Below are 71,552 nucleotides of genomic sequence, written 5' to 3' on the forward strand. Positions count from 1 at the left end.
GGGCAGAAGAATGTGCATAGGGGTCTGGGATCAGGTCCCCCACCTGGGCAGGGGGTTAGCCAATTCTAAACCAAAGGCATTCTCTGCCCCACACACAAAGGGCTACCTCTGGCAGAAGTATTCAGAGCAAAATGAAATTAAGATGAACCAACCACACTTGTTTCCCCAATCAGGCTGGATGCCTTTTTCTTCCAGGTGTCTTCTGAGACAAATGTTTTATAGTTGCACCCAACACAATAGCTGGTGTTACTAGGCTCCACATTTTATTGAGGCATAACATCTGTACAATACAAAAATTAAAACAGTTATTATAAATACAGCTCATAATAATAAGCAACACATAGCAATAAACAGTACAGGATGGTACACAGTTCATAATAAGCCTAATGAATGCATACCAAATTGCAGTATCAAATTATGCACAATCTCATCCCAGTAATAAACGCTGCCACCTCAGGAAAATACAGAGTCTCTGAACCTCAGTCTTGTTGCATACTTTACTTGAATTCTCCATCCATGCCTGGCCTGGCATGACCTGCTGTAATATTCTGTAGCGGTCCAACTCTTGTAAAGTAATAGCAGTAATAATAAGTTATAAAGTTAAACTGTGTTATAAATGATAGCAGTAAAAAAAAAATATGTCCAGAAGACAGAAAAATGAAGCCCTACAGGTACAACTGTTTGCATTCAGAGTATTCATTTGCAAGTATGAAGCTCTGCATCCTCAAATGAAATAAGGTCAATACTCTTTTGTGAAAAAAGAAAATCAAGTTTCTAATCCTTCATGTAATAGCTTGAAAAGACGTGAGCAGTCTAAGGTTGCCATGTGTCCTCTTTTTCCGGACACATCCTCTTTTTCAGGGGTAAAATTTCTGTCCGAGTGGATTTTTTAAATTTGCCAAAATGTCTGTGGCTATACTTTCTGGATGAGAGCTAGACATAACTGGTGGTTGAAGACTTGCTTTCCTCTTCTCTTCTCCTGCCCCCTCAGCAATATATCACAGCTTCCAAAGCCTACACATAGTAAGAGTATTTAAAATGAGAGTCGTCATAGCGTTCTCTTTTTTGCTCTTCAGAATATGGCAACCCTAGTAGTACTTGACATCTCAGGTGCTGAGAAATGGCTGGTCAGAGGGTGGGAATTCAATATCCCACCTTCCCTTGGATTATTTTCTTTACTCTGCACCAAGGTCCAGTTTCCCCTCCTTCCATTCCCTAGTCCAGCCTTCCAAATATTTTAGATTACATCTCCCATCAGCCGCAACCAGCATGGTCAATAGTCAGCGATGATGGGAGCCATAGTCCCAAAACATTTCGACAGCACCAGGTTGGGGAGGTCCTGGCTGAGTTCTTGCCAATGCTTTTAAAACCTTTAATTTTGGAGAGAGGGAGTTTACATTTACGCACATCCCTTAATATGCATTCGCTTATAGGATCATTGTTTTGCACAGCTCTGTAAATCTTGCTTCCTTTGGTTACTCTGCCATGCCAAAGGACAAGGACATAAGAACAGCCCCGCTGGATCAAACTGTTGGTTCGTCTAATTGGGGGGGCAGTGTGGCCCTCAAAGATTCACTGTGTGGCCCTTGGGACTCTCTTCAGGCCGTATCTCCTCTCTAGTCACACCCACTGCCCCAGGTTCATGCCCCTCATCAGCCCTGCTTTGCACCTTTCTCGAATGTGCCCATGACATCTGAAAATGCCTCCAGCTTGACTGTATGGACAGCAGAAAGGGGTGTGGATGTGTAGAATATAATATAAATATAAATTATCAAGGTGTGGAGGAAGGGCAAAAATTTGTGCTCAGGCACTACACCCTACATGAAAGGATCAAAGGAGCGCTTTGCTAACTGCAATCATAGTATAATAGATATTATGGGTGGCATGTAATCCTTTGAATATTCATGACAAATATCTGCAGTGCAGGTGGAAAATTGCTGTGTATGTGTGTATCAATATGTGTGTGTGCGTGACAGAGAGGCCACAGATGTTGCAGATTCTTGCTCCAAAATTTCGCAGCATGTGGTGGAGGCTGTGTGTTCTTCCATCCTTTCAGAATATCTCCAGTTGCAGGACGGCAAGGGTCTTTTGCAAGCAACTTTGTCATCAGCTGGAAGCTTTATGCAAAGTAGGGGTGGTTTTAGTTCCCAGTGTTTTTAACAAGTGTTGAAGAACTGAAGCAGGGAGACTGTAAGGATTAGCAACGTTTCATTTCAAAAGCATCCTCCTCCTGGATGGAGCCAGGAAGTGGGTGGGGTGGGGCAGGGACATCCCAATGAATCAGGTAGAAGCTAAGATTTGGTGGGTCCTGTGCAAAGCCAGGAAGAATCTCTTGGGTTCAAGGTGAAGATGGAAAGAATCTGAAGTTTGCTGGCTTTTCATATTCTAGCACTGGTTATCTAATTAAATGTGGTTTTATCAGTAATTGGTTGGCAAGCTTTCTTTAGATTGGGGAAGTCAACACAATGCTCTCCAGATGTTGTTGAACTGCAACTTCCATAAACCCCAGCTAGCAAGATCTATGGTCAGGGGTAGTAGGAGTCCAACATCTGGAGAGCATCAGCATACCCTCCAACGTTTCTCTAATGAAATATAGGGATGTCCTATTCCATTATTATTATTATTATTATTATTATTATTATTATTATTATTATTATTATTATTTCTGCTGCTGCTGTTGTTGTTAATACCCCTGCCACCTGACTGGGATGCCCCAGCCACTCTGGGTGGCCTTCAGATGTCTTCTACAGGTTGTATAGTTACTTATCTCCATGACTCAGGGGTTGCATAACTCTATACCCACCAACATTTATCCAATAAAAATAGGGACATCCTATCATACCATCCAACATTTCTCTGATGAAAATAGGGGTGTCCTAAGGAAAAGCTAAGGAAAGGGACGTGGGTGGCGCTGTGGTCTAAACCACAGAGCCTAGGGCTTGCCAATCGGAAGATCGGTGCCTGCAATGGGGTGAGCTCCCATTGCTTGGTCCCTGCTCCTGCCAGACTAGCAGTTCAAAAACACGCCAAAGTGCAAGTAGATAAATAGGTACCACTCCGGTGGGAAAGTAAATGGCTTTTCCGTGCACTGCTCTGGTTCGCCAGAAGCGGCTTAGTCATGCTGGCCACATGACCCGGAAGCTGTATGCCGGCTCCCTCGGCCAATAAAGCGAGATGAGCACCACAACCCCAGAGTCAGCCACGACTGGACCTAATGGTCAGGGGTCCCTTTACCTTTTTAAGGAAAAGCAGGACATTTGGGATCAAATCAGAAACCAGGAAGGCTTCTGTAAATCCAGGTCTGCCCCTGGAAAATAGGGACACTTGGAGGGTCTGCATCAGGTTTACAACCTTTGCTCTAGATTGAAGAAGCTGGTGTAGATGTTCCCTTGAGGCGGTGGGAGGTGGGATTTGAAGAAACAAAAGCAGATTTTTTTCCTCCATCTTAAGCATTGGCTCAGCAAAGAAACCTGTTCAGCCCCACAGGCACACTGGCTCAGCCTTTTGTTGTTTAGTCGTTTAGTCGTGTCTGACTCTTCGTGACCCCATGGACCAGAGCACGCCAGAGCACACTGGCCAGAGCACACTGGCTCAGCCTAGTTAGCTCAAAATCAGGCCTGTGATGGCCATAGGCAGGAGCTCTGGAATGTTGGAACCGGTCAGTCAGTTCACATATGTGTTGTTTGCAACATAGCTTAGCCAGCTATTTGGAATCCACACACACTGGCCAGGCATGTAGGTCTTCCCACTCCTTGCCCCGACTCAAGGCAGGGGCAGCTGCAGGCATGATCCGTGGTGCTGCTCAGTGACAGGAGTGTTGCAGAACTTGTTGCGTTGAAGTTAAATGAAGTTGTTGGCTATGATTAACCTTGTCATTGCAGGAGTAGAGAGAAACCACTAGAGAAGGACATACCTGGGCAAAAAAGGCACACACCATCACACCAAACTCAGAGTATTTGAGTCATGAAGCAAATGGTATCCTGAGTCGGCTGAGCAAAGCAGAGGCCATGTTGATCGTGAAGGCAGATAAAGGTGGAGTCAAAGGGATGGGCAAGGGAAGGATTCAACAGACAGGGTGTGTGTCATTAGTGTTAATAAGATAAACTTAATTGCAAAATGATGCGTCCTCATTCTCACTCTTTGTTCCTTTGTTTCTGCATTCTGGAGCATCCTCCAGAGTTTCTGCTGTGGCTGCGTCTCAGCCTGACCATTCTCCAGTCATAGAGGTGTGTTTGCAGGGAAGAACTGGAGGTGTTCTCTGCCTTATAAAAGATCCTGACTGTTGGCATTTGAGCCCATAACTGGAGGGAGAGAAGCAGGAAGGCAGCTGGAAAATGTGATTTGAACACTGGGTTTAAATTAGAATTAATGTGTGGCGAGGAAAGGTGAGAGTGTATGAGCTCAAGACTTGCAGTCACAACAAACCTGGATGTAGGGTTGCAAGGTCAGGAGCATCCCAGACCCTGAAATTTCAGAGCCCAAACTTGAGACCTAGGGGCAGTTCCTGAAGGTGGGCCCTGGAGATGGGGGTTAATTGGGAGAGGGGAGTGGAGGAAGGCAGCTCCCAACACAGTATCTGTGCTACAATTCGGAGCTAGCTGTTGCTAAGCTGAATCTTGCAAGTTGTATGCACAATCTTCTTAATCATTTTAAATTATTATTAAAGGCACTCTCACCCACCTGGACAGGCAAGCCTGGAGACTTCAGGTCAGAGCTGGAGGTTTGGCAACACTACCTAGAGTCTGTGGCAACTGGCCCTAAGAGGCATTTTCCTAGGGAGATTCTGGGATTTCCTTCTGATGAAACAGAGATGCTTTCAGTACAAAATGTCTGTGTTAGGCTCTGGGGGGAGCCTGTGGCTCAGTAGCAGAGCACATGCTTTGCATGCAGAAGGCATCGGGTTCAAACCCAGGTGTCTCCAGATGGGGCTGGGGAAGACTTTTGCCCGAATCCCTGGGGCGCTGCTGCCTGTCAGCATCAAGAGTGCCAAGCTAGATGGAGCAGTGACCTGACTTGGTACAAGACAGTTCCTTATGTTCCTAGGATATAGGTGATGTGGCATATTCGCAAGTGACATGACAAAATTATTTAGGGGACTCAAATCTCACTGGGGTAACCTCCCTGAACCCCTTAAAAAAAAATTGGATCGCATTGATACATGGACTAGATGATCCTCTGGGTCTCTTTCAACTCCTCAATTCTCTGATTCTGTGTTTGGACACCTCCACCACAAGGCCTCTCCAACATCCATCTTAGTTTACGGGGGGCAGCAGCAAGGAAGGTTTGTGGCAACTGCAGTCTTCAGGCATACATGGCCATGCCGACTGGTGCAAGGAAGCAAAGGGACCGCTGGGTGGAGCGCTCATCAGCTGCAACTTCATATAAGCACAACCCAGCAACGTGCTCCATCTCGGGTTTCTCCAGATATGCATGATGCCATCTTAATTTTGGGTGGGGCTATTGGCGGGGCTGCAAAAGAGATCAGGCTGCCAGTATCCATTGCACCATCAGAGGATTAAGCTACGTGGCAATCACCAGTTTCATGACTCGGCAACTCCCACACTGCTTCACTTTTAAAAGGGGGGGGCAATGTTTCCTTGTTGCTGGTGGACCTTACAACTGGATCCTGGACACAATCCTTGGTCAATTAAAAAAGTACTGGAAAGGTTCGAAGGAATTATGTGTATGCTCTTCCTTTTGCTGCTGTGATATAGGCAACCCTCCTCCTTCCCTTAGGGCTAGTCTGTGCTCCTCACACATGACAATTATGGGTGGGGCCAGTGCTGGACTTAGGTATAAGCTAAACAAGCTATAGCTTAGGGTCCCACACTCTTGGGGGCCCCCCCAAAAAATTAAAGAAAATATCTGGATGTAAGATAAAAAACAAGTAAAATAAAACCTACACACAGCAACAATGTTTGGTGTTGTGTAGGCTCCTATGATGTAAGTAATGGGCCCCACCTGCTAGCCTGCTCCCTAAAATATCACTGGTTTGCTCCTTTCTCTATATAGGGTGCCTACATTCTGCATGGACTGGCATGGCAACATGTGCAAATGGCTTTAGATACCTATTAGGTCCATAAATTACCATGTAGCATATATTCAACACAAAAAAGAGCAGCAATTCGTTGTTGACAAAGGATAGCTGGACATATAAAGGACCCCATTACCTTCAGTAGCTTAGGGCCTCATCAAATCTAAATCCGGCCCTGGGTGGGGCCAAAGCTAGTAATGGGTGAGGCCAGAGCCCAAAGTGGGAGGAGTCACTCCTTTTCACTCTCTGCCACTCCCCCCCCACACACACTCAAGCTCTCTCTTCCTGACATGCCCTGCCAGTTCTGTCACCATTCCTAAGGATATATCCACCTGATAGGTTCTGCACCACTGATAGTGTCAGGGCCTGAGCGATCCCAGCTTCTGGTTGGTTGCCCAGGAGCCAAAGATCTGAAACCATTATTCTACCCATGTGTGCCTAGGCTTGTTCGTCACAAAGTGAGTGTGTGTGTGTGTGTGTGTGTGATCAGCTTAGTGGCAACGCCTCCATTCCCAAATGCTGCGAGACTTCAAGGAGAAGCACACTTCTGAAACTTTTTAGAAGGAACAGCTCCCTTCCCAACACTGTACCTCATGGTTACAAAACAGCCAGGCAGCCAGAAGCAACATTTGTGAAACAGAATCACTTTGGAAACCCAGATTCCCAATTGCTTTATGCAGAAGTAAACTTTTATTAGAGGTGCAAGCACAGAGAAGATTGCAGAGAATGGGAAAAGCAGGTGTACATCAGAGGCAGGAAGGGAATCCATCATGTACACACCCTTTATGTCCTTGCCACCTACACAAGAGAGGTTAGACGATGCGGGACTCCAATTTGTTTATGAAAATCCAAATGTATATTCACCTAAATTTCCTGAACTTTCTTGATCACATATGCTGTGATGGCAGATATAGGTTGGGGCAAGTTAATCTACTTAAGGGTTTATTTTCTTTCTTTTTAAGTGAAATTTCAAAAGTATAATAAATTTTTGAAATGTAAGAAGATTCTAATTCAAAACCTCTGCTTAATTCCGAAGGCGTGTGCCATTTCATTTCAGGTATGTTAAAGCGCACATTTTGTTATGCATATTGGCTTCCGTTGCAGCGCTATTTTGGACAATATTTGGACATAGCCTTGTATATGCCGATTTAACACGTAGAACGTCCCTTTTCTTGCTTTGCAGCTCAGTCTAAAGATGGTAGCCAACAAGGCTGCAGCAACTAAGTACATCTGGAAAATGTTATGGAATCATATAGTTTTGGAAGGGACCCCAAGGGTTGCGGGGGAAGGGGCATGCATTTGGGACCGGCCCCACTGACTTCATGCTATCAGCAGTATTGGTCAAATGGAAGAAGAATTGTTTCTTGCTCTTTGCTCTTGCTTCAATCCGTTCTTTTATTTGGAAGAGGGAGATGTCGTCATGCCTTAATACGTCGGTCAATAGTCTATTGAAAGAGAGAGGAACATGTTTCTGCATTTTAAAGGCTCAGTGGTCAACAACGAACCACTCAGGAATAAGACCGAGATAGAGTCAAAGAAACCATGCATAGCCCGAAAGCTTAGCAGACTTTTTGGCCTTTCTGGCTTCTCCCATTTCTTCCATTGTTACTCCTCTTTCTAACATTCTGCCCCATTCAAGTAACTCTAGAAAACAAAGGATGGGAGATCAGGGCTCCCGAGGGTTGCACAGAGCTTCCTGAAGCCTGGAGAGCGAGAGGGGTCGGTGCTCACCGACCCCTCTCACTCTCCAGGCTTCAGCGAAAGCCTGTATTCGCCCCATAGGACGCACACACATTTCCCCTTCATTTTTGGAGGGGAAAAGGTGCGTCCTATAGGGCGAAAAATACGGTATGTATACACACAGTTGTATACATCCTGTTACAGAAATGCATAGATTGAGAAAGGTTAAATCAATGTTTCCAAGACAAGAAAGACTGGTTACAGGAAGTTCAGAAGCTTTAAACACCTTTAAACAAAAACTTTTCTTTCTGCAAAGATTATGCAGGCATGAGATTTTTAGTTGATGGTGTCTGATTTTTAATTTTTTAATTGTTTTTATTATATATAGTTACTATTGTAAACTGCTTTGATAATTTTTTAAATAAATAAATAAATAAATAAATAAATAAATAAATAAATAAATAAATAAATAAATAATAAACATGGTATGGTTCTTCTTACCTTGCTCTTCGTAAGAGCCAGACTGGGATTGGGTGGATGAATGGCTGTGACATAATGAAGGCCTGCTTTGAGATGAGGGAGAAGATTGATAATGGCCACCACTTCCTCCTCCTCTTCCTCCAGAACTTCCTCCTTGGGAAATTCCACCAGGAGATTGCTGGCCTCCACTTCCTCCTCCTCTAGAACTTCCTCCTTGTGAAATTCCACCAGGTGATTGTCGTCCTCCACTAGAACTTCCTCCATATGACATTCCACCAGGAGATTGCTGGCCTCCACTTCCTCCTCCTCTAGAACTTCCTCCTTGAGAAATTCCACCAGGCGATTGTCCTCCTCCACTTCCTCCTCCTCTAGAACTTCCTCCTTGAGAAAATCCACCAGGAGATTGTCGTCCTCCACTAGAACTTCCTCCTTGAGAAATTCCACCAGGAGATTGCTGGCCTCCACTTCCTCCTCCTCTAGAACTTCCTCCTTGTGAAATTCCACCCGGTGATTGTCCTCCTCCACTTCCTCCTCCTCTAGAACCTCCTCCTTGTGAAATTCCACCAGGAGATTGCTGGCCTCCACTTCCTCCTCCTCTAGAACTTCCTCCTTGAGAAATTCCACCAGGCGATTGTCCTCCTCCACTTCCTCCTCCTCTAGAACTTCCTCCTTGAGAAATTCCACCAGGAGATTGCTGGCCTCCACTTCCTCCTCCTCTAGAACTTCCTCCTTGAGAAATTCCACCAGGCGATTGTCGTCCTCCACTAGAACTTCCTCCATATGACATTCCACCAGGAGATTGCTGGCCTCCACTTCCTCCTCCTCTAGAGCTTCCTCCATATGACATTCCACCAGGAGATTGCTGGCCTCCACTTCCTCCTCCTCTAGAGCTTCCTCCATATGACATTCCACCAGGAGATTGCTGGCCTCCACTTCCTCCTCCTCTAGAGCTTCCTCCATATGACATTCCACCAGGAGATTGCTGGCCTCCACTTCCTCCTCCTCTAGAACTTCCTCCATATGACATTCCACCAGATGATCGTCCTCCTCCTGAACTTCCACCAGATGATCGTCCTCCTCCTGAACTTCCACCAGATGATCCACCTCCTCCTTGCCCTATATCAGCCCTTTGATAAATAAAAAGAGGTGTTATTTTAGATGGGGGAAGAGAGATATCAGCTGCATGATTTGACAGAAGCTACTCTTTTGTATTTATATCATTTTTTTGCTCTATCATTGTGCCCCAGCCTGAATCAAATAACGTGGGCGATAAAGAGTACAGTGATATTTTGAGCAGATTGCCCAAGTTCATATTTGTTTGCCAAAATTTAAACACACTGGGATGGCTGCGACTAAGTAGGTCAACTTGCCTCTCCTTGATATCACTGTGAAAAGTTAGCCATGGCTTATTTTATTCAAAACATAACTATGCTTCATCAGAAGATTCCAGGGTAGGCCACAAAAGTGGGGAAACAATTCACACAATATATATACAACTATAAACAAAACAGCAACAAACTTAAGTTTCATTGATTTCGGTGGGATCTAAGCAGAACAGTCTGGATCGAAATCAAATCTTCTAATTTAGAGTTCCCACTACCCAACATCCCTCATTATGGATGCTGTTGAATGCAGAAGGTTTGTGGGGTGAGGGATGGGAAGTTTAAAAGTAAAATATTTGACAGGTTAATGATATTTAGCGCAGTTGCCTTCTATGACACCAAGAAAACGTTCAATTTAACGTCTACCCCACAAAACAGAATCCCAAGGCTACCTGTAATTTATGGCATCAATTTATCTCACCAGGCACAAAAGTGCAGGAAAGTCTCTTATTTGAGGAAGAAGTGTATATTTAGATATTCAAAAGGATTTCAGGAAGCAGAAGAGCAAAAATTGTTCAAGTTTGCCAGCGACTAAAGATTCACTGGATCAAAATTTGGCATGGACCTGGGGTCAAAACTGGGATTGGGTAGAAATTATAGAGCAGAAGAAGTGCCCACCCTCCTCTCTGGCCCTGGAACCAGTAAAGGGCATGTCTACTGGAGCATGGCATTTTTAGCCGGATTTACCACTGAGTACCAACCAGTCTGGGACACGGGTGGCGCTGTGGTCTAAACCACAGAGCCTAGGGCTTGCCTATCAGAAGGTCGGCAGTTCGAATCTCCACGACAGGGTGAGCTCCCATTGCTCGGCAAACCTAGCAGTTCAAAAGCACGTCAAAGTGCAAGTAGATAAATAGGTACCACTCCGGCGGGAAGGTACTGTGCGCTGCTCTGGTTCACCAGAAGCGGCTTAGTCATGCTGGAAACATGACCCAGAAGCTGTACGCCGGCTCCCTCGGCCAATAAAGCGAGATGAGCGCCGCAACCCCAGAGTCGTCCATGACTGGACCTAACGATCAGGGGCCCCTTTACTTTTACCAGCCAGTCTGGTCCAGTGAATAGGGTGGTAGAGTGGGGTCTGACAATTTCAATTGTCAGTTGCACTTCCTCAATCTATCATCCAGTTTCAAAGGTTTGTTGTGAAAGTGAATCAAGAGGTCATAAAGAGCCTTGCAGGAGAATAAGCGCTCAAAAGTTTTAATGCGTAAAAATTGCAAGTTTTGGGGAGAGATGTTCTCCAGGAGAAGCTTCTCAGGGGCCATTTCTCCCACAATCCTATAAACAGCAACGGGCGTATTATTTGACTCATTCCTGTGTGAATTCTACATACGCAAGGTGCTTCCCTTCCTCAAGAAGTTGACGGTACTGGTTGATCTCCCCCTCCAGATGGGTCTTGATGCCAAGGAGTGTCTGGTACTCCTGGCTTTGATTCTGGATCTCATACTTAATACTGGCCAGCTCATGTTCCAGGGGCTCAACAAGGCTCACGATCTGCTGCAGCTGCATGTTGTAGCGTCCTTCTGTGTCGTTCAGGTTGTTTTGCAGAGACTGGAGCTGCAAAGCAAATACAAAGCCTTCAAGAGTAGGGGCAAAACATAGGCCTAGCTTTCTTCATTCATTCCTGCATATCAGGTGTGGGGAGCATTTGACCCTTCAGATGTTGCTGAACAACTTCCATTAGCCCTAGCAGGCATGGCCAATGGCCAGGGCTGATGGAAGATTTAGAACAGCAACATTGGGGGGGGCAAAGTGCCCCCACTCCTGTTCCACATTAGTTGTCAGGTCTAGTGTTATGTACTGAAGTTCTCACCCTGGGCCAGCAGGGGGATACTGTTGATATATTTTACTCAGGTCCACATATGCAAATAAGGCATCAAAAGTGACGTTCAGTGATTGGATAGTTACAGAAAGTTGTTACAGTTATGTTGTACTGGAGCTCTATATAAGCAGGCTGGCTGAGCCCTTAAGTTCAGTTCTGTTCTGGCCTGTGAATAAACAAGAGCTGTTTGAAGAATCGCGGTGTCGTCTGATATGTTCACCCACAACTTAACATCTAGCATAGCCTTCTTTCTGGTATAGTGTGAAGCTGCATTGCACCAAAAGATCCCAACGGCTTCAAGCAACTGAGACTAGTTCTACGGAACGATGACGCAGAATTGGAAGCTGTGACTCACTAAACTGATCTGCGACTGCAGCTCAATTTCCAGGGTTTGATATTGCTGACTGAGCTCCATCACTTCTTTGCTACCGGTCCCAATCTCCTGGTCGCTCGACTTTTCTTGCTGACGAGATTCCTCCATCTGGAAAACACAAACAGAGGGCCATGAATTGGGCCTTCCGCAAGTATACATGTTCCAAATCAAAGTGGGGGGAAATGAGCAGAATGTGTTGTGCAAAACAGAGGAATGGCAACTTTGCTGGATTTTCATAGTTGTTCCTATGCAGACACTTGAAATAATGGACAATTTGTTTATTTCCCCCTGCCCAAACTTAATAAATATCATTAATTTAAAAGATGGGAATATCTGTGTTTTTCACACTTCGGTGACAACAGTAACAATGTATTTTTTTCAATAATATTTCTAAATATGCAATGTGTATGTTACTAACCTCGTCTCAAATCTTAATGCAGTGGTACCTCGGAAGTTGAACGTAATCCATTTCGGAAGGCCATTCGACTTCCAAAATGTTTGGAAACCAAGGTACAGGTAAGTTTTTAACATTTGATGAATTATTGTATTTTAATATTTTGTTCGAAGCCACCCAGAGTGGCTGGGGAAACCCAGCCAGATGAGCGGGGTATAAACAACAAATTGTTGTTGTTGTTGTTGGCTGCAGGAGCTTCCTGGAAGCTGTGGAAGCCCCATTGGACATTCAGGTTCCAAAGAATGTTCGCAAACCAGAACACTCACTTCCGGATTTGCGGCGTTCAGGAGCCAAAATGTTCGACTTGTAAGGCGTTCGGGTTTCAAGGTGTATAAGAAGCCTGCCAGGTCAAAACAGAGGCCCATCTAACTCAGGTTCCGATTTCCTACAGTGGCCAAACAGATCCCTTTAGGAAGCCCACAAGTAAGCCATGAGCGCAATAGCACTCTCCCCTCCTGTGGTTTCAGAGTCATAGTATTCAGCGTCACATGACCTCCAATAGAGGAAGTAGAACATGGCCATCAGGGTTATTAGCATTCTCCTCTTGCTGATAGCCTTGTCCTCTGTGACTTTGTCTAATCCTCTTTCAAAGCCACCCAAGCTGGTTTTCCATCCCTGCCTGCCGTGGGAGCCTGTTCCATAGTTTAATTACACACTGGGTTTTCAATGGCTGAAGTGAGGGCACTTGGGGAAAGCACTGGAAAGGTATCGTTTTACACCCTGAGTGCTAAAGGCATGCTTACACTATCAAGCTACATCGATTTGATTCAGTTTCCTAAAGAACTTGGGAACTGTAGCTGGGTGAGGGTGCTGAACATCTTCTGATAATGATCCCTAGTGTCAGATGGCTGTTGAGGTTGCTGGAGAGTAACCAGGCAGGACCTGTGTTTTATAGGTTTTATTTTGGTGCAAACTATTTACAGTGAAGAGCCCCAAAGCTCATGTCTGGCTCAATTGCTAGAAGAATCTAGGAGTGGTCTTTTATTGGACCTCCCCCAACATAAGAGTTTCGTTACCCCCAACCTTCTCCTCCCTTCTTTGCGCCTTAGGCTACTGCGCAGGATGGGCGATGGCAAGGGTGTGGGAGGGCGTTCCACAGGGAGGGCGCCACTACCGAGAAGGCCCTCTGCTTGGTTCCCTGTAACGTGGCTTCTCGCACTGAGGGAACCGCCAGAAGGCCCTCGGTGCTGGACCTCAGTGTCCGGGTAGAATGATGGGGGTGGAGACGCTCCTTCAGATATACTGGACCAAGGCTGTTTAGGGCTTTAAAGGTCAGCACCAACACTTTGAATTGTGCTCGGAAACGTAAATTGATCATAAATCAATTTATGACTGTGCTACAGATTCCAGTGTTTGCTCCCCACACAGCTATCTACAAGTAGACAAGCAATTGGGTACCTTTTCCTTGTGTCAGACCCCATATGATTTAAAATTCTTTCTTTCTTTTAGAGCTGGGGTAGGCTGCAAAGAAGCATCGTTTGACCCTGTTCCTTGCTCTCCCGGGGTTACTCACCTTAGCCTCATACCATTGTTCGACCTCTCTGCGATTTTGCTGAATGATCTGTTCATATTCATGTCTCAGATCATCCAGTCTCTTTTTCAGATCCTCTCCAGGCTTGGAATCAACCTCAACAGTGACATCCCCACCGGACTGGTGTTGCATACTGTTCTTTACCTGCATGTCCAAAACAAATAAAACATTGAGACCCTCCCGGCACACACAGTGGGCGCACTTCCTTAGGCACACTAATGTGTAAATGGCTTTTTGAGTCGTGGATGGCGGGTGCTCAGTATTTAGGGCATTCAGCCAAAAAGACTTCCAGAGTGACTCACATACAGTCAGTTAAAGCGAGATAGTCCCTGTCCACAGGCTTACAATAAATAAATAAAAGACACACGAGAAAATGGACAGGGAGGGAAGAGGGGGAAACAAAACTCAGGCACCAATTCTCAAACAGCTTTTCTTATAATGACCAGCTGGCACAGTTCTAAATATTAAAGGATATTTAGAAAACTATGGAATAAAAGGAAACAACTTGGCAGAATTAGACTGATTCCAGTATATTGTATAAATATAAGTTCGTAGGGAGGTAAAAAGAAACTATATAAGAAATATGTAACTGTGCGGTATAAAGTAATGGCTAGAGAAAGTACAGTGAGATTAATTGGAAGTCAGTTTTAAATTTCTTCTCTATAAGTTTTATAATTGTGTTCAGTATCAAGAGTATATATGATGATAATTATATTAATTTTCTTATAGTGTGGTGGTTTGTTTGATTTTTCTGTTATTTGATTGATTGATTGATTGATTGATTGATTGTTAGTTTACTTGTCTGTACATCTGTTTTCTCATAAATGTATTTATTTTAAATTAATAAAGATTAAAAAAAAACAGTTCAGGGGCAAGAGGTATGTGATGCAGCTGGGCTGTTACAGCAGAGGTGATGGACTAAATTCTGCTTCCCATCTCTCCCACTGACATAGTCACATTCAAAGTGATGGAGCGTATCCCATTCAAAACAATGGAGTGTGGTTAGACTGCATCCTTCTTTGAGCTCATGTTTGACTGGGCATTGAAATGTGCAGCAATTTCACGCCCACAATTCCCAATTCTGCCAAAGCTATGCACACACTATGTGCAAAATTGATGGGTTTCTGGGGAGCCGGGGGGGGGGAATCCTTTGCGGGCAGGATCCTGAACCTTGCCTAGGAGTTTGCAGTTCTCTCCTCCGTTTTAATGTTCCCAAGAGTTACCACCAGGCCAGAGCTGCTGTGTCCTTTATACCCATACCTAGTGGGAAATAAGCTGCTGGCATATTCTGGGATTTCACAAAAATATTGGAAGATCCCAGCACAGGGAGGAAGAAGATGTAAACTTCCTTTCTGAAATTTAACACATGTCTTCCAAAGGCCTTGGATTTCATTCCAGGCACGAGGGGGGTGGGCGGCTCTTACTTCATTGTGGTTTTTCTTAAGATGGCTCAGTTCTTCCTGCAGGGATTCATACTCCATCTCCAGGTCAGACTTTTCCAAAGTCAGCTTATCCAAAAGGGGACGTAAACCTTGCAGATCAGCCTCTACGCTTTGGAGAAGACCAGCCTCTGTCTCATACCTAAGAAAGCCAAGGAAGTTAGTCTGAAAGGCAACAACGGCGCAATCTGCAGCGATCCATTTTGTTTGCAACAAAAGTGTTTGATTGCTGTTGTTTTAAACGTCTCTCAGGGACCAATCCTAAATTCCAGGGATGCCAACAGGATTTCCAGAGGCTGGTACACTGGATGTGGATTGAGCTACCTGCGTCTTCTTGCCCCCCCCCCAAACCTCACTGCCATTAATTGATAGGAACTTCTGTTTCTGTACATGTGTCCAGCTTAGCCTAGTCTACCTTACTGGGTTGTTGTAAAGAGAAAAGGGGGGAGGGAGGGTAATTTACACAACCTTGGACCCCTGAGAGGAAAAGCAAGGCAGGAATGCAAGCTTCTTGTATTAATTTCCAAGGCCCTAAGTATTTAAGGTCCAGGATACCTCAAGCACTGCCTAATTCCTTACGTCTCTGCCCAATCACAGAGGTCTTTGGGAAAGTCACTTGAATGGCCGGGAGTAAAAGCAAGATAGAAATATATAACTGCATACAGCAAATACTCAAAGCAAAACACTCACACACATTTTGTCATCCTGATAAAGTATCATTGTGTTGAAGTATAGTCTCTGGGAATTTTAATCTGCTGTAGCTGTAAAGATATTTAATGATTTTATGGTTTCATTTGCTGATATTGATTATGGAACCAGAGTGGTTTAACCATCAATCCCTCTTCCCAGGGATTATACATACAGTGGTACCTCGGGTTAAGTACTTAATTCGTTCTGGAGGTCCATTCTTAACCTGAAACTGTTCTTAACCTGAAGCACCATTTTAGCTAATGGGGTCTCCTGCTGCCGCCGCGCCACCAGAGCACGATTTCTGTTCTCATCCTGAAGCAAAGTTCTTAACTTAAGCACTATTTCTGGGTTAGCGGAGTCTGTAACCTGAAGCATATGTAACCTGAAGCATATGTAACCTGAGGTACCACTATACATATATACATACATACATACATACATACATACATACATACATACCCCACCCATCTGGCTGTGTTTCCCCAGCCACCCTGGGCAGCTCCCAATAGAATATCAATATTATTAACAACAACAACAACAACAGTGATAAAAGATCAAACATTAAAAAATTCCCCAAACAGGGCTTCCTTCAGATGTCTTCTAAAAGTCAGATAGCTGTTTATTTCCTTGACATCTGATGGGAGGGAATTCCACAGAGTGGGTGCCACTACTGAGAAGGCCCTCTGCCTGGTTCCCTGCAACCTCACTTCTCGTGGTGAGGGAACCGCCAGAAGACCCTCGGAGCTGGACGTCAGTGTCCAGGGTGAACGATGGAGAGCTCTGGGAATAATAGCTTCATGCAGTGCTTTTTTTTTCTATATATAAAAAACGTTTAGGGGTACTCTCATTTTCCTACTCATATGGAAATACTGCCCCTCAATGAGGCCAAACTTAGATTCACAAAATGTTAAGGGGTATCCGTGCCTCTGTGTACCCCCAGGGAAAAAAGCACTGGCTTTATGAGATGAATAGGGGTCTCCTAAGAGCTCACAGCACCCTTAATAAACTACAGTTCCCAGGATTCTTTGTGAGAAGCCACGGCTGTTTAAAGTGGTATAAGAGCATGGGTGTGGATGTGGCCTAATAGGAAGCATCTCTGTATGGTCTTACTTCATCTTGAAGTCATTAGCAGCCATCTTTGTGTTATCGATGTCCAGGAGCATCTTGTTACTCTCGGCCACCGCATCAACCAGCTGCAAGAAGGGGAAAGGGCACATTTGGTTGCTAAGGATTCGGGACCACCATATTTCCCATAGTGATACAAAGGGGTGAAATACCTGACGCAAAACATCACTTTTAAAAAATAATAATAATAATCATGTGCGGAAAGCTGACATTCTGATTGACATTCTGATTATTGCAATTAGTGCTTAACTAGATGTTATTTAAAACTTGTGGCCGCCATCAAGCCACAGCTCTTCCCCACATTTCCCACATTTAATTGAAGCAGTCGTGCTTTCCTCTAAACTACTACAAGCTGGTGGGACCTCAAGCAAGCCAATTCATTCTCCTTCTCATTCTGTAAGGTTACATCTAACAAAGTAGATCTGCAGGCGTAAGAATTCCCACTTTTGCTATGGAGATTCCCCTCCCTCTCCTCTCCCAGGCGCCCCGCACCCTCCCCAAATCTGCTCCAGAGGAAAACTCCAGAACAGATTTAAGGATATACAGGGAGGGGAGAGGTAGAGGAAGTGCTTAGACAGAAGACAATTTTTATCTCTTTTAGTATTTAAACTTTTGTATGTTTCAAAGTAGGGTTGTTATTTTTTCTTAATGTTTTATCTTTTGTAAATCACTCTGAGGTGTGTCCCCCCCCCCCAATCAAGCGGTGCATAAATTTTATGGAAAAATACATACAATAAAGTCAAATACTAGTTGCTGGAAACTGCAGAATGGGAGAATGTCATTGCACTCGTGGTTTTTCCACTGGCATCTATGAGAACAGGATGCTGCACGAGGTGAGCCTTTTGCCTGTTCCAGCAAGGCCTTTATTATATTCTTATGCCCCTCCCCATTGTGATCTGAACAAAACAGACATGTCACTAGGGGTGGATCTACACACAGGGAAAAAACCTCTATAAAAAGTAAGAAATTAAATCGTTATAACAAAAGAAAAAAAACGCTATGGAAAAGCGCTTAGATTTTTTTTTTTGCTCTCCAGCACCATCTGGTGTTGCATGTTTATAACGCATCCAAAACTCTGTTTCTTGACTAATGTAGCTGAGTCCTAGGTTCCTTAAGGAAAAAGTATTCACTGGCACCAGTGAGGGTAGGTATGTGACAATAACCTTCCCAGTGAGAGTTGGTATGTGACAATAACCTTCTTAAAAAAGAACCAATGGAAACTTTTCCCCAAGGCTCTATTCTAGTCATAGATCTGTTCCCTGATTTTTTTCTTTTTGTGAATTGTTTTTAAACACACACACAACTCACATCAAAATTGTGCACATTTTATATGCATTCTACCCCTAAAGTAACACAAGTAAAAAAACACTTTCCCTAAAATACACATTTCTCCATATGTATAAATCTGGAATAAGTTAATCTGGTTTGGTTCTCTTTAAAATGTAGACCATCTGGAGTCCTCCTCCATCCTTGCTGTTGAGCAGTTCTCACAATCCATTCATCATAATCCCCATTCTACTGGATTTGAGAAGATGTTGCCTGCTTTGTGCCGCGTTCCACAAATGACCTTCTTAGTTGGAGCCCAAAGAGAAGCCCCTCTCCGAGAGTCAAAACAGATGGGGAAGGGCGAATGAAACTTTATTTGCGTCAGCCACCGGCCATAGCAACAAAAGAACATTGGGATGTACGCAGAACAAAATAAAAAGTCGGTTATATAAAACCCTTTTAGGGTCCTGAATCAGCAATCGAATAGTGGACCTTACTCGGATTGCCCCAGTTAGAAACTCTGATGGGGAAGGGCGATTACGCTACCTCGTGGGAGAGCTTGTCAATCTCATCGTAGTAAGAGCTGTAGTCTTTCGGTGCGCCGCTCTGCCCATGCTTCCGATACCACTCTTCAATCAGGTGCTCCAGCTGGTTGTTCTCTGCTTCCAGGTTCCGCACCTGGTCCAGGTAAGAGGCCAGGCGGTCGTTGAGGTTCTGCATGGTGCTCTTCTCATTGTTGGAGAGGAACCCAGCATCGTCGCCACCACCAAACCCAAACCCCCCAGAGCCGCCTCCGAAACCGCCGCCACCAAAGCCACCGCCACCAAAGCCACTCCCACCACTGAAGCCACTCCCACCCCCATAGCTATGCCCACCACCAAACCCACCACCAAACCCTCCAGGCATGCTATGGCATATCCCCCCTCCAGAACCAGATCTTCCTCCACTATAACTTCCACCAGAAAACCCTTGACTGTTTCTCATGGAGGAAGCGTTTCTCCTAGAGGAGACTGAGGAAGACCCTCCTCCTCCACTGCCACCACCGCCACCGCCACCGCCACCGCCACCACCACAGATAGATGTCTGCTTGAAGCTAGAGATACAGCTCATCATGACAGCTCTGTGGGGATTCTGTCCAAAGCCATCTTTATTTATACCTTCTACTCCAGGTGTTTCTCCATCCTATGTGGGTTTGTCTGGCTTTATTTGCTGATCCCCAGCGTGATTTGCCAAAGGAGACTGTCATTATTTCGAACAATCCCAGTCTGTGTGAGTTTGTTTGTTTGTTTAAAATTCCAACGGTGTAATTTTCACCTGGGTGGCTCCGTGTTTCGTTCTGATCACTTCCACGATTTTACACCCCAAGTGTCTCCTGCAAGTTTGGACTTAGCCTCCTTCAGCCCTGCAATAACATGAAAATTGCAGCAAGGATTATTTGAGATCTATGGGTAGAATTGCAATTGCATACAGCCTCCTTGGCCCACATAAGTGACCTCCTAGAGAGGGACTTGAAAGTTGAAACGGAAGAGTCATAGAATTGTGCAGGTAAGCCTTCGCATACCTGTGTTCTTCAGATGCTGTTGGACTCCAACTCCCATCAGCACCAGTTAATCTGGCAACTGTCAGACGTGGTGGTAGTTTTAGTCCCAATGACATCCAGAGAAAGAGAGAGAGCTTAATATATTTAATATTTTATTGTTTAATATATTTATACCCCACCTTTCTCCAAAGCTGGAATTTGGGTTGGCTTACAATATTTAAAAACATCATTATGAAAAACAAACTACAGTGGTACCTCAAGTTAAGTACTTAATTCGTTCCAGAGGTCTGCTCTTAACCTGAAACTGTTCTTAACCTGAAGCACCACTTTAGCTAATGGAGCCTCCTGCTGCTGCTGCTGCGCCGCCGCCGGAGCACAATTTCTGTTCTCATCCTGAAGCAAAGTTCTTACCCTGAAGTACTATTTCTGGGTTAGCGGAGTCTGTAACCTGAAGCGTATGTAACCTGAAGCGTATGTTACCCGAGGTACCACTGTAGTTAAAAACAGTAAGTAAACTAGGGCTGCCATACGTTCAGAATTTCCTGGGCATAGCTGGGATTCATTCATCGAAAATGGCGTCAGGGCGGAATTTTTGAAAATGGCTGCCCATATTGGAAGTGTTGCTCAACAACTTTTGAGTCCAGATTTTCACTTTTCGAAATATGGCAACTCTGAAGGAAGCCACGTCAAAGCTCATTTAAAGCGAGCAATTAAAAACAGTTTGCCCTGATCGTGGCCCAGTTATCAGCATCATCTGCACCTTAATTTTCAAAGGCCTGTTTGAAAAGGAAAGTCTTAGCCGGCTGGTGGAAGGACAGCAAAGAGGAGCCATTCTGACTTCTCTTGGGAGGGAATTCCACAATATGGGAGCAGCCACTGAAAAACACCCCTCTCTCTCTCTCTCTCTCTCTCTCTCTCTCTCTCTCTCTCTCTCAAACAGAGGTGCTGAGTTCCGCCCAACATTGGGTGGAGCTTGTCGCATACGCATGATGCCACACATGTGAGACACATGTACGATGTCACACACAGTGAGAGGAGGCCATGAGACCTGCTGAGGCCCGTCGCCACCATGAGGAGGTCTGACCCCACCACCACCACTGTGGGGTGCCCGCCAAGGCCCGCCACCACCATAGGGAGGCAAGTAGGGCCCAGTTTCCACAGGAAGGCCTGCCAATACCTGGCCCCTCAAGATGGAGGGGGGAGCTCAACCCCATCCCCCATACTTTGGGGGGCCAACATGTCCTCAGCCCCAGAGTTGGCACCTATGCTCTCATGCCACCACCAACCATGCCACTAATGTTGATGGGACAGAGAGAAGGTGCTCACTTGAGAATGTTAGTACCTGGGCAGGGTCATATAGGGACATATGATTTTTCAGGTAGCCTGGGCCCAAACTATTACAGTGGTACCTTGGTTCTCAAACGCCTTGGTCTTCAAACGCCGAAAACCCAGAAATAAGTGTTCTGGTTTTTGAATGTTTTTCAGAAGCCGAATATCCGATGTGGCTGTCGGCTATTGTCTGCCGGGCGCCTACATCAATCAGAAGCTGCACCTTGGTTTTTGAACATTTCAGAAGTCAAACAAACTTCCAGAATGAATTAAGTTTGGCGTTTTTGTTTTTGCTATTTATTTTGCTTTTTTTTTTAAGGCTTATTCGGTTAATTTGTTTTTGCGAATGTGTGGAACTCAGTTCAGCTACTGATTGATTGATTGATTGATTGATTGTGTGACTGTGGAAATGGATACCTCCCCCATCCAAACAATGACTATCATCAGCACAGGTAAGGGGGGGGGAAATAATTTTAATTTTTATCACCTACAATACTGTCTTATTTATTTCATAGTACAGTACATTGATTATTGCTTTCATTTTATGTATCAGTGGTCTGGTTAGATAGTAAAATTCATGTTAAATTGCTGTTTTAGGGGTTGTTTTTAAAAGTCTAGAACGGATTAATTTGTTTTGCATTAATTTATATGGGAAAGCGCGCCGTGGTTTTGGAAAGCTTTGGTTTCGGAACGGACTTCTGGAACGGATTAAGTTTGAGAACCAAGGTACCACTGTATACCCAGCTTTTCAGATAAGATTGGCTCCCTGAGTGAGTTACAATTAAAAGTCCCCACGAGATACAATGTAAATAAACAAGTGTGGTTTTGCAAGTGGTGGAGAAAAGAGGAGGGGAGCTGGAGTTTAGGTGTTCTCCAAGCCTATTATGCATTGCTGATTGACAGAATGATTGCTAGCTTGGATACTCTTTGGGTGGCCTGTTCTGTAAGGCTGGGGCCATGACAGCAAAACGAAAGCCCTGCTCTAAAGCAACTTCCTTGGCTAATGTGATGCTGAAACTAAGCACCCACATGAAATTATTGAGAAGGAAAATGGTTCTGGATTCCTGATCATTTCTCCTGTCAGGATTCTTTCCGAGAGAACCACGTGGGTGCCTAGTTTCTGCTTGCATAGGAATCACTCCAAAAGCATTCATATGCAAATTGCATCTTTTGTGAGAAAGAACCCCCCAGCCTCAGTTTCCCCCATTTGGAAAATGTGCTTAAAAGTATTTATCTTCTCCTCAGAGCTACTGTGGGTGTGAATGAGCTGAAGCATGCTCAGCATTATATATTAATATAAGAATGCTGTTGTCAAATCAAGGCAGGATGGAAAGCCTGAAAAGGGCAATGGGAAAGTTTCATATTACAGTGGTACCTCAGGTTAAGAACTTAATTTGTTCCGGAGGTCCGTTCTTAACCTGAAACTGTTCTTAACCTGAAGCACCACTTTAGCTAATGGGGCCTTCTGCTGCCGCTGTGCCGCTGGAGCACGATTTCTGTTCTTATCCTGAAGCAAAGTTTTTAACCTGAGGTAATATTTCTGGGTTAGCAGAGTCTGTAACCTGAAGCGTATGTAACCTGAAGCGTCTGTAACCTGAGGTACCACTGTATTGGGCACATGTGAAGCTTTTCCAGTTAAGTGGGCGGCATGTGCTTCCTGGAAGCAGCCCACTTTTTCTGCTAGATGAAGACTGGGGGAGAGTGGGAGACTCAGCCTTCCTTAACTTGCTGCCTTTCCAGTGAAGCTGGACTACAACTCCCATCATCCTTGGCCATTGGCCATGTTGACTGTGACTAATGGGAGTTGGAGTCCAATACAACTGAGTCATCTGCAATGGAGGGATTCTTATTTTGTCTGGGGCTCTTGGGAAGACCAGTGCTCTCCCTCAGGAAGTAATGATGACTACTAACTTGGATGGCTTTGCAAGAGGAATGGAGAAGTCAATCACTAGCTGCCATGACAGCATGGTCTGAGGCAGTAATGCTTCTAAATGCTAGTTGGTGGAAGCTGCAGAATGGCAGAGTGTTTTGTGCTCAAGTCCTGACTGCTGATTTTCTATGGGTATCTGGTTGGCCACTGGATGCTGGACTAGATAAGCCATTGGCCTGATCCACCAGGGGCCTTCTTCTGTTCTTCTGTGGTTCTTCTAACCTTCCCAAGAACAGATGAATCTATGGAGCAGAGGTGAAACTGAAGACTGGAGTTGTTGTTGTTGTTGTTGATCATCATCATCTTGCTGCTATTGTAGTTGTTACAGTGGTACCTTGGGTTACATATGCTTCAGGTTACAGACGCTTCAGGTTACAGACTCCGCTAACCCAGAAATAGTACCTCGGGTTAAGAACTTTACCTCAGGATGAGAACAGAAATCATGCAGTGGTGATGCAGCTGCAGCGACAGGAGGCCCCATTAGCTAAAGTGGTACCTCAGGTTAAGAACAGTTTCAGGTTAAGAACGGACCTCCAGAACGAATTAAGTACTTAACGCGAGGTACCACTGTACTTGCCTTTCTTCACTGCTCATCCATTTTTGGGAAAGGGCAGTCACACTTGTCCTCAATAGCCCTCAAAATCATGGAACTGTCCAGGGATCATAAGGAGAGTCATGATCAGAAGAGTCTTTGAGCTGGTGAGTTGACATGAAATGGTCATTATGGCTTTAAATGACACACAGCAGCCACTGTTTGTCCTCAAGTGGCTGGAACTTGTGACACCTACCATCGCTGTGGCTTTCACCTTCAGTTTGTGTATATTTTTAACCTTTGGAATGACAAAAGTAGCTTCAGCAAATCTGTCTATGCTCCACTTGAGATCTTGATCACATGCCTGCAGGACTGCCCCCCTGTTCCCCATGCATTTGGACAGATAATAGCCAGGTAATAACAATCTGGCTCTTTTAAAGACCTGTGTTTTGTATACTCCTGTACAGTAGCTGGTTTTAAATCAATAGATGACTTCAGCAGTGCCTTCACCTGCCTAGTCAGTGTGTTTAGAAAAGCTGTCATAATTATATTTTGGAAGCGTGCTGCAGATGATTTGTGGTCATGCTTCGTTGTCATTGGGTGTCTGCCTGGCACTGAGTGGCAAGATTTACCTGTTGCTACTACAAGAAACTTCCTGGCTGCACAAGACTTGGTTTGTGTTTCCAGGCTGTGGTTAGACTAAAATAGTTTGAGAAGTCTTGGTGAGCACATACTTGAAAAGTGCACTCCAGCTAATCGGTCAAAGAAAACCCAGGCAAGTGCTGCAACCTTTCACATCCATGTTTCAAAACACAAGGGAACGCGGAAATGTTTCCTACTCTAAAGTAAGGTCGCCTCCAGACTGTCAATGATTTGGAAGAGGGATTTGAGAGGATGCCAGGGTTTTAGGTTTGTGCAATTAAAGTGGATTAAAGAGTTCTGTCACCTTGGTGCAACAAATCCACTTTTCAGGTGTTTTGTTTGCAGTTAGGAAACTGATGAGGACATGTGCTGAAGTATGTGGGATGAGCAAACAATTAACGAGAAGATGTGCAAACACTTTGCAGGCAAACCAGGAGGGATGTGTGATGGATGTTCATTGCGGTACAACCTCATTGCAAACAGATTGGAACAAATGCTCAGTAAAGACGAGAGAGAGAGAGAGAGAGAGAGAGAGAGAGAGAGAGAGAGAGAGAGAGAGAGAGAGAGAGAGGTGGAATAATAGAATCCTTGAGCTGGAAGGAACTCTGAGGATCATTTAGTCCAGTGTTTCCCAAACGTGGGTCTCCAGCTGCTTTTGGACTACAATTCCCATCCCAATGACTTTAAAAAGGATTGGAAACCTTTTAAGATATATAAAGGTAAAGGTAAAGGTACCCCTGCCCATACGGGCCAGTCTTGACAGACTCTGGGGTTGTGCGCCCATCTCACTTAAGAGGCCAGGGGCCAGCGCTGTCTGGAGACACTTCCGGGTCACGTGGCCAGCGTGACAAAGCTGCATTTGGTGAGCCAGCGCAGCACACGGAAACGCCGTTTACCTTCCCGCCAGTAAGCGGTCCCTATTTATCTACTTGCACCTGGGGGTGCTTTCGAACTGCTAGGTTGGCAGGCGCTGGGACCGAGCAATGGGAGCGCACCCCGCCGCGGGGATTCGAACCACTGACCTTTCGATCGGCAAGCCCTAGGTGCTGAGGCTTTAACCCACAGCGCCACCCGCGTCCCTTTTAAGATATATATACAGAAGCAATACATTGAAATGAACTCACTTGCAGGATTTCTGTAATATGCTTACAATGAACAAATACAAACAGTAAATACAAATAGGTATCTGAAGAAGTGTGCATGCACACGAATGCTCATACCAAGAACTAACTTAGTTGGTCTTTAAGGTGCTACTGGAAGGAATTTTTTTGTTTTTACAAATAGGGACTAAGAGGTTAAGAACTGATTAGGAAATGAATTTATTTTAGAATAGAAGGTACGAAAAATTATATGCAGAACAGAAATAATATACTCTAAACCAGAAAGGGAAGTTGGGGAGAGTCATTGGGGGGGGGGGTTAAAACTGAAAATGTAAAATGTAATCTAATTTTTCTGAATATGTTAAAATTTGGCGAAAAACCTCAATAAAAATATTTACACACACACAAAAAAAACCCCCACAATTCCCACCATCCCTGACTGCTGGTCTTGTCAGCTAGAGATGGTGGGAGTTGTAGCCCAAAACCAGCTGGCGACCCGAGTTTGGGAAACACAGATCTACTTGATTTCCTTCTGTTTGTAAACACAAATGTTCTGTATCTGAGGGGTTGTGTATGGCTGATTCTGCCTGTTGGCTTTATATGTTTTGGGTATTTCCTTCCGTTCTTCTTCTTGTTGTTGTTTACTTTTCCTAGCGCCGCTTTCATAGCGCTTACTCGTTTTAATTTTCGCAAAAAGTCAAAATTAAGTATTACTGCGATTCACAGCGACATGTCAATGAGTCCTCACTTGCCCTCAGAATGTGTGCTATAATGATAAGCAGCGATCGGAGCCCTTGCGTTGCTTCATAGCTGACTTTACCATTTAGTTCTGAGGAGCTTTAAAGCTTCCACAAACTTTACTCAACAGTAAGCTAGCACTTGTGTGACTGTTACACAGTCATAGACACATGCATCGCATTACTGCGCAACTGGGTTCTGACAGAAAACTCTGCCTGTTTTCTTAAGAAAAGAAAATGGCAAGAAGCCAAGCCCCCCCCCCAACACATATCTCATTTATGCTCAGCCCATATGTAAATCTGCTGCTGCTGCTGCCAGCCTTAGTATAACCGGGTCTTAAAAGCAGAACCAGCCCCCCCCCCCACCCAGGAAGTAAGATGAAACGATTGCCGCCTCCATGCCCCCACAGCTGCTGTGGCCTGAGCCCCTGAAGCTTTTCCTCCAGCTGTGCTTCCCCTGCCTGGCATGGAGAGAGATGAGCAAGCAAAGTCTTGCATGCACTTCCCTTTTACTAAGAATTCCAGCAATAGGCAGGCCTTCCTCTCCAACATTGCTTCCTGGTTTCCCCTCCCCGACTCCACTCCTTACGGCAAGGAGAAACCAGCAAGCAAAGTCTTCCATTCTCGTGTGTGGGGCTGACAAGTAAGTCTTCTGCTTCCCTCTACTCTCCTGCTCTTGATTCCTTCCCCCCATTGTAAATAAACCTCCTGCGTTTCAGTTGATCTGCTTTTAAGTGCAACGTGTGCTTCTCTCCCAGATGTTGAGCGTTCACAGCTCCCTGGTGATGCTGGCTGCTTTCCCTCCCCTGCAAAAACAAAAAACAAAAAGCCTTAGTTTTCTGGGTTTTGTCTTGTTTTGTTTTTGCTGCCACTGCTGTGCAAAATACAGAAAACTAAGTTGGAGGGCAGCCAACACTCCTTCCTTTCCCCTTCCTGAACTGTATTTTGTTTTCAACTGTATATTGAGTGAGAGAAGTCCCATATGCAACAGCAATGGAGTTTATGCAAGTCCGCTCACCCCTCTTGGTGCGGCAGCATTGCGGGATGGCAGAGGCTTCCCTGGGGCTCCAGTGTTAGAACTGGACCTGCCATGCTCTTCCTGATAGGCAGGGGGCAGCAGAAGCCCCCGCCGCCTATCAGGAATCAGATCCTAGCCTGCACCCTGCTTTGGCCAATGGAGGTGCAGGCTGGGACTTGGGCTGTGACAGGGCGAAGCCGACATAGCCAATGTTGGGCTTCCCTCAGATCCGCCCCTTGCCCATTTAAGCAGCCCACACTACCTGCTCCTTCCCTTGCCAGTTTTCCCCACCCACCTACCCTTGGTTTAAGCTAATAGTCAATGATGTTGTTGTGGCTATGGTGGTCGCCATCCTTTAAGGGGCCTGGTAGGAATTTGCCCACCTGGCTAATTGGCACTGACGTGGTGGTTTTGCCTATCTCATAGCAATCGTCACAACTGGTTGGGCACTGGGGCAATCCTTTGTTTTGGATAGAGGGGAGGTTGTATGCTGGGGTATCCCATTAAAGAGATCTGGGGGGAGTGGCCATGTCCGCATGCCCAGGTGGAGCCAGGGCTGAAAGCACTCCAGCAGATGGTGGTCCCTGCAGGGGTCACCCTATTGGATGGTCACCTTAGGAACCCCCACCTGGATTGACCACGCGTCACTTCCAGCAGGTGGGCCAGAAATATTTACCATATTTCCCCATGTATAAGATGATTTTTTAAAAATAATAATAATAATTTAAAATTGTGGGTCGTCTAATACACAAATAGTGCAGAGGAGGGACGGGTGATTGGTGGCAGCCGCAAGCAGGAGATTGTCAGTGGTGATTGGGCAGTTGATTGGTGGCTGAGTCAAGGTCTGCTGATGATTAGCTGCTGCTGCAGCAATTGGGCGGGCAATTGACGGCTTTGGCGAAGCATGCGATTGGCAGTGGCAATCAAGTGGGTGAGCGATTGGCTGCAATCCCCCCCCCCAAAAAAGCTTAACAACTCTGAGCAATCACTGCCCATTTCCTTAATTTGGGGCCTTATACACAGGGGTGGTGTTATACATGGAAAAATACGGTAGATTGCTCCATGCCCAAGCCAAACCTCTTTCATCTGTATTCGATAAAGTTGTGGCTTGTTTTGACCCCAAACCAGGCTTATTGGTCTCTTATTTATATGGGTTGGGATATGGGGAGCCTGTTGCCTGGTCCCACAGTAGTAGGCACTGTAACTCTTCGATGCTAACCTCCAAAGATGCACTCCTTCACTGTCTCCCAAGACAGGCAGATGCCATCAACAGTTGTTTGCTATAAGAAATAAGCTTGACTCTTCCGTCTGTGTGTAGGACCCTTAACAAACTACAATCCTTGGAGCGCAATTTTCAAATTCACTTCAGGTGCCACAATGACCTAAACACACCCACACACCCTTGCTTACAAGGACTGACTAGCTCAGCTTTCAGTTTGAATCAGGAAGAGTTGTATTCAAGTCCTCTGTGGGTCATGAAGTTCACTGTGCTTCGAATTCACAGGACAGAGGTGAGGATAAAGTGGTTGAAAACTACCCAGTTTGGCATGGAAAGCTTAGAGGACCCACCAGTCAGGAAGTGAGACAATAATTTTTATCTTGAGAACAGAATAACCACAGGAAACCCCCGACTCCAGCCAGATGAAACCAAGCCTAGTGATTAAATGTCATAATGAAACAATCTACACAGAATTTACGTTGCCCTGAGCTCTTCATGGAGAATCCTGGGAACTGTAGCTCAGTGAGGTGAGCACCTCTGACAAACTACAGTTCTTAGTATGACTGTTAAAATGGTGTAAGAGTGATTTAAAAGTATGGTGTGAGTGTAAACAGACTGGAAATTCCTGCAATGTGTTTTTGATGCATTAGGTGAGCTCTAGCTCACTCTGTCCTGGTGAAGCGAGGTCAAACCACTTGCGGTGGTGGAGATTAGTGATCTGATCCGCATCTCCTTTTAATGTTAAGCAGATGAAAGGAACACCAAACTGGATCTGGAGAGAGGGGTGTTTCGCTTTTCACCATGTTGTTTTCCTGATTTATTTATTTATTTTTAAACCATGCAGTTAATCAAGATGACAGTGATAGGATGAGGGAATTGCACAAGCCTACATTTCCCTGCCATGGGGCAACCAGGAGGCAGGCTATTTTCAAATCAGGGAAATGGCAAGGTGGGGGAAGAGTTAAAGCACATATTCTCCCAGGGCTGCAGCTGTGCATATGCGCAGAGCTGTTTTGAAGTAAAAAGTAAACAAATGGGGAGATCTTATCACTGTTCTTCAGCAACATGTGCAGTTTGCCTCATAAGATATGTAAAAATGTGTTGCTGAGGGTGGTATGCAAAAACACAGCGTCAAGCAGCTGCTGTCTGTCACCCAATACCTGCTCAAACAGAAAGGTTTCTTGATGCTTTGTGCCTCCGTCAGAGGAGAACTGTGGACCTGTTATAGGTAATACAGTGGTACCTTGGTTTACAGATGCTTCAGGTTACAGACTCTGCTAACCCAGAAATAGTACCTCGGGTTAAAAACTTTCCTTCAGGATGAGAACAGAAATCGTGCGGTGACAGCGAGAGGCCCCATTAGCTAAAGTGGTACCTCAAGTTAAGAACAGTTTCAGGTTAAGAATGGACCTCCAGAACGAATTAAGTTCTTCACCCGAGGTACCACTGTATTCCTTGATATTTGAGCTTAGTGTCCTTTCTCCTTTTGATATTCTGCCATTATTAAAAAGATGCTCTTCAATAGTCTTAATAATTTCAGTGTGCATACAGGGATAGAATCTTTCTCTAGAGCAGAGGTGGCAAATCAGGATCTACTCTTTGTACACACATTTTATTTTTATTTTTATTCTAGAACCAATGGAGACTGGGCACTTGTCTCCCCCCACACACAGACATAGTCCACACACTGTCTAGATCTATTGCATATTTTTTGCCCGCGAAAAGTGTGTCTTCGGAAGCTCATTGCATTCTGGAAATAAAAGCTGATTGCAGATTGCTTCTGTATTGCCCCACAGCCTGTCCATTTAAAAACAGGTGAATGTATCCACAACTGCTCAATGATGTGGGCATATATCAATATCACATCCTCCACATCCTTCTTCTGGGGCATTTGCAGGGAGAAAAAGGTTTTTTTCAAAAGCACACACACACCCCTGTGGGCAGCAGGATCTAGTATCATACTGGATGGAGCATACTGGATGGAGAAAAACTACATTTTTTTGTGCTACATACAAGTTGGTGTGTATCAATCAAAGAGATACTGGAAGATGCCTTATTGGTATTGCAGAAAACCAGTAAGGTTTCTGTCTCTCAATTGCTGAACCATTGCAATGACAAAATGACTTGTTCTTAGGCTGCCAAAATGGGGGGGGGGGGGGGCTTGTAACCAGGAGTGGACTTCTGTGTCGGAAAGGACTGTGAACTTAGTTCAATTCTGGAAGTGAAAGCGAATTCCTAGGCTCAGGATATGATCAAAGGCATCCTGTTCTATAATTCCAGCTGCCTGTATTTTGCATTTGGCTGGTTGGTATAGCTGGCATTTTAGCAAAAGATGGAGTAGATCTGGCAAGCCTGAAATTTGTGCATCCATGTTACATTTTATAATGTGTGTGTGTTTAACATTTGCATCTGCTATATAACGTGTACGAGAATCCTTGGGCTCCTCCAGACATCCTTTTTATTGCACATTCATGCTGATTTGTGTTCATGACACTATTGGAGCTGTCATATGTGATCCCACTTTTAATACTGTTTGCACCTGTAAAAGTGTTGTGGGTGGTCACACAGCTTCATTTCTAGTAGTACATAGCATGTAGTTTCTTGCTAACACCCCATAACCCTTTAAACCACAAATATTCTGGTTTATTTTTGTCCTGCTCTTGTTGTGCTACAGCTCCACCAGACCCTAATAATGTGTTAGCATTGGAGACACATTGCAGAATGAATCCCCCACTAATGAGCTATTATTGTGTCAATAACATCTTACAGAATACACTCACAATAAAACACCAGTCTGGAGGGCCGCCTTATGTGGCGGTATCAGCAGACAGGCCCAGCTATTGGACAGAAGGGATATTTGTCCAAATTGTTGAGTTTGCAAGAGGCACACCTGATATCTCAAATGTATTCGTTTTTCCCAGCCTAGAACATCTTGAGTTTTGCCTGCTGATTCTCTATTGGACCACACCATATCAATAGCTCCTCATGTCTGTCAATAAACCCAGCAGCACCCATTGGCCTCGTTTGTTGTGGCGTGTTGAATATCTCTCATGCACCACCTTCTCAATATGCCTCCCTTCGTGATTTTGACTGATGCTCATTTAGATGGCTGTGTTATTGCAGCAAGATTTAGCAACTTTCACAGAGGTTTTGTCCCCTTCCGCCTCATTGCTCAACACAAACCATGACGTCAGTCTTTCACCCACGCAGCCAGCCAACACCCAAAGTGCCATCTCCCATCACTGCAGTTGAAAGCTGGGATAAGTGAAGCCAAGTACGTATAATGTATGGTTTGATTCAGCTGAAGTCACTTCCCAGGAAATGGCTTTGAAAGTAATGACTTCCATCAAACTGTTATATATGATTTCATATATATATATATATATATATATATATATATATATATATATATATGCAGGTTTTGGTGTCCTCGGGTGTCTTCCCGTGTAAAAGTTGGGGTGTCTAGGCGACGTTTCGACGAGGTCTCACTCGTCATCTTCAGGCTGGTGCTTTCGGCTTCTTGTTACTGGAACAGAGCAAGATCTCAGTGTTTGAGTTCCTATAAATACTGTTGAGGGGGTGTGGTGTATAGCCTCCAATGTTCTGGGCAGAGAGGAAGTTCCCAGGCTAGTGTGCCTTTTCTTCTTTTGTTCCTTAATTACTTGAGGGATATCTTGAGTGATTTCTTGAGTGATATCCTGAGTACCACTTAGGTGGGTCATTAGGTGTGGATTAGTTGCTAAAGTCTTTGTGTCTTGACCTCTTGAACTTTGTGAAGAGTTTTTCTGAGAAGATGGCTGTACTGCACTTAGTTGTGCTCTGGCTTGGCTTCGTGTATAGGGGCGAGCTGTGGTTAGCTGTGGCTCGCCCCTATACACGAAGCCAAGCCAGAGCACAACTAAGTGCAGTACAGCCATCTTCTCAGAAAAACTCTTCACAAAGTTCAAGAGGTCAAGACACAAAGACTTTAGCAACTAATCCACACCTAATGACCCACCTAAGTGGTACTCAGGATATCACTCAAGAAATCACTCAAGATATCCCTCAAGTAATTAAGGAACAAAAGAAGAAAAGGCACACTAGCCTGGGAACTTCCTCTCTGCCCAGAACATTGGAGGCTATACACCACACCCCCTCAACAGTATTTATAGGAACTCAAACACTGAGATCTTGCTCTGTTCCAGTAACAAGAAGCCGAAAGCACCAGCCTGAAGATGACGAGTGAGACCTCGTCGAAACGTCGCCTAGACACCCCAACTTTTACACGGGAAGACACCCGAGGACACCAAAACCTGCATTCCTGTACCCGTGAAAATCTATGAAAGCATATATATATATATATATATATATATATTGTATTAGTTTTTTTAACATATCATTTTCAGCAGTAATTATTATTATTTTTTTTAATAGATATTTATTGGAGTTTTTAGAAAAGAAATACAATAATAATAAACAGTGTTGCTTTGTTTTTACAAAATTTCATAACATCCTTAGACTTCCTCACGTCTCCCGCTCCCATTTGCATCATTAATGAATTTTTGTCAAGCAAATTATCATCTTATTTCCAAATTTATAACCACTTATTTAAATACAATAAAAAAAAATTCTCCTATAAATTTTGTTTCTCTTAATCTCTCTTATCATCAAATTCTGATCTATTTTAGTGATGGCCAATTATTTATAACCAAGCATCCTTCTTAACATTCCACTAAATCACAATGTTTTTGTAGATAAATCTTGAATTTCTTCCAATCTTCTTCAATCCTTTCTTCTCCCAGGTCTCGGATTCTGCCAGTCATCTCCGCCAATTGCATATAGTCCATCAGTTGCATCTGCCATTCTTCCAGTGTGGGTAGATCTTGAGTTTTCCAGTTCTTAGCGAGTAGTATCCTTGCTGCTGTTGTTGCATACATGAAAAATGTTCTATCTTTCTTTAACACCTTCTGGTCGACAATGCCCAGAAGAAAGGCCTCTGGTTTCTCATTTTCAGCAGTAATTAAACATACTTTCACATCTTATTCAAATGTTTGACTTCCATCAATCCTGTATGAAAATTTTCCAATCTAATCTCTCAGTATGCATTTCTTATCTTCCCTTTTACATTTCAAACTCATAACCAATATCTCTATCTTTTTCTACTTAGTAACACTTCGTATATTTCCCCTTACAAAACTTCTTGTAGTCCTACTAGCGTAATTTGTTGATTACAGTTGCTCTTCAAATAATTCATATACTTCTTCCAATCTTCCGTAAATCTCTGGTCCCACAGGTTTCGAATCCTTCCTGTCATTTTGTCCAATTCTGCATAGTCCATTAATTTCATCTGCCATTCTTCTTTCGTCGGAATTTCTTCTTGTTTCCATTTCTGGGCTAACAATTGCCGCAGTTGTTGCATATAAAAACAATTTAACATCTTGCCTATTAATGTCCGGACCTATAATACCAAGTAAAAATGCTTCTGGTTTTTTAAAAAATGTATATTTCAACAAATACACATTGTTATATATGATTTCCTGTCTTCCCTGTCTGTGTCTCTCAGGTGAGCAAACCGCAGCTGACGTGTCAATGAACGGAAGCCCTGCCAGCAGTCCTTCCTATGAAAACCAGCCCTCGGTCGAGATCAGAAGATGAGATGGGGCAGGGAAACTTCAGGGGGACACTGGTGCTGTTTCTTGTCACCCTCATTGGGGCTGTCAAAGGAGCCACGCTGACTCTTCCTCGCCCATCAAACGTGAGTTATACCCTCAATGAAACACGCTGCCAGTTGGATGTGGTGTGGACTCCTGTAAGAATGGAAGGGGCCTGCGATGTGAAGTATCGGAGTGCTATAAGGACCGGTGGAGTTTGGGTCGAGGAGCGTATTCATAGAAACCACTCCCGGACAGTGCAGGTACCTCTGGGTAAAGAAGTTGTTTTCAGAGTCAGAACAGAATGTCAGCAAGAACAGAGCCAGAAAGGAGAGTGGCTTAATATCTCTCTTCCACAAAACGGTGTTCCAGGTACAGGAGCGGTTAATGTCAGCTGTGTTTGGCATATGGAGAGATCCCTGGAGTGCTCATGGCTTCGTGGAGAGAATGCAAGTCGTGACGCAAACTACAGCTTGACTTTGTGGATCCCAGAACTCGGAAGAGAACAGCCGTGCACAAATTACACAAAGAAAAATGGTGCCTTTCGATGTGCATTTGACTTGAAATATGAATGGATAGAACTTAGCATTTCATTACAAGGCAATTCCAGGGACATTCAACCTGTGTGTATCCTTAGCAAAATGTCAGGAGAAGTTGGATTTCCAGTCAGACTGAAGACTCCATCGATTGTAAACATCACAAAGAACAATGGAGGTGTTTTTTTGAACTGGACTAAACCATCCCTATGGAGCGGCATGAACTATGAAGTAGAAATTAATAACTCTGGATCAGAGATACAGCAAACTCACAATACTAATATATCAATCAGTCTCAAGCCTAAGGCACACCACACTTTTCGAGTGAGAGCCAAGTTCTACAATAGTGGGGAAATCTGGACCAGTGATTGGAGCGAGGTGGTGGACTGGGATGAGAGAGACCACACATTATATATCGCATACATTCTCGCTCCGTTATGTGTGGCCGTCCTGACTGTCGTTTTTCTCATTTACCGGAAACGGATTAAAGAGATGATTCTTCCTACAATTCCTGAGCCTAGAAACTTTCTGGAACAAATGTTTGATGGGGAAAGCGAAGACTATTCAAAAGTAAAATCTGTCCCAGAAGACCCCAAATTAAGCTGAGCAAATCCATTTGATGGTATTCATGCAGCCTTCTTAGGGGAGCCAACTTGAATAAAATATTGTGGGGGCTCAGGTAAGCCCCACCCTGCACAATCGATCACACGACATGGCGAATACACACCATTTGAATGGGAATGCCCATCAACTTTGGGGGGGGAGCCCCCTCAAATATTTTATTGGGGGCACTGAAGTGACCTTGGCCTCTTAAGAGTTGGCTCCTATGCTTCACATTATGGGATCTGAGGAGAGCAGATGACTCTCCTTGCCTGAAATGTTTTCTGATCTTTAGGGACAGTGACTGATGCTCCTGGCTGATGAACCATCTCTATCAGCTGGTGGACAATTTTGCTGCCCTGGGTTCCTTCAGGAGAAAAGGTGGGATATAAGTTCAATGAACAAAATAGTCTCCTAAATCGTTAGCCTGAGGGCGAGGGCATGTCCTCTGGTAATGGAAGGGAACGACTTGAAAGAAGGAGAGAAAGAATAGAGAGGAGAGCACTCCACCAGCCATCCCTATCCTGATGTCCTTCTGATCTTGCTGGACTACAATTCCCATTATCCCCGCCCAACAGCCACACACTAGTTGGGGCTGATGGGGGTTGTAGTCCGAAATACCTGGATGGCACCAAGTTGGGGAAAGACGCACCATAGTTATGTACATCTTGTTGTGTGCATTGAAAGAAATTGAGGAGTGCTCCTTGGTGGCTTGGCAGGGTGTTCATGGGATGTCTCCAGCCCTCCAGATGTCAGGAGAACACAGCACACCTGTCTTGTTGCGTGGGTGGCAAGCAAGTGTTGCAGGTCAGCGTGGGCGATGTGATTCATGTCCACAAATGTGTCAATTAGCAAACTTGGGCAACTAATCTTTGCCTCCTCCAAGTGGTTGGAGTGGGTAGCTGCAGTTCTTCATCTTGTTTCTACCAGCCTCATTTTGAGGTTGTTACAATGGGTTGGTCTTTTAAATGAAAGGACTGGTGTTCTGCTGTCCCTCAAGGCAGATGGTTTAAGTACGCCTTCACCTTGGTATGACTCTCCTTCATCACATACACAGCTCAACAAGACAATGACAATAATCCACCAACAGCATACAAATCAATATGGCTAACCTGACTCAAAACACCAACCCACCACATTCACACATGAAAACAAAGATCACCACAGCCAATCACAAATGAACAACCACACCCTAGGCCAACCCCAACCTCTCTCAACACCAAAGGAACACAAATGAATAGCAAAGAACCGGCAAGAGTAACGCTGACACAAAACCCCACATATATTAAGTAAAATAGAAACATCGCCACCCGACCTCACCCCCACCCATCTTTCCCCCCTCCCCCCTTCCCCCTCTTCTTCCTAATGTCTCAACAAACAAAACTGATCTGTAAAAAAACGTTACTTGAAAGAGAGAGAGAGAGAGAGAGGGACATTGCACATACTTTTGTAAACCAAGAAAATCTTTAATAAAAATACATTTTTTAAAAAAAAAAATGAACTCTATATGCAATAGGTTTATGTGGACACCACCTAGTGGGCAAATGGGAAAAGTGATTCTTTAGAAAAGTTGGAAATGAGCATGCTCTATGCCTGTGATTACGGGAATAAAATCAAAATGGAAACCAGACTGAGAACTCTGTCAAAACAAACCAAGAAATAAAACCAGCGATTTTTCCATCTTCCTGGTGTGGTCTATGTACATTACAGTCTCAGCTATGCTCTGTAGATCAGGGCCTAGTTTATAAACTAGGATGAGACTGTCTAGCAAAAAAAAAAGTCCCCGAACACATAAGAGTTTAAAAGAAAATGCCTGGGATGAAATTTGTACAGTATTCGCTACAATTAGTATTTATGCATATGTGGAAGGCGGGTGAGATTCTCAGGCCAGTTCACATTTAAAATTCCATGCTGAGTTGGACACTCATGAGGCTGTTACCTTCAGGTATTTTTTAATCAGTTGTTTGGCGTAGTTCGCTCAGTTTTATTGTACAGAACTCCTTTACGAATTTTCAAAGTAGAATTTCTAATTCTGTTTCACCTCTAATCACTGCCTCTATATTCAGCTGATAGCACCTTCTGCAGATCATAATCTGTATGACAAAGCCCTGATACCAAAGGCATGTTCTAGGCAGGGCCGTAGCTAGACGGTGGTGAGGTGGGCCCCCGCCATGAGCACAGGCGGGGGGGTTGCAAAATGGGCTAAAAAATAGGTCCATAAATATGTCTATAAATAAAAATATTGATTATTGCTTCATAAGAAAGGGTTTTTAATAGAGAGTGAATTGAATGGGGGGAGGGTTGGAAGAGTGGCGGAAAGAAGAGCTAATTTGTCATTGGTTAGGGGGCGCAATCTGGACAGTTCTGTCAGGGGTGCAAGATCACCTAGCTATGGCTCTGGTTCTAGGGTATTTTTTACAGCAGGAAACTGGCTGGAACTAGACACTAAGGGAAGTTTGCAAGATAGCACTGCGGCAATCCTTCTGTCAGCACAATAATTTCAGCTTGCCCGTTGGAACAATCCTGCCTCTCCATCCTCGCATGCTGTTCCGGGGTTCTCCCCAGCACAAGCCAATTTTGGGGACACGGGGGTTCACGGGGGGGGGGAGATGGGGTGAAAAACCCCATTGCATTAGTGGAACTCCTTGCACTAGCTTCTACTAGCAGAACTCATTAGCTGAATTCAGCCTTATGAATCTTACCACTAACTGCTTCTTCTCTTTTATGTGTCTCATTAAGGAACAAAAATGTTCTCAGGATCTTGATCTGGCAATCTTGGTTGGATATTAACCAAAAGCCTAAATCAGGGACGTCTCACTCCCAATCTGAGGGCCTGATATTTACCCCCAAGTAATTTTTTGTGGACCCCCAAAACATTGGAGGAGGCAGCACAGAGGCAGGGAGAAATAAAGAGCATATGCTGCTGTGGTTGTTGGAGGTTGAATACCTTTTCCCAGGACAGTGCCCTGACGGGGATGCGAATTCTGCACTTCCTGCTCATCAGATCTGCACAGATCAGCTGTGGGGGGGCCTCTGTCTCTGTGGGTGGGTGCGTATGGGAGAGTGTTGGGTGATCAATAGAGTTGAGGGAGAAGTTCAGATTAGTTCACACTTAAAGCTGAATCTGCTTCATTTGCACTTTCTGAAAGAATACATGATCCAAAATACAGCCTCCTTTCAAAACTCAAACTTCCCTGAATTTTGCAATGGAGTTGTCTGAGCCAAAAAATTGCTTTAAATAAGTCTGAAATTAAATCATTTTAACAAAGGGAAAAAACCACCATTGAAAATCACAAAGAACTTTTTTTTTGTTTGCTCTCCAGAACCATCTGCTGTTGCATATTTTAAAAGCATTCAAAACGATGGTTTGTTTTTTTTTACTAATGTAGCTGAGTCCCAAATAGTGTTTACAAAATTTCATGTGCCATGCTGAACTTGCATATAAAGTAAATATGAGTGAAAATAGCATACTAAAATGCATTATACAGTGGTACCTCGGGTGAAGAACTTAATTTGTTCTGGAGGTCCGTTCTTAACCTGAAACTGTTCTTAACCTGAGGTACCACTTTAACTAACAGGGCCTCCCACTGCTGCCACTGCGCTGCCACCGCACAATTTCTGTTCTCATCCTGAAGCAAAGTTCTTAACCCAGGGTACTATTTCTGGGTTAGTGGAGTTTGTAACCTGAAGCGTCTGTAACCTGAACCATCTGTAACCCAAGCTACCACTGTATTAGAGAAAGATGCTTTGCAAAAAAAAAAAAAATACTGTATTTATTCGGATCTAATGCACACCTTTTTTTGCCCAAATCACATTGTGAAAATAAAGGTGAAATTAAGATTTGATGGCACATTTACATTCACCAGGAAATCCTCTTTTTTTGTTTCAAGGTTCTGAAAATTAGGGTGTGCATTAGATTTGATGGTGCATTAGACTTGAGTAAATACAATATATTAGGCCAGACTGCATGTCCAAATGTGAAAACTGGGAGAAATTCACACTAAAATGTGTTTATATATTGTGATTTTATGTTGTAACCTCCCTGAGACCTGTGGGTATAGGGCTATATACTGAATGAATGAATGAATGAATGAATGAATGCTCATTGGATTTTTCTTCTTCTTAACTGCAAAATGATTTGGAAATGTGGAGACTAGAACTGGAAAAATGAGAAAGTAATAGAAAATGTATTTGACGGGTTCACTCATCCCTGGTGGCCACACCCCTTTTGGCCACACCCACCACTGGCATCCCAGAGGACTGGGCAAGGGCGAACCAGATGAAAGAAAGCTTAGCCACTTCTCTCCTATATAAATAACAACAACACAAACAGCAGCAGCAACAGCAATGGAAAGGGTTGTGCATGTCTTTACAGCAACCTATGACCAAGGTTACAACCACCTCTTTATAGAAATAACCATTTAAGTGGAAAGGTTATAACGGATGCCCTCCTGCAGTGCTGTAATACTGAACTGGATTCCCTCCCCACAAACACGAAAAGAAAAGAAAAATAAAGAATGAAAATAATAAGCTAAACCCACATTCAGGCATATTTATAATTGAGCACATTTTTGTCAGGCAGCCAAAGATTACTTAATCCCCTAATTAGCAAAGCAAAACACACTAAAAAGCAAGCACATGTTTTGGAACACGGCTTGAAGCCTCTAGAAAAATGAAATAAGAGACGCCCTTGTTGAGGCTGGCAGCAGAGCGCCCTCTAAAGGGGAAATGGAGAATGGCCAGTCAGTGCCAGCGTGTGAATCTTGTGTCATTAAAATAACTTCCTGGAAGATTACATCTTCCACCCTTGTTGCGCATGAAGCCTTCGAGTATAAATGAAGGTAGAAGAAACACACAAAGTCAGAGGCAGGGAAGAAATGGATCCACTTCTGTGAGGTCTGGCGTATCTGTAAAATGGGGGAACCATACCTGCATACTTTGAATTATAATTGCAAAGATTGCTGAGATAATACACGTGTGGTACCTTAAATGGTTTAGAGAGAGAAAAAAACATAATTAGGAAACCTTATTAAAAACTAGGAATTTGGCCTGGGGTGGAAATAGAAACTATATTTTGCAGGGACCCATGAGAAAAGAGCTACACAGTATAATATTCAGGGACAGGCACAATAAATATATGAGAATTCCATGTCTCACAATTTATCATTAATATTTTTGTGACATAAAAAAAAAAGATCAAGCAAATGGCTTGGACATGTGGGTAAAATACTTTTTTATGCTTTTATTAACTTTATTAAATTATTTTCTTCCTTCAGCTCCTTTGCAACATCAAGTTCATCGCCTCTCCATCTTTCTTTGTTCTCGTTCATAAAGGCTGCCACAAGAAAGAAGGGGATTGGCTAGAAATGATGCTGTGTGGTCCTTCAAAGAGTTTCGATGTTTTTGGAGTCAGAGAGGATTGGACTTTCTTTTGTTCTGCTTCCATCCTGCCTTTGTTCCTCAAACTTGCTCCTCCTTTTCACGTGCCTTTGCCTTATTTCGAGTGGTCTCTCTGACCAAGGAGAGAACCTGTCAGTCGGTACCAAATGCTGCATCGTGAAGCTCGAGATCAAAAGCCAGCCAATTCCGGCTGATATTTCTCAACTTTGGAAACCTGTCCTCTCAAACCAGCATTATATTAAGTGTGCTGCTTTGGCAAGCCTTATCAACATTCGCCAGCATTTCTTGCTAAGCCAGTTTGCATATCATTCTCTTAACCACAAAAATCCTAATGATTTAATTCTGTGTTTGCAGTTCTGCTTTCTCTAAATAATCTGCTAAAAGTGGAGTTAGTGTGTGTGCATTGCACCTTCTAAACTAGGGGTCAGCAAACTTTTTCAGCAGGGGGCCAGTTCAATGTCCCTGAGACCTTGTGGGCTATGTTTTGAAGGGGGGGGGGAATGAACAAATTCCTATGCCCCACAAATAACCCAGAGGTGCATTTTAAATAAAAGCACACATTCTACTCATGTAAAAACATGCTGATTCCCGGACCGTCCGCTGGCCGGATTTAGAAGGCGATTGGGCCGGATCCAGCCCCCGGGCCTTAGTTTGCCTACCCATGCTGTAAGCCATATCATATAATAGATTTTTTTTAAAAAAAGAGATCTATACCATTTAAGTGGCTTGGGGTGTTGTCTGATATCGGGGTTTATGCTTCCAAAGAGATTTGGCTCCAAACGTGAGGGGCTCCTTGTCAAATTGTCCCCTGGTGAATTTGTTCCTTTGTCAGCAGACAGTCTTACCTGGAGGCAGAAGTGGGTGGCGGTGGGTCGCCATTTTAAACGCCCCCAATGTAGCATCACCCTGGAGCATTGTGGGAAATTTTAAAATAGTGGCTTATCAGCCCGGCCATCCAGTACAGGCAAAGTGTCAGTGCCACCACAGACAGTAGATCCTGCTCCAAGTTCCTGGGTGCTACTTGGCCTGTAACTATTTGGGATGCATGAATCTGTCAAATCCATGCTTCTCGTTTTCTTAATCTTAAATTCAGTTCATCACATTGCCACAGCAATTAGCAAAAATAGCAATTATAATAAATCTTCAAGAAAATTCCTCATCATTTCAGAATTAATTTCTCCTAGTAAACAGGTTTTTGTATGTGGATTTGACTAATGCACACATTTTTGGGAAGCAATTGCCCCAAATATGACACACGTAGTCTGCCATTTTCATCAATATATGCATTTTTATGCACACTTTACACTAGTTAATGCATTCTGGAATCGAATGTTGAACCGAATTTATCCAGCAGCCCTGCTTTAATGCCACCTCTGCTGTCCTTTCAGCAGGAATGAAACAGATAACTAGTGGCAGTTCTTCCAATGTCTAAGGAGCTCAGGTAATGCTTAATATTTACCAATTTCAGTGGGGTTTTTTGTTGCCTGTCATTATGGGGTCTGCATCTAAAGAAACAACAGAGATAACTCCAAATGATGACACAGAGACACAAAGTTTTTGTTTGCATCAGGCAGAAGCATAGTTTTATTGAAGTCCCACAATGCCCAAGACCAACCCCACAATGCTGGTTAACATTTAGCCATGGTTAATAAGATCCCGGAGCTTATAGAAGTGAGTAATATAATGAGCTTGGAGGTCAGCCCACTGGTGGGTGGTTGGTATTTATAGTGTTCAGTAGCTGGGGGGGGGGGGGAGATTCCTCTTGCTTGTCAATATGAGCTTAGAAAGTTTACAGGATAGAATTGCAATAGCTGCATCTACAGAAGATGCTCTTCTCTTTCCAGTTCTTATCTGCTGTACCCTGGAGAGTGGGGGGAAAAGAGAAAAACTTCAGCTATGACCAAAGAAAGAATATTTCAAGCTAATGCATGCAGCCTTTTTCTCCTTAACACTGGAGATGGTGAAGATAGCCTGGCAGAAAGGAAGGAGTCTTCCCAAGGCTCCAGAGGACTTTTCCTAAGGGATTCATATGGTTTTCATATGGTTTTTTAATCAGACTGAAAGTTACAGATTAATACCAGTAAAGTTTATATATATAAATTTTATTAACTTTTCTGTTTTACAATTTAGAATATTCATTTAAACAACCTTAAAATATCAGTGACTTCCCTTCTTCTCTTTCCATGGTTCGTTTTGCATAGCATAAATCCTGGCATATTTTATATAAACTAAACCATTCAGTATTCCATTATTACTTCCATCAAAATTTATTTGCACTGTTGAATTTGTCTCAATGCTGCCAACGTTTTCAGGTGTACACAATCCCCACCCCCATATATTGAATAAACATTTTCCAATCTTCTCTAAACCTATGTTCTTCTTGTTCTCTTATTCTATATGTTAAGTCTGCAAGCTGCACATATTCCATCAACTTAAGTTGCCATTCTTCTTTAGTTGGGACTTCACTCATTTTCCATTTTGGGGCTAACAAAACACAGGCCTCAGTAGCGGCATACATAAATAACCTTTTTTGACACCTGGGAATTTCCATCTGAATTATCCCCAACAAAAGGACTCTGGGGTTTTTTTGTCGAAAAGTGCTTTTAAACATTTTTTCGATTCATTATAAATTATTTCCCAATACACCTTTACCCTTTTACAGGACCACCACATGTGAAAGAAAGTTTGTTCCTTCTTGAATACCTGTAAAGTTTCAATACTTGGTGAATGTAGGAGACCCCATCGTTCCCCACTTACCTTTGACATCAGGCTGGCAAGGCTGGCATTGGGAAGTGGAGGCCGTGTACGTGTGGCAAGTTCTAGTCACACCTCCTCCTGACTGCCTGCAGGCTCCGCCTCCTGAACCACCGCTGCTCGAGCCCCTAGTGCAGAGAGGGGAAGAGGGTTGTTGGATGAGATCAAAAGTAGGTGAACAGCATTGGAAGCTAACAATACTTGCACTTTTATGTCATGCACCCAGGGCTGGAGTGAGGGGATGAGGGGATGTTTTGAGGAGACAACTACAGTGGTGCCTTGGAAGTCGAACAGAACCCAAAACTTCCAAAATGTTCAAAAACCAAAGTGTGGTTTCCAATTGGCTGCAGGAAGCTCCTGCAGCCAATCAGAAGCCGCGGAAGCCCCATCAGACGTTCGTCTTCCAAAAAAAGTGTTGGAAAACCAGAACAGTCACTTTCGGTTTTTGATCGTTCAGGAGCCAGAGCGTTCGACTCCCAAGGCGTTTGGGAGCCAAGGTATGACTGTATATCAAATCCATGCATGCTTCACCTCCACTATAAAATCATCTAAAGTGTTATTTGAACAGATTTTGATGCTTTCCAAGTCAGGATGGAAAGATCTGTCCATTTCAATTCTCACAGTTTTCACATTTTTCCAATTTCACATCCCGTTCTCTGCATTTTTTTTTAACCGTAATGAAAGTTCTTCAGCTGTTTAGTGTATATTTCTCCCAATAAACTCATTTTTGTCTGCAGTTTTAACTGTTGTACACTTTTTTATCAGCAGTTTCTTCTAATATAATGCCTCTTGTGTGTGTTTTTCAGGAATATATTCATTCTTACCTAATCTATGCATTTTTGTAAACATTGGTTAGTCGGAGAAGTACGTCATAAGATTCAGAGAAGTGTGAATTTTGAGGGGTGGCTGCGTTTCGGTTCTTGTATCGCTTCGGAAAGTACAGATTTGATAGATTTGCCTTTAAATGTGAACTGAATCATATTGGTATGGTATGTTTTGTGCTTCCCTAAGCCAAAATGGGTTTTATGTAAGTAATGGCTTATAGGAGATAGTCATCCGAGGCTGGACTACTTCTTCTAAGCAGACTCTTTTTTTCTGTCGTCTATGCCATATTTGGCAGTGGGGAAGGAGGGAAGCAGCAATCGAGGACAGGACTGGCAGGATACTGGTGCTGGACCCTGATTTGGATTGGATGCACACTCCAGATCAGGACTTGGGAGACCCGAGTTCAAATCCCCGCTGAGATTCGCTAGATGACCTTGGGCCAGTACATTCTCTTAGCCTAACCTACCTCTCAGGGTTGTTGTGAGGATAGAATGGGAAAGGGGAGAACTATGGACACCAGCTTGTGCTTGCTGTGGGAAGGCAGGATATAAATATAATAAATATATATATATGAAGACTAGGAGACTAGGGATCAAGAGACCTCTCATGCTAAGTAGGGTCATCAATACATCAGCCCCACTGCAGGTGGTTAAGCCACACACTACTCTGGCCACAATTTCTGGAAATCAGTAGTGCGGAGTTGCTTTTGCACTCAGGTCCTGCTTGTGAGCTTTCCAGTAAACATCTGGTTGGCCACTGTGAGAACAGGTCTGAAGAGGCTTTGGTTTCATTCAGCAGGGCTTTTCTTAGGAATTAAAAATTTGCCAGTATTCATTTCAGTTCTAAGCAAATCTGTTCTATGGGGTTTCTCCCTAGTCACTCATGAATGATAGGGGAAGCACAGGGGAAACCCGAGAACTTGGCGGTCTACCTACACAATGTCATTCTGGCCTCCCTCTAGCAGGCAGCGGTAGGTCTGGATCTCCTTTTCCAGGCGGCATTTGACATCCAGGAGGTCCCTGTATTCTCGGTTCTGGCATTCCATCTCTGTCCTCAACTCTGCCAGCTGCTGCTCCACGCAAGAGATCTGGTTCTGTATTTCGCACAAGTGGCTGTTATATCGACACTCGGTCTCGGCCAAGGATCCTTGCAGTGTGTCTCTCTGAAGAATTAAAAAACGCAAAGGCAAAACCTTTAGCACAAATAAGTTTGGGGGAGACGAGAGAGAGAGAGAGAGAGAGAGAGAGAGAGAGAGAGAGAGAGAGAGAGAGATTGAGAGAGAGAGACCAAAATATCCTACGAGCTATTGTGGAAAGAAGAGAACTTGGTGAGTGTATGGAGAATATCATTTACCTGGGATTAAACTTTGCCAGTTGCTCATAATGCATGCAAATTTTGGTGTGTGAGGAAGCTCTCTCTAAAATAGTTTGTGGTACTTTAGCAATAATTACAGGCAATTCCACAGAATATGTCTCCTTTTCCTTTTCCTTCCTGCTTTCGCCACAACTCCTGCCTCACTGTGGATTCTTTTTGGCTCAGCCTCTTTTCTTCCTACAGGTCCCCACTTTCTCTTTTAATGCTGCCAGCAGTCGCCTGCTGGTTACAGTTGTCCCATGCAAGAGGGACCTGAATGTGGAATTGTCCAGACAGCTGAAAGTATATGAAACCCCCTGTGCTCACTAAACTGGTGTATGTGTGTGCATGCGCACATCTGTCTCAAAGCTACAAACCTTCCAGATTCCCATAGCTGTTGAGCAGCTACTGATACTATTACTTTAGGACAGTAATATATACCTACTGCACAGGCAGTATTGTTAGCGGGACTAATTCAGACAGTTTTGGGAAGCAGATACAAAGGTAAGGCTTATTGGGTCCAAGGTGGAGGACTGCCCGCATAAACACTTACCAGGCTAAGCTGAGCCTGCAGATCAATTTCCAAGGTCTGCAGCTGGCGCTTCAGGTCAACAACTTGGTTGTTGCAGTCTTCAACCTCTTTGCTGCTGTTACAGACTTCCTGATTCACTTCCTCCATCTGAAAAGGCAGCAAACACAAAATTGGGGTGGTGGGGTTTAGGGCTTCTTGGAGGAATTGTTGAGTTGTTTTCATGATGAGTTTCAGCCAAGCAAAAGGATATAATAATGACAACTGCAAACAATGAAGTTAAGGATGGTGGGGGTTTCAAAAGATCCACTATAAAGATTAATCAAAGACCAATTGGTTGGATGTAGAAAATTTGGGTATAGGTTAAAGATATGCCATGAAGATAAAAAAAACTCATGAGGATGATTCCAAAGTTTGTCTGCAAATTATTATTATTATTATTATTATTATTATTATTATTATTATTATTATTTGCACCCCACCCATCTGGCTGGGTTGTCCCCACCCACTCTGGGAGGCTTAACTCTAAGGGTTAACTGCCTTCTTCTGCTTTTCAATCACACTTCCTTGAAGGATCACTTGTGGCCATTGGTTCATGATATTCACTAAACCAAATACTTCTCTTTAAACTGAGCTATCTCTATTTGTACAGCCCTTTCTCAGCATTCTTCTTTCCTAACCTGGTGAAGCCAAGATCTTTCAATCTTGCCCAAAAGGCAAGATCGCTATATTTGTTCTTCAGTTCACCACTTCCACCTTGAATTCATCCTTCCTAAACATGATAGATACTGTGTTGTAGATGGGCCTTCACTAGTGCTTGCTACTTGGGTACCAAAACCCAGTGTGGGACCAGATGAGGGTGTTGGGACAAACCAGTGGCTGAGGAGAATCTCAGGAGAAGAGAAGGTGCGTCTTTCCTTGCTTATTCTCCTACCACCAGCCCCTTAGCTTCTGAGTAACTTCGCATAACATAGAAGGGAGAGAGGTTCGAAACCAGCTCCCCCTAAAGGGTGAGATCTGGCTCAGAGCTGCCTGCTACTACCCCCTACCAAATGGATGATTTCAAGCTTCTTTTCTTTCAATACCTGGCTGCATACAGTATATTAACCTACCTTACATTCATACCACTGTTCAACTTCTCTGCGGTTGTTCTCAATCATAGTTTCATACTGGCATCTCATTTCTTCCAAGACCTTCTTCAGGTCTGGGCCTGGGCAGGAGTTGACTTCCACACTCACGTCCCCAGTTGCTTGGTTCCTCAGACCCTTGATTTCCTGAAAAGGAAATTCTAGTTAATTGGAATGTGGTTTTTGTTGTTGTTGTGTGTTGTTAAATGTGCTTCCCAGTGCCAGGAGCTGACTGTGAGAGGGGGATACCCTTCCTTTGTAGGCCCTCCATCTCTTTGTAAGGGGCCAGGGTTTACCTCTTCATGGTTTTTCTTGAGGCAACACAGCTCTTCTCGGAGGGCTTCCAGCTGAGCCTCCAAGTCAGACCTGCAAAGGGTCAGTTGATCCAGGACTTGGCGTAAGCCATTGATGTCAGCTTCCACATTTTGGCAGAGGGCCAGCTCAGTCTCATACCTACAGAACCAAAAAAGAGGGGAAAGGATGAATTGTTGGTCCCTACAGGGGCCAATAAAAGGGACGCGGGTGGCGCTGTGGGTTAAACCACAGAGCCTAGGACTTGCTGATCAGAAGGTCGGCAGTTCGAATCCCCACAACGGGGTGAGCTCGTTCCCTGCTCCTGCCAACCTAGCAGTTCGAAATCACATCGAAGTGCAAGTAGATAAACAGGTACCGCTCTGGCAGGAAGATAAATGGCGTTTCCGTGCGCTGCTCTGGTTCACCAGACATGACCCGGAAGCTGTACGCCGGCTCCCTCGGCCAATAAAGCAAGTTGAGCACCGCAACCCCAGAGTCGGTCACGACTGGACCTAATGGTCAGGGGTCCCTTTACCCTTTACGTTTTACAGGGGCCAATACAGAGAGAAAGTATGTGTGGACTTGAGTGCTAACACATTATGGGCACTTTGGGAACTACATATTTAGGATTTAAGGGAAACAAAATAAAGGATTCGCCCCACCCACCCAGAGCCCCTCGTACAACTCAAGAGGGACTCACTTCAGTCTGAAGTCATCTGCAGTCATCCGGTTATTATCAATATCCAGAACAAGCTTGCTGTTGTCCACAGTGGCACATATAATCTGTGGGTTGGGGAATAAAACAGTTTGCGCTTGTCCATCTGTTTCTTTTTGATGCCCACAGCATCATGCATCAAACTGCAGTTTTTGATTTTTCATTCTACTGTCTCAAAGCCTATGATTCATTTACAGGGTCATCCCGAAACCAGAAGGATTGTATTGGACCAGCTGACCTTTGGGCTTCTTCCATCCTGTAACTCTCTGCATCCATGAACAGCCCCATCTGCACTATTACATTTAAAGTGTTATCACATTTCCCCCAAACAATCTTGGGAAATGTGGCTTGTTAAGGGTGCAGAGATTTGTAAGGAGACCCTTATTTCCCTCACACAGCTACAATTCCCTGAGTTCTCTGGGAAGGAGCATTGACTTTTAAACCACTCTGAAAACTATAACTCTCTGAGTAGAATAGAGGTCTCCTAACAGCTCTGAGCTCCCTTAACAAACTACAGTTTCCAGGATTCTTTGGGGGGAGCAATGGCTGTGTGAAGTGCTATGATGATGCTATGAATGTATCACACAGATGGGGTCAACATCTGGCTAAATCTGGACGACCTATTACCCCACAGCTCTGTGCCAGGACATCCCTAAGTTTCATTCCATCCTCACATCCTTTTTTTTCTATCAGTTTTACCACTCCAGCAGCAGATGCACCATTGAGGGCCACGATACCACTTTTGATTTGTTTTATTGATGTGTTTGTGATCTATACATTTGTAGATATAGCCATTCTTACAGCAAATAAGTTGCTGCCGTTTCTTTTCTTCTCCTTTCATTTACAGTGGTACCTTGGGTTACAGACGCTTCAGGTTACAGACACCACTAACCCAGAAGTAGTACCTCAGGTTAAGAACTTTGCTTCAGGATGAGAACAGAAATGGTGCTCCGGCGGCACGGCAGCAGGAGGAGGCCGCATTAGCTAAAGTGGTACCTCAGGTCAAGAACAGTTTCAGGTTAAGAACGGACCTCCAGAACGAATTAAGTTCTTAACCAGAGGTACCACTGTAATTGTTTTAGAAAATAGAGTTTTCAAAAAATACATTAATCTAATGATACAGCCTCCAGTGGCGTAGCGTGGGGGTGCAGGGGGGCCGGCCGCACCGGGTGCAACATCTGGGGGTTGGGGAAATCCACGGGTTAGGGGGCGCAAATCCATGGGTTAGGGGGCGCAAATTACTTGCCTTGCCCCGGGTGCTGATAACCCACGCTACGCCACTGAGAGCCTCTAATCATTCTGGGTTCTATCTAAATCATGGTTTTTAAAGCCCAACCAGAAACACCATCATTCATTCAACAAACATAAAGGGATTTGATAAGAGTCCTTGGAGAATGAATTTTTTGGGACGTTCTTCGTAAGCCAGATTGGAAAGATCTGCTGCTGTAAATAATAACAAATGAGTGCTCTGCTGTCAGAGCAAGGAGCCCTGCTCTCTATCTCACTTAGCTTGATGCTACATCTGGTTCTAAGCTGCAGAGGAAACATAGTCCTACCTGGTTTTTAAGGTCTTCAATTTGTTGGTAGTAACAACTGTAGTCCTTGGGGTCACAGAGGGCACCTTGGCGGTCATACCACTCCCTGATTTTGCAGTCGAGCTGAGCATTCTCCTCCTCCAGGCACCGCACTTTGTCCAAGTAAGAGGCCAAGCGGTCGTTGAGGTTCTGCATGGTCATCTTCTCATCGCAGGAGATCAAGGGCACATCATTGCAAATGCCAAAGCCACCAAAGCGGGCGGCGGCGCCACCAGGAGCACACATGTACCCACCACCAAAGCCACCATCGATGCAGCTGCCTCCACTCAGGCCCCCTCCGAAACTCACTCCGCTGCAGTAGCTCCTCCCAGACATATCACACCTAACGCTACCTACGGCAGGGGCAGCACACCTCCCGGAGACTCCTGAAGAAACCCGGATTCCACAGCAGCTCCCACTGCTGCTTCTGCCTCTCGTGTACATGGTAGGTGCCTGTTTGGTGCTGCAGCTCATCGCGAAAGACCTTCAGAAAGAAGCCCAAAGATTAAGCAGAAGCCCCAAAGACACAAAAGCTTGATACGGAAGACAAGACTGCAGATTCTGGCATCCACACAGGTCTCTATTTATACCTTCCACGGCGTGGGTGTAGCTGTGAGGGTGTTGCTTTGTCTTCCTGCTCTTCTTCTTCCACGGGGCTGGCTCACCTGGCTGCCTCTGCCAAGAAAAAATTGTCCCTGGGGCAAACTTGCTTGTGGAAATCTGAGTTGCATGAGGGAGGCATTTCATGGCGTCAGCACCTTGCTTCCAAAAATATCATCCGCAGCAATGTCCTGTGAATCATCAGGCTTTGCCCCATACTGAACACTTCACCGGAGAGCATCATCAAATAAAACAGCCCTAAAATATGAGTGGAGAACAAATAATTACAGCCCATTGCAACAAAGCAACCTTCTGCTGTCATTAGAGATACTTTATTTTCATTTCATTTTAATTTTATTTTTACTTAATGAGCATTGGGGTTTTCTTTATCTGGCAGCAAAGACACAAAGCTGAATGTGGAGGCTTCCCTCGTCATAGAACCATAGAACTGTAGAGTTGGAAAGGACTCTTAAGGGTTATCTAGTCTGATCCCCTGCAATGCACAAATCAAAGCTAAAGAATCCCTCACAGATTCTTTTAAACCTCTGTTTAAAAACCTCCAAAGAAGGAGAGTCCACCACCTTCTGTTCCACTGTCAAACAGCTCTTACTGCCAAGAAGTTCTTCCTAATGTTTAGTTGGAATCGCCTTCCTTGTATAGTCGTACCTTGGGTGTCTAATGGAATCTGTTCCAGAAGTCCATTCAACTTCCGAAAACAATCGAAAACCAAGGCGCTGCTTCTGAATGGCTGCAGGAGCTCCTTGCAGCCAATCGGAAGCCGTATAAGCCACGTTGGGCATTTACATTCCAAAAGAATGTTCTCAAACCAGAACACTCACTTCTGGGTTTGCGGCGTTCAGGAGCCAAAACGGACGAGTACCAAGGCGTTCAACAACCGAGATACAACTGTAATTTGGATCTGTTGGTTTTGGTCCTATTCTCTGGAGCAGCAGAAAGCAAGCTTGCATCATCTTCCATGTGACAGCCCTTGGGATATAGGAAGATGGCTGTCATAACACCTCTCAGTCAACCCCACTTTGCTTCACCTTGGAACAAGCAGACAAGCAAATCAAACCACGGATACAAGGCCAAAATCTTTCAGGTACTTGTCCCGAGAAGGATGGCTAAATCCCAAGCATCCCATGGAAAGGAAGCAGGAAGAGGTTCCTCGCTGGGTGGGGAAGAGTTTCGTAATGGAGCATATTATTGGATGTCACAAAGAAACCTTTCCCCTAACTTCTTTTTCTTCTTTGGTGATCACTCTAGCTAAGATTGTCTTCCATAAACACAGTTTTAACAATGAGTCTGTAAGTGACTGTGGAGGCCAATTCTGGATCCACACGTCCTTCCACAGTGGGGACACTGGTTTCTGGGTGGAAGGTGAGGATGTGGATTTGCCAAGCGTGCCTTCCTCTTAGCACGTTTCTCCCTTTCGTCCTGAGTTCAAGTGTCTTCAAAGCCCATGACACCTTTGGTAAAGGCTGTTCTCCAATTGGAGCACTCGCAGACCAGTGTTTCCCAGTTGTCAGTGTTTATACTACATTTTTTAAGATTTGCCTTGAGACAGTCTTTGAACCTCTTTTGTTGACCACCAGCATTACGCTTTCCATTTTGAAGTTCGGAATAGAGTAGTTGCTTTGGAAGACGATCATCAGGCATCCGCACAACCAGCCACATTTCAAATATTACTGGACTACAGTTCCCAGCATTCCTGATCAGCTGTAATGCTTGCTGGATCTGATGGGATCTGGAGCCTGACAACATCTGGAGGACTGCAGATTCCACACTTCTACATTAGACTATTGCCCTTGCTATGTCCCAGAGTTCATTTTGCCTACCTGCTTGCCAGCTGCCTTGGTGTTTCCTGGACCTAAGCCAGACCCACTTGCTGTTATGGATCTGACCCTGCAAAGACTCCCCATAGCCAAGTCTTACTTTGACAAAAGAATGGGGTGTTCAGGGACAGCTAGTCATAGCATACCTGACTTCACATTTATATCCTAGTAGCTGTCAACTTGCACAATCCTAAGAATCTATCCTCCCACTGTGTTTAAAACAGATCTCTTGTCCTCATATTTGCAGAGAAAAAGCTGGAAAACAAGTCATTGGTATTTTTGCTGAATGCTTCTGCACTACAGACACTTTTGGTGGGGCTTTTTACAAGTCAGGGAGTGGAAGTTATTCATGCAGTGAAGATCTCTGCCATACTAACTCTCTGGATTCCTACATTTCTTTTACAGACTGAAGGAAAATGACAGCATGAAACAGAAAATCTGTCTCTTCCTTCCCAAGACTCAAAGATCTTGTACAAAAAGTATCAATCTTTTAAAATTATTCAAAATTATTATTCAAAACTGGGATATGGGTGGCGCTGTGGGTTAAACCACAGAACCTAGGACTTGTCGATCAGAAGGTCGGCGATTTGAATTCCCATGATGGGGTGAGCTCCTGTTGTTCGGTCCCTGCTCCTGCCAACCTAGCAGTTCGAAAGCATGTCAAAGTGCAAGTAGATAAATAGGTACCACTCCGGCGAGAAGGTAAACGGCGTTTCCGTGTGCTGCTCTGGTTCGCCAGAAGTGGCTTAGTCATGCTGGCCACATGACCCGGAAGCTGTACGCCGGCTCCCTGGGCCAGTAAAGCGAGATGAGCGCCGCAACCCCAGAGTCGGTCACGACTGGACCTAATGGTCAGGGGTCCCTTTACCTTTATTATTCAAAATTAGAAGTGGAGAGAGAGAGAGAGAGATTCCAAGAAATTGAAACCAAAGTCTATAAGAAATTGAAACAGAAATAATGCATAACTAACTGTGTTTTCCCCCTTGTAATACGAGTTAAGCATTATGTCCCCTACATATGTACAGGAAGGTGAAATTATGGGTATAAAGTTGATACTGGTCAAATCTGTGTAACTGGTTTTTCCCAAATAATGTTGGATTTTTGGTAAAAGATTCCCATTTACTTAAATATTTTCAGTTTCCCTTAATACTAATATAGCCCTGAGGAAAATACTACCCCTTCCGTTTTCTGTTAACATTGCTGATTTTTTCCTCTCTGTTTGTCCTGCCTTCTCACTTGACCACCTTTCTCTTTCTGTATCTCATAAGTACTTGGTAAATCACAACAACATCTCTCTAATCCGTTATTCTGTTTTCTTTAGAAGCCTCTACTTAAAGGTGTTAGCAAAGTCACTGAAATAGTGCAGATGGAATCCAGCAAGGAAATTAATCCTGCTAATGCTTTACTGAGGAAACTTAACAAAAACAATGTATAATTTGATGAGAAAGGGCCAGAGAGACTTTTGTCTTTCTTAGCTCAGGTTTTATACATATCAGGAAAACATACAATCAAACTCACAGGGGAAAAGTCCCTCAGAACTACACAACCAATCAGAGCACAGACTACCTCAGCAAACATCATGCCACTCTGCATGGTTGCTAAGCAACATCTCCACCCATCCCCTCTTGGCTAGTTGACTTTAACACTAACAAGATTAACCCTTAAGTTGCACATGGGACGATCTCTGCTGTTGCAATTCCAGCAACAAGCACTCATAAACATTCTTCTTTCTCCTTCTCCTTCTGTCTATCCTTCTGTCTGTGTGTGCATCCTCCACTTTTAAAATAAATAAATAAATCTGACAATCCATAACATATCTTGAATATGTCCCATTCTCTCTGCTCCCGGAGGCTGTATTACATAAGCAAGCAATGACAGTATGAAAACATCTGGAACTTCTTGAAAGACACATTAATGTGATGCCGTGGGGCGAAATTCTCATTCATATTCAGTTGTTCAGATGTTTAGATAAAGGAAGCTGAAGTTCAGAATCTACATTTCAATTCGCATTTGAAGCTTTCGGGTTTGGTGCCAGCCAGCATTCAGTATGAGCGATACTCCAGTTTGTCTTGATGTTCCAGTCTGGCTTGGAAGACGTGAATTTCAGCCTCTTTAAAAGCTCTGATTATGAAATGCCAAATTTAGGAAGCCCTGTGGGTTTCACAGGAATCCGTGCAAAAAGGCCATTTCGGCCTCGGTTCTCTCCTGTCGCCAACCCACAAAAACAAGCACCCACCATCAAGCATTATGTTTATGTTGTTGCTTCAGTGGCAAAAATGAGCCAAGAAGATATTTTCCACTACTAACTTCTAGAGCAGGGGTAGGCAACCTAAGGCCCATGGGCCCAATCGCCTTCTCAATCTGGCCCATGGACGATCCAGGAATCAATGTGTTTTTACATGAGTAGAATGTGTCCTTTTATTTAAAATGCATCCCTGGGTTATTTGTGGGGCATAGGAATTCGTTCATTCCCCCCCCCCAAAAAAATATAGTCTGGCCCACCACATGGTCTGAGGGACGGTGGACTGGCCCACGGCTGAAAAAGGTTGCTGACCCCTGCTCTAGATGCTTAGTTTCCTTTGCGATGATGATGATCTGTGCTCATGGTGGTATCGGGGCAGTTATATACAATCCCACTTTCAATGCTGTTTCTGCCTGCAGAAGTTTCAGAGCAGACATACTGCTTCATTTCCATTCTGTGAACATCCTGTAACGTTCTGCTGAAATCCTGTCACTTTTTATGCCACAAATGCTACAGTTTCTTATTCTGTGGCACCACAGTGCCAGAGTCTATATTGCCAAGCAACAATAATGCAAAAACAATGAGGAAACACTGCTGAATATCCAATAAAGTGGAATGGTGTGTGGACAGTCCAGTATAAATCTACCGTTATTGCATCAAGGACGTTCAGTCATACCTCGTGTTACAGACGCTTCATGTTGCCTTTTTTGGGGTTACGGACCGCCGAAACCCGGAAGTACCGGAACAGGTTACTTCTGGGTTTCGACCCTCACACATGCGCTAAATTGCGCTTTGCGCATGCGCAGAAGCACCGCATCGCAACCCGTGCATGCGCAGATGTGCTGCTGTGGGTGGCGAATGCTGCAGGTTGAGAATGTACATCCCACACAGATCACGTGTGCAACCTGAGCATCCACTGTATTGCAGAAAACACTCAAAAACTCTCCCATCCAATCCCCAAAAAAGTCATTCTGGCTTCCCATGATTATATTAAAAAAGTACTTCTCCACTCAGTGCATAGTTAAACTATGAAAGTCACTCCCACAGCTACTGATAGCTATGATGGCTATGCTCTACCTCCATAGTTGGAGACACAAACTGTGCTGGAAACCACAGAAGGGGACAGTGCTCAGATTATGCTTGTGGGTTTCCCATAGTCATCTGGTTGGCCACTGTGAGAACAGGATGCTGGACAAGATCGGCCATTGGCCTGGTCCAGCAGGCTCTTGTTATATTCTTGTGTTTCTGCAACAAAAAAACTTATACAGTGGATTCTCGGATTGCAGGAGGCACGTTCGCAACCCGCAGCATTCGCAACCCGCAGCGCCACGCCTGCACATGCGTGGGTCACGATTTGATGCTTCTGCGCACGCGCAAAGCGCGATTTAGTACTTCTGTGCATGTGCGAGCGCTGAAACCCAGAAGTAACCCGTTCCAGTACTTCTGGTTTCAGTGCGGTGCGCAACCTGAAAATGCTCAATCTGAGGCATCTGTAACCCAAGGTGTGACTGTACGTAGATTGCATTCAATCAATTGAGAGCCAGTGTGGTGTAGTGGTTAAGAGCAGTGGACTCGTAATCTGGTGAACCGGGTTTGATTTCCCGCTCCTCCACATGCAGCTGCTGGGTGACCTTGGGCCAGTCTCACTTCTCTGAAGTCTCTCAGCCCCACTCACCTCACAGAGTGTTTGTTGTGGGGGAGGAAGGGAAAGGAGATTGTTAGCCGCTTTGAGACTCCTGAAGGGGAGTGAAAGGCGGGATATAAAATCCAAATCCAATTAGCATGACATCGACTCCTCCCCCCCATTCACACATATTTAGGTGTGCACTTAAAACTTAATAGGTGTCGATCCAGAAAACATAATGTGTAAAGCGGGTGTAAGGTTCAGTTGAAAGAAGGAGAATCTGCCTATCCCATCTCAACTGGACAGCAATCACCTGAAACATTCATGGAATCTCAGAGATCTGCACCTGCACTCCAGTGACGGCCCGGAGGAGGCACACCCAAAGTGGTGTGATCTTTGGCTCAAATGTACCCCTTAAAGCATATCTCAGAGCACTTTTTTTCTCCTCCCCAGCACGCAGAAAGGGCACTCTTCCTTTTCCAGTATGGGCAGAAAGCAGCTATTAACAGTAATTGGCTTTTGAGTTGGGCCTACCAAGCCCTTTAGGGGACCTTCTGTTGTACTTCCTTATTACAAACGTGGCATCACATGTGACATCAGGGAAAGGCAAGGGAAAAGCTGTGTTGGCGAAAGAAAACAGGCTGCTGCGAGGCACTTCTTTCTCATGATGAAGCACCAGCAACTGATCCAGCGGAGGACAAATCCGCAATGAAGGGTGAGAGAATTTAGCGGTTGTCAAGGTGGTGTGGGGTCTCCCTTAGGAAGACTGTCCATGGTTGGCAGGAGAAAAGCTTGCCTATCTAGCCAAACTGATAGTCGTTCTTGGTTTTGCCATGTAGTAGCCAGTTAATGCACTCTTTAGATTCAGTGGGGTTTGTTTGAACACTTGAGATATCTGAGAAACCACATTCTCCTGTGTCAACTTGCCCATTCATTCAAGACAGCGGGTGACGGTCTCCTCTGAATAAGGTGCACAATGCAAAGCTCCATGGAAGATCCTTTTTGGTGGTGGCTCCACAGTTGTGGCTTTGCCTCTACAGCAGAGGCAAGGAACCTAATCACCAGATCCTCCCATCTCCTACTCTTGTAGGCCAAATGTGATAAGTGGGAAATCTGCATGCTGTTTTCAGGAGTGCATTTTTTTTTTAACGCACACTTTCTGCTAATCACCCTTGTTGCTCATCTCTATAACCTGGAAAACCATCAATTCAAAGATTGTGTTTTGAGCCATGATTTGCAATCCTGTATAAAAACCAAGCTGAGGCTATGGGCAGCCTCTCTAAGACTCAACACCTCATTCAAAGCAGCTCATCTTATTCACCAAGAGACCACTGTAGAGACAGCATTGTTGAGGGCTGCCAAGAAAACAGCAGATCCAGCCTCCAAGCAGTGTGTCACAGCCATTACTGGCAGTATGGCAGCAGCGGTAGCAGTGAGCGATACTTTCCTTGGAGGCCAGATCGGCTGCCCCTGTGAATTCTGCCACCCAAGGCTGTTGCCCCACCTTGCCTCATGGGTGGGCCGGCCCTACTCAACTGGGACAAGTGGTGCAACACAAACCACGTCTGAGCTTGTGGATTTGCTGCCACGAATCCAGCAAAGGGATTAGTTTTCCTCGATTCCTCTTTGACATTTTAGGAGAATACTTAATCCTCATTTAAGTCTTAAGGTTCTTCAATCCCTGTTTTACAAGCTTGGTTGGCAACAGCACCATAAATGATTTGGTGGTTTGAGAGCAGTCCGCCCCGGGGTGTACCACTGGTCCCTATAGAAACTCAGCTCTGCAGACAGTTCCTCATCCTTCCCCTCAGGACAGCACTCAAGTCGGTCCCCAAGTACAAGCTCAGCAAATATCTCCAAAATTGAAATCATGGATGAAAAGGTCCTCTGGGCAAGGAGGGGAGTCTCAGGGAATCCTAATTGGTTTAGGGGAGTGGCTGTGCAAGAGGACAGGTGTTAGCATAATGTTTTGTTTTGTTTTGATTGCACCGTGTTGCATCCGTGATGGAATTGCACAACAAACTGTCTGCAACAAACCACTTCACCTACACAATGCAACCTCCGGGTCCATTTCTGCTCAAACATCTTCAGTGGTATGAAGTGCCTTCCATCAGCTTCAGCTGGTGGCCCAGTTATGCCCCAATCAGGACAGGGATTGCCCATCTTCTGCTTCTGTGCTCTGGTGACCTCTAGGCAAGATTACTGCAATTTGTTATACATGGGACTGCCTTTGAAGACAGTTTTGAAGCTGTATCTGGTGCAGAATTCAGTGGCTAGGCTGAATTCACCAGGGCAAAACAGCCAGGGCACATAGCACCAATCCTGGCCCAACTGCACTGGCAATAGTGACCAGGCAATCAACACAAGGCTGCTGTAAGAGGTTAGTTGTCTGCATCCATGAACATTTTTGTCTACTTAAGTTGCCAGTCCTCTTTAGTTGGGACCTTGTTCACTTTCCATTTGGGGGCTAACAAAATATGGCCGCAGTTGTTGCATACATAAATAACCTTTTCCATCACCTGGGAAGACACGCCCTTGCATTCTCTGCCATGGACTCACTAACTGTTTTCAGGACTAATTTCATTCTCAGTGTTCCCTATCTGCGAAATGGGTTAATGTGTTCTAGAATCTACTAAAGGCTTAATTCCTTAATAATACGCTGCATATATACTTATGCCTTGACATGTAACTGCAGCTATGCTCGTCTTGCCTGACTTGTGTTCTGTGTGCACTTTTGATTCCTGCTTTGTGCTTTGACTCTGCTGGTAATCTGTACAGGGTATGGATTCTGCACAACCAAAAAAAAAAACCCCACAATCCATGCACAAGAGGGAGATAGCAGCAGGTTTGGATGAATCCAAAGGTTTGTGGAAGTTAGAAAAAAGTGGGGAACGAAACAAGAAGAGGACAAAAGCACCCTCTTAGAGCTAAGCATGCTCCATGGCCACAGAAGGCTGGCTAATTGTTGGAGAAAACCAAGGGGGTGTCAAATGGAGTGCAGTCGTACCTTGGAAGTCAAACGGAATCTGTTCCGGAAGTCTGTTCGACTTCCAAAACGTTAGAAAACCAAAGCGCAGTTTCTGATTGGCTGCAGGAAGCTCCTGCAGCCAATCAGAAGCCACAGAAGCTCCATTGGACATTTGGCTTCCAAAAGAACGTCCAAAAACCGGAACACTCACTTCCGGGTTTCGATCGTTCGGGAGCCAAAACGTTCAAGAACTAGGCTGTTCAAAAGCCAAGGTGCAACTGTATCCTAGAAATGGGCATGCCTGGCTAAACACCCAATCCCACCAGGAGAACAGAATATCCAAGAAGTTCTTCCATTCCCTGAGAAATGCTTTGCTTCCACCAGCAACTATGCAAAGCTTTTTTTAAAAAAATCTTGTTGCCTGTCATAATGAGCTTGCTCGATTTACATAATGCCTAGCAGGCACCATCTGATGAAGACTTTTTCCGTGTCTTTGATGTGCTAGGGAAGTAATGTTGAGGAAGAAATTAACATAGGAAAAATAATGAATGTGGGCTTTTAATTTGTGTTTGCGTGTTAGACACACACAGAGAGGCATTAAATTTTAATTCTATATTACATGTTTACTTAATTCATGTATTCATTACAGTTCAGGAGGTGCAGCTACAACCTGAAAAATGTTAGTGCTGCATTTTTTTCCCTTTTTAATGATGGGGTTGCCTTTAATATATATTTGACTGTATTATGTTGGCTGACAGGGCGTCCCTTATTCTAATTCATCCCCTTTTCTTGGTGTCACAGCGGATTCATTTAAAAAAAAAAATCCAGTATCCAAAGGAGACCATCACATGGTTAAATTAGTGCTGGATAGACCCAGAACATCCTCATCATCTGAATTATATCCTGACCTTCCTCCTCAAGTAGCAAATGGATACCCAATTTCAAAATAAAAAATCACCACGAAAACACTCCAAAAGTTTTAAAGCTTTCTAAAAACAGTTACAATGAAAAACATCTAAAAGCAGTTTCAGTTTTAATATATATATAGCTATAAGCAATTACAGCTAAAAGCATTCTTTCTTCGGGTTTGTCAGGAATGGTGTTCTTCAGCCACTGAATGTCTGGGTAAATAGGAATGTTTTCACATTCTTCCTGAATGTTAAAGGGGAAAAGTTCCAGAAGAATTTCAAAGGTCTCCTCTCCAGCTGAGAGGCACATTCTGTTATCTCAAAGCATTTGTCTTGGCATTCAAGGCCTCACTCTGCCTGTTCCACAGAGTCCCAGCCCTTCCCCACCCCCTTGGACATTCCACATTCTTCAGTGGACTTTTAAAGGTTAGGATTTTGCAAGTGAAAGAAAGGTAGATGTGGAGGGCCCCTTAGGAGCGGTCTGTGGGACCCAATTTGACCCAATTGCTCCAATTGCCTTAAGGTCAGCCCTGATGAGACTGTGCAGGGGTTGGACTGACAAGTCCTGCACCTCCTAGGTCCCTGGTGTCACCATTCAGAGTACAGACTCAAGAACATGTTGTGGAAATAAAGGGGGGCATTTATTGGAAATCAGTTTTGTCACCTCTCCCACCCCCCAAACCCCGAGACAGTGAGCCCAGCCACCTTTTATTCACAGTCGCATAAGCACTACACTACAGCATGGCCATAAACTTGTATGGTCAACCGCTGAAATATACACCCAATATGTAGCAATGGAGATTTATGTTACTGCTTTATGAATGAACACTGTGTTTTATGTATGGTCTCTATATTTTGTGAATTACCTAAGAGCCACCAATAGAATCTGACACCAATTGGGTACTACCAAACAGTGACCCCTATTGCTGAAAGCAGGTAACCAGCAGGGAATGCTTCAGCTCAGCTTTTGCACTGTTGGCTGAACACCCCCTGCTATGCAGATAATGGATGCCCTTCTCTATTATGCTGGTGTAAACCCTGGTGCAAAGTCTTCCAAAGTCTTCCTAATTTATAAAGTTCCAAAATACAGGCCAAAAGAGAGCAGGTCTGGGAAGTGCGAGGCCCTGCTCCGTATAACTCCTGCCCTGTCATTTGATAGAGTGCCCACTTGCCCTCCTTCTTGACATGGAATGCTCTCTATTGGAGTCTCCAGGTCCAGTACAAAGACCATAAGAAGGGAGAGCAGGGACCTTGAAGTTCCCAACAGCTGTTAATCAAGCAAGCAAGCACACAGGTCACCTTTGTCACAGTCAGGATGCCAATGTCCTGGCCAGGCCTGCACCCAATCTTGTTTTTGTACAATCTTGTTTGTCCCCAGTAACCAAAATTATATTATCAACATATACAAGTAGAAAAGTTGTTTTCTTTCATTTGCAAGGAATCGTACAAAACGAAGTGGCACTAATAAAGAAAAGTTCCAGGGTGGCAACAGAAAGCAAACTAAAAATGCTTTTGCAGTTCATCAAAATTATCCAGCAATATCAAGTTATAGGAAAACTGGTGCTATTAACAGTAATCCTTCTAGTTGGTTAATTGGTTCAGCAACTTCCATGCACATCACGTGTGATGCTAATTATCTCCCCCAAGAGTTAAATGATAACTAATCAGAGGCAGCTGCAGGAGAGCTATGGGATTCAGGTGAGGGTCAGATGCCTTGTCAATCCCAGCAGGTATATAAGAGGCCCCCAGGCCTACGGCCTGCCCATCGCCAAGCTCTGGAGTTTGCAAAATCCAAATAATGCAGCTGTTGGATATAGCCATGTGCCCTTCAAGTCATTCTAGACATCAATCTGCATTCCTCCAATATTACATGATTTCTGCGTATAGTTAAAGGAAAGGAAAAAGGCCCCCACCCAGGCAGTTTTCTATTCTTGTGGCCTTTTAAAACTTAAATTTTGCAAATTTGCATCCCACCCTAATTGCACCCCTAAAATGTGTCCCGGACCATCGCCATGGCTGCCCCCCCCCCCGCACTACACCACTGGATGCATGACCTCCAGAACTGTGACAGTTCTACACTGCTGTGTAGGCTCAGCTCAGAGGTGGGGTTGAATGTGGTTGCTGGGGTCTCAAGGCCATCAGCTGCCTGTTAGATAGTGAAGGGGACTTGGAAGCCATGCCTGCAGGTGGGTCTACCTGGTGCACAGCAGGTCTGTTTGGAAGTACCATGGCATAGAAAGAAGCTGGGATGGTGATGGGTTTAGTGTTGACTTGGTAGTTGATGGAAACTCGTCAAGAACCTGCCTGGCAGATGACAGCAGAGAAGTGAGGCCTAACTCATCTGCACCTGTTGTCCTTCTCAAAGACCATCTGTATTATTATCATTAACCGTAATGGTTTGTTATTCATGAGAATGACACGTTGGAACTAGTCTTGTCCAAGGCAGTTTTATGGGGACATCCAAAGTGTAGGGTGAATGCAACCTGTCATTTTGTGATGCCTCTTAAATGTGGTTTCTCATATGACTGTCACCATCACACAGTCAGAATTGACGAAGCTGCTGTTCAGGTTCAGTTGCAACCGGCAAAGCCTTTATTAGCCTTTATTAGAAACAAGTGGGTTGATTAAACAGTAAAATGAGCAAGTTGTGTGGATTAGCAGAATAGGTGCCAGAAGCAAAAAAAAATGCAGAAAGATGATGACTTCAACAGAAGGCTGACACAGAGCAATGCTTCCTGAACACTTTCTCCCCCTTTCACTGCAGTCCCCTGCAGGTTACCAAAAGGAGTTTTTCCATGTTTGCAAAAATCTCCCCCTCTTTCAGCTCAGCCTTATTCAGAAGTAGAAATGGCCAGAAGCCATTAAAAACTGAAACCAAGAATTAAGATGCAGGTATTTCAACATAGTTGGCCTTTGCTGGAAATTAACCTTAGTCCCAATCTAGTCATGCAACGGAAATGGTAGGGGATAAGAAATTAGGCTGTTCTTTCATGGTGTGGCATGTACTTCGCCTGGCACATTTTCTAGCAGGCTGCGGTATGTCTGGATCTCTTGCTCCAACTTGTTCTTAACATCCAGGAGCTCTTTGTATTCCTGGTCCTGGCCCTCCATTTCCAAGCGCTGCTCTGCCAGCTGCTGCTCCATGCAGGAGATGCGATCCTGTATTTCGGCTAGTTGAGCATTGTAGCGTTGTTCTCCTTCAGCCAAGGACACTTGCAGTGTGTCTCTCTAAAGGGGTGAGGAGGGAACAAGAGGTAGCATCCTAAGTGCCTTAAATATGTGGGCATGATCGAAAAGCTTTTGGAACCAGAAGCTATGCAGAAACCAGAGAGAAAGTACATAGGTGAGCATAAATCAAATCAGCCTGCCAATGGCTACTAACCATGATGTCTGTATACTACCCCCAGGATCAAGGTGCTGTTCCTCTGAATGCCAGTCACTGAGGAACAGATTGTCAATGATGCTCAAAGTGGCCTACAACATGTGGCGGGGTGTGGGTGGCACCGTGTTCTAAACCATCAAGCCTCTTGGGCTTGCCGATCAGAAGGTTGGCGGTTCAAACCCCTGCGACGGGGTGAGCTCCTATTGCTCTGTCTAAGCTCCTGCCAACCTAGCAGTTCAAAAGCACACCAGTGCAACTAGATAAATAGGTACCACTGCGGTGGAAAGGTAAACGGCGTTTCCATGCTCTCTGGTTTCCATCACAGAGCTCCATTGCACCAGAAGTGGTTTGGTCATCCTGGCCACATGACCCAGAAAGCTGTCTGTGGACAAACGCCAGCTCTCTTGGCCTGAAAAGCGAGATGAGTGGCACAACCCCATAGTTGCCTTTGACTGGACTTAACTGTCCAGGGGTCCTTTACCTTTACCCTCCCCCCCCTTATGTGACACCTTTGCTGAAGCCTCATCTAGTATGAAGCCAGGTTCAAAGTCTCTTCCATTAATCTACAAAGCCCTGAACAACCTAGGGTAGATTAGGAACTTTCTGAAACCTTATATCCTAGTTCGATCACTGAGATACAGTGGTACCTCAGGTTAAGAACTTAATTCGTTGTGGAGGTCCATTCTTAACCTGAAACTGTTCTTAACCTGAGGTACCACTTTAGCTAATGGGGCCTCCCCCTGCTGTTGCGCCGGCGCTGCGTGATTTCTGTTCTCATCCTGAAGCAAAGTTCTTAACCCGAGGTACTATTTCTGAGTTAGCGGAGTCTGTAACCTGAAGCGTCTGTAACCCGAGGTACCACTGTAATTATTTTATGTATTAATGATTACAACAGTGTTCCACTCTGCTTCATCCTACCCCACCAACCACTACTGGACCTAAGTTGAGCGCTCTCCCCTTGTGCACTCAAGCATCTGTCCCCACTGAATGTCTGGAGAGGACCCCATGGCATGGCATTGCATGGCATGATTGAAACTAAGGGATTTGTGGACCTGATTAGTCCCAGGATGGAAACCCACCGTGACTCCACCATGTGAGTTGCTTTGAGCTGCAAAAAGGATAGAGCAATAAGATGCATCCCACACTCTCTCTCCTTACCAGATTGCGCTGGGCTTGGAGATCAATCTCTAAGGCCTGCAGCTGACGTTTCAGATCAATGGCCTTATGGTTGCCCTCCTCGGCTTCCTTGCTAGTGGTGCAGATTTCCTGGTTCACTTCCTCCAGCTGAAACACAGATTGACTGAAACATCAGCATTTTCAGAGGTTTTATGTACTATTCGGTATGCGGGGGAGGGGGAGTAGAACATTGGCTTTGGCAGAACAAAAGAAAAGAAAAGAGCACATTCTTTTCTATTTTAAAGATGCTGAGCCAGGATTGTATATGCTTTGATTTCCCCCCACCTCTTTTTTTAGAAGCTCTAGTTATTGAAACCTGAATAACATTGCACTTTTGGATATACTGCTGCACGGTTCTTTGATTAGCCAAAGGGAAGAGCAGTGGCAAGACCTGGGTTCCAATCTCCATGCAAGGTCATGAAGCTTGCTGGCTTACCTTGAATTAGTCACCATCTCCCAGCCTAACCTACCTCACAGGCTTGTTGTGAGGATGAGATGGAGGAGGTGGGAGGAACCACACATGGTCTTTGGGGGAAGGTGTGGGTGTAAAATTAGTGAATAACAAAACAACGCAGAGCATCGTACCACCACCATCACCCTGGAGACTCCTGCAGTTCCTGCCCTTTTTCCATCAGGCTTCTTCTTTTAAAGTTTTGCTTCCTTACAGGGGCCGGATTCATTTACCTTGCCTTCATACCACTCTGCAACCTCCTTGCGGTTTGAGTCGATCGTCGCTTCGTACTTGCATCTTATCTCCTCCAGGATTTTCTTCAGATCTGGACCAGGGCAGGCACTGATTTCCAGGTTGACATCACTTGAACAAAGTTTTTGCAAAGAGATTAATTCCTGCAAAGAGAACTTTGATGAGAACCGTGCCTTATTATATGTCGTATTATATACATGTCATATTATAAAAGGGCTGGCCGCGCACAGCATCAACTGTTCAACCTTTCCTGTGGAACGACATAAGAAGAGCCTGCCATTGGTCCATCTAGTCCAGCATCCTGTTCTCACAGTGGCCAATCAGATGACTGGACCAGAGCACAAGAGAATTCTCCTCTCCTGCAGTTTCCAGCAACTGGTATTCAGAAGCATAGCTTCCTACATGGAGAAAGAGAATAGACCTTATGGCTAGTTACCATGGATAGCCCTCTCCTCTATGAATTTGCCCAATCCTCTTTGAATTTGTGTGCGTGTGTTTGAATTCATGAATGTAATCTGTTTGGGGGCACTTGGTGTCAAAAAGTGGCTTGTGCCAATTTTTTGTATAAAGTACGCAATTCATGCATGCGTTGTTTTTATGAAAATGAGGGGCTCTTATTTTGTTGAGCCAACCATGTACCTCTTTGTGGTTCTTTTTGAGACCAGACAGTTCTTCTTGCAGTGACTTCAGTTCAGCTTCCATGTCAGTCTTACAGCTGGCCAGTTGATCCAAAACGGGGTATAAGCCATTAATGTCAGCCTCCACGTTCTCACAAAGGCCACACTCAGTATCAAGCCTATGTTGACAAAAAAAGGAAAGGGCTCTGAGACTTAGCTGCAATCTATTTATTTGGTAACCATGCTTATTTCTGCAGGGCCAGTGCAGCTGCTAAAAATTAAACTCAAGACACTTTCCCCATTTTAACACTACTGAGTATGAGCATGCTCAGATGCAACAACTGAATCAGAGGCTAGACATCAGGTAAAGGTACCCCTGACCATTAGGTCCAGTCGTGGACAACTCTGGGATTGTGGCGCTCATCTCGCTCCATAGGCCGAGGGAGCCGGCGTTTGTCCACAGAGAGCTTCCGGGTCTTGTGGCCAGCATGACCAAGCCGCTTCTGGCAAACCAGAGCAGCGCACGGAAACGCCGTTTACCTTCCCGCCAGAGCGGTACCTATTTATCTACTTGCACTTTGAGGTGCTTTCAAACCGCTAGGTTGGCAGGAGCTGGGACCAAAAAACAGGCTCTCACCCCGTCGCAGGGATTCGAACCGCCAACCTTCTGATCGGCAAGCCCTAGGCTCTGTGGTTTAGAGCACAGCACCATCCACGTCCCAACTAGACATCAGGGGGGGAACAGTTTTTTTTTTTAATGTGTTGGTTTCTTATTTCTTATTTGTATCTTGCATTTCCACCAAACGATGCTCAAGGGGGCTAACAACAATAACAACACAGATGATAAAATATTATGAAAACACAATAAAACACCAAAATAAGGCCAATAAAATGACAATTTGACACAAGACAAGGCTGAATAAAAACTCATACGTCTTCTGGTGGGAAATTATGAGAGATGGTGTTAGCTGTGCCTTCTTAGCAAGCTGGGGTTGTTGTTTTTACAGGCCTTCAAAATCTGTGCACCTGACAGAAGTACTTCAGGTAAACCCACAGAAACGCTCCACTGCTTTATGCTGGAGCTATATGTTTAATGAGACACAGTAAGAACAAAAGAGCTCTTGCTGGATCAGGCCAGTGGCCCATCTAAGTCCAGCATCCTGTTCTCACAGTGGCCCACCAGTTGCCCATGAGGAACCTGTGTGCAGAGCATGGGAGAAACTAAATTCTGAACGCAATTGAAAGTGTTCGTGCTGACCTTTAACTCCCTAAACAGCCTCAACCCTGTATCCCTGAAAGAGCATCTCCACCCCCATCACTCAGCCCAGACACGTTCCGAGGGCCTTCTGGTGGTTCCCTCACTGCAAGAAGTGAGGTTACAGGGAACCAGGCAGAGGGCCTTCTTGGTAGTGGCGCCCACCCTGTGGAACACTCTCCCATCAGACATCAAGAAGTAACTATACAGGCCTTAGAAGACATCTGAAGGCAGCCCTGTATAGGAAGGTTTTTAATGTTTGATGTTTTATTATGTTTCTGTATATGCTGGAAGCTGCTCAGAGTGGCTGGAGCAACACAGTCAGATGGGCAGGGTACAAATAAAATTATTATTATTATTATTATTCTTGGGGAAAGATTCCCATCCTAGAATGAACAAATGAGCTTTATGCATTTCATGATAAGCCCAGCCCTGATTCATTTGTGGCATGCTAAAATTGGTAGGTGTTTGCCATAAACGGAAATGACTAAAGGCTGGCTTTAGTATGATTTGAGCGATAAAAGCAATTTGGGATCCTTATGTTCTGTCCCAGCTAGTGCTCCTCCTCTGAGTTTCTTAACATAAAATTAAATTAAATGAGACATTGCAAAAGAACCGTGGCTACTGGCAAAGTTAGCAGGCCAGGGTCTCTTCTTTAGCAAGGGCCAAACTAGATGCAACTCTAATTGCATTAATTGAATTAACATGCATTTCTTATTAAATAAATAACAGTGTGGTGGTGGGTGAACCCGAGCAGCCTCGGGACGGGGGGTGGAGGAGGAGAGGGAGTTTGCATCTTTCTGCCGCTGCCCCAATCCCAATAAAAACCCCTCTCCAGAGCAGGGATGGGAGAGAAGATTAACTCGTTGCTCATTTGAAGCGAGCTTGCACCATCGGCACTTTCAAAAACAAGACAGGGATTCCATTGAGCACATGGATTGATAATATGGACAGATTAGCTACATACTAACAAATTGCATGTCGGCGCAAAATAAGAATGGATAAATATGAAGAAATCTGGAACAAATATTTAAGCGGTAAGGTGGATAGTGGTGAGAAGTAGGGGAAGGAGAGAGAGGTGGGAACATTTTGTTTAAAAAGGTGTAGTCATAGGTATATCAGTGTATTCTAATCTGAATTGTCAAATTGTGTTGTGTTATTATGGTTATTATGGTTTTTGTTGTATGTGTTTTTTGCAGTTGTTGTTTGTATCAAAAATGATTAAATAAATTTAAAAAAAAACAAAACAAGACAGGGATTGGAACACAGTGGCCCTTCAAAATTTGCACATTCAGAAGCAATACATGAACCAAAACACAGCCATCCTTCAAAAGTCACACTTCTCTTAATTTTGCAGCACAGTTCTCCAACTGAGGAGGTTGTACAAAAATGCATGTGACAGGGTAAAGTGTGCACAGAAGTACATAAATTAGTGTGATGTCTATAGTCTTAGAGACATCTGCACACATCCCCTGTTTATGTACCCATTCCAGACGTCTTCCCCAACCTAATCCAAGTTTTCTGCAAATATGAATTTAACAGTGACACAAAGATTTCAGGCTCAAAAGGCAAGAGACGTTCAGAGCGATGCGTAACTCACTTGTGCTTCATGTCTTCAACGTTCAGGTGATTGTTGTCAATCTTGATAATTATGCTGTTGTTCTCCACCGTTGTACATACAATCTGGGGTGGGATGGGAGAAAGAAATGGAATCTGTTAATTTCTCCTGATCTATACAAAGACCAAAGAATGAAGCCCAGAGCTGAATGATGAAAAAGCTGGTTTGGTTTTCTTTGCCTACAACACAAAAACTACAATGCACACACTGGCCTGGTTCACACAACGGGGTAAGCCAAACAATGGCTCACCGGGATAGCAAGAAGGGGTGGGCTCCCCCAGAGCAGCTAACAACCATTTTGTTCCTCCCCAGTCCTTTTTGCTCTCATGCCACACTGGGCTAAGCCATGGTTTGGCTTAGCCTTCAATCTGGACCAGTATTCATGGTTAAGAACTGTCCTCACCAACCACAAGCTGTAGCCAAGAATCTTTGGGGCAGCAAGTTGATTAGGTTGCCTTTTTAAGCCAAGGCTACCTCATCTCCGCTTTCTGAAACAACCCAAGAACCAAAGCACAGCCGTCCTTCAAAATTTGCAGCTCTCTGAACTTTGCAGTGCAGTTTTCCAGCCAAGTGATGGGTCTTAAAATGCATACACTGGGGTGAAGTGTCTACAGAAATGCATATATTGCTAGAAACAACATACTGAAAAGCCTTATTTTCAGAGAAATTGCTTTACATTAATGTGTGTATTTGACAGAATAACACACACAAGCGTGTATATTGGGAGAAATTCAGGTTAAAATGCTGCTCGGTTTTCACAAGGGCATTTTATTTATTTATTTAAATCACAGACTGATATGGAAATGTGAAGAAACTGAGATTAAGTCTGGGAAAATGAGCAACAGAGAGAAACTGAACTTGACAGATTTGGCCATCCCTGGTGAGGACGGAGCTTAGCCACAAGTCCCTGTTTGTACAACATGCTAAGTCAGGCATAGGCAAACTCCAGCCTTCCAGATGTTTGGGACTACAACTCCCATCATCCCTAGCTAACAGGACCAGTGGTCAGGGATGATGGGAATTTTAGTACCAAACATCTGGAGGGCCGGAATTTGCCTATGCCTTTGCTAAGTCAATCCTTGGCTTAGCTCAGCACAGCACCAAAAATGACTATGGAGAAGCAAAGAGGCTCCAAATCCCTCTTTAGGCATCTACATGACCCAGCAAGCCATCGTTGGGCTTATCATGTCATGTAAACCAGGCCACCAGGAATGCTTTGAGTGTTCCTGAGAGATGACATTCCTACCTGGTTTTGAAGCTCCTCAATCTGCTGGTAATAGTGGCTGTAGTCCTTCAGTTCACCAGCCAACTTGTTCATGGCATGGAAATCACTGATCTTGGACTGAAGCTCAGCATTTTCAGCCTCCAGGCATCGCACTTGGTCTATATAACTGGCCAAGCGGTCATTGAGGTCCTGCATGACCGCCTTTCCGTCAGTAGAAGAAAAGACAACGCCGCAAGCTTCGGGATCACCACCCGTCCCGCCAACTCCATTGCCAGCTCCATCGGACCTGACTTCAGCTAGCCCATCCCCATATCCAAATGGAGGATAACCGCCATGGTTACCACTGGGGCAGCTACCTGTACTCATTCTCCTCCTATGGCCACCCCTGATAAATGCACCACTACAACCGCTGCTCAGAAAGTTGCGTTGGCCAATTCCATAGTCATAGGTGGAACGACCTTGAAAGCAAGAGGAATTGCCTCTGGCACTACCGAGCCCACAAGAGGTGTGATAGCTGGAAGAGACAGAGGGAAACCTGGACCTCCCATTCGAGCCAACACTTGCACTGTTTCTTCCCACAATTACTGGACTGTGCATGGCGCCGCTTCTCATAACGAGAGTGACTCGGAGATCCAACCCAAAGCAGAAGCCAACACTCAAAGTTTGACACTCAGTCAGAGTGTGTCGCAGTTATCCTGCAGGTCTCGATTTATACCTTTTGCTAAGGGTGTCACCACTGGGAAGGAGTGTTGATTTTTCTTCTCGCAGGTTTGCTGCTGGCTTCTCCTTCGTCCCACTGGCAATTTGCCTCCAGATACCCCACCAAATAGGCAGTTTCTTCACACATCAACTGCTCGTTTTAAACAAGGTTACCACACCAGATGTTATTAAAGTTGTACAGAATCATCAAAAGTTTGCCTTGTTTTTCTTAAGGAGAGGAAACGGCAGTTCCTTGAAGCAACTCGGGGGGGGGGAACCCTTTTGTTTTCCATATTATGAGACGGAATCGATGCTGGCCAAAGACTTTTTGCTACCTTGGGGGTACTGCTGGATCCATTGCTAGCACTAATAATAATAATAATAAATAAATAATAATAATTTATTACTTATACCCCGCCCATCTGGCCGGGCCTCCCCAGCCACTCTGGGCGGGTCCCAACAGAATATTAAAAACACGATAAAACATCAGACATTAAAAACTTCCCTAAACAGGGCTGCCTTCAGATGTTTTCTAAAAGTCAGGTAGTTGTGGCTCACATGGCATGGCTGTTTCAAAGTGCCTTCCATCAGCTTCAGCTGGTGGCACAGTTGTGCCCCTATTTGGTCAGGGACAACTTGTGTTGTCTATGCTCTGCTAGCCTCTAGGGTATATTACTGCAGTGTGTTATACATGGGGCTACATTTAAAGATGTTTCAGAAACTTCAGCTAGTGCAAAATTCAGCAGCCAGGTTGCTCACCAGGACAAGATGGTTTGAGCAGATAACACCAATCTTGGCCCAACTGCACTGGCTGCCAATCAGTTTCTGGGCCCAATTCAAATGGCTGGTTTTGACCTATAAAGCCTTAAATGGCTCAGGATCACAATACCTCAAGGACCCATCTCTCCCCATATGAACCATTCTGGACCCTGTGATCATAATCAGAGACACTTTTGGTGTGCCCTGTCAACGGAAGGTCCAGAGGGTGGGAACATGAGAACAGGGCCTTTTCTGCAGTGGCTCCCCACTTGTGGAATTCTCTC

General features: G+C 44.5%; 2 protein-coding genes and 1 long non-coding RNA gene across 4 annotated transcripts; 1 reads left to right on the forward strand and 2 right to left on the reverse strand.

The window, feature by feature from the left end:
* Positions 1 to 6,694: 6,694 nt before the first annotated feature.
* On the reverse strand, positions 6,695 to 50,248 carry LOC309354868 (uncharacterized protein). The gene is made up of 16 exons (XM_081885132.1): positions 49,640 to 50,248; positions 48,069 to 48,151; positions 47,371 to 47,527; positions 47,060 to 47,221; positions 45,972 to 46,097; positions 45,001 to 45,227; positions 43,244 to 43,368; positions 35,359 to 35,453; positions 18,820 to 19,455; positions 16,993 to 17,075; positions 15,178 to 15,334; positions 13,736 to 13,897; positions 11,751 to 11,876; positions 10,907 to 11,130; positions 8,216 to 9,321; positions 6,695 to 7,479 (listed from the first exon to the last, which is right to left on the reverse strand). The coding sequence occupies exons 1-16, from the start codon at positions 50,129 to 50,131 to the stop codon at positions 7,472 to 7,474; spliced, it is 3,969 nt and encodes a 1,322-aa protein (XP_081741258.1). The 5' UTR covers positions 50,132 to 50,248; the 3' UTR covers positions 6,695 to 7,471.
* Positions 27,854 to 36,768, forward strand: LOC309355483 (interleukin-13 receptor subunit alpha-1-like). 2 transcript variants are annotated; one of them, XM_081886406.1, is made up of 2 exons: positions 27,854 to 28,028; positions 33,863 to 36,768. In XM_081886406.1, exon 2 carries the CDS (start codon positions 33,920 to 33,922, stop codon positions 35,090 to 35,092), a length of 1,173 nt encoding a protein of 390 aa, XP_081742532.1. In that variant the 5' UTR covers positions 27,854 to 28,028; positions 33,863 to 33,919; the 3' UTR covers positions 35,093 to 36,768. The 2 variants fall into 2 exon arrangements, with proteins under 2 accessions (XP_081742532.1, XP_081742531.1); XM_081886405.1 differs by lacking the exon at positions 27,854 to 28,028 and adding an exon at positions 28,165 to 28,847.
* A 12,155-nt stretch (positions 50,249 to 62,403) lies between the features above and the next one.
* On the reverse strand, positions 62,404 to 64,587 carry LOC309355619. Its single transcript, XR_014162568.1, has 2 exons — positions 64,375 to 64,587; positions 62,404 to 63,062 (listed from the first exon to the last, which is right to left on the reverse strand). It is a non-coding gene; the product is annotated as an uncharacterized lncRNA (long non-coding RNA).
* Positions 64,588 to 71,552: the final 6,965 nt, after the last annotated feature.

This window comes from Podarcis melisellensis, assembly GCF_964234715.1.
Source record: "Podarcis melisellensis genome assembly, chromosome: 13".
NCBI lineage: Eukaryota > Metazoa > Chordata > Lepidosauria > Squamata > Lacertidae > Podarcis > Podarcis melisellensis.

Excerpts from the sequence above, each read along its gene's own strand:
- LOC309355483 (XM_081886406.1), top strand. The coding sequence starts at position 33,920 with ATGAAAACCAGCCCTCGGTCGAGATCAGAAGATGAGATGGGGCAGGGA.
- LOC309354868 (XM_081885132.1), bottom strand. The coding sequence starts at position 50,131 with ATGAGCTGCAGCACCAAACAGGCACCTACCATGTACACGAGAGGCAGA. Across the intron at positions 48,152-49,639 it reads TTGAAGACCTTAAAAACCAG|ATTATATGTGCCACTGTGGA; the intron begins GTAGGACTATGT and ends CCCAACCCACAG. Across the intron at positions 19,456-35,358 it reads AAGATCAGAAAACATTTCAG|GATGGAGAAACACCTGGAGT; the intron begins GCAAGGAGAGTC and ends AAACCCACATAG.